The 71,562-nt window shown below is 47.8% G+C and overlaps 2 protein-coding genes across 5 annotated transcripts; both read right to left on the bottom strand.

The window, feature by feature from the left end:
* Positions 1–27,099: 27,099 nt before the first annotated feature.
* Positions 27,100–39,658, bottom strand: LOC140389263 (extracellular calcium-sensing receptor-like). 2 transcript variants are annotated; one of them, XM_072473445.1, is made up of 6 exons: positions 39,581–39,658; positions 38,742–39,113; positions 32,955–33,764; positions 31,764–31,991; positions 28,504–28,627; positions 27,100–28,013 (listed from the first exon to the last, which is right to left on the bottom strand). In XM_072473445.1, the coding sequence occupies exons 2-6, from the start codon at positions 39,048–39,050 to the stop codon at positions 27,100–27,102; spliced, it is 2,385 nt and encodes a 794-aa protein (XP_072329546.1). In that variant the 5' UTR covers positions 39,051–39,113; positions 39,581–39,658. The 2 variants fall into 2 exon arrangements, with proteins under 2 accessions (XP_072329546.1, XP_072329547.1); XM_072473446.1 differs by lacking the exon at positions 39,581–39,658 and having other exon boundaries at positions 38,742–39,026.
* A 17,548-nt stretch (positions 39,659–57,206) lies between these two features.
* On the bottom strand, positions 57,207–63,850 carry LOC140389262 (extracellular calcium-sensing receptor-like). Of its 3 annotated transcripts, none has more exons than XM_072473442.1 (5): positions 63,568–63,850; positions 59,662–60,483; positions 59,301–59,525; positions 58,356–58,479; positions 57,207–58,248 (listed from the first exon to the last, which is right to left on the bottom strand). In XM_072473442.1, exons 1-5 carry the CDS (start codon positions 63,814–63,816, stop codon positions 57,347–57,349), a joined length of 2,322 nt encoding a protein of 773 aa, XP_072329543.1. In that variant the 5' UTR covers positions 63,817–63,850; the 3' UTR covers positions 57,207–57,346. The 3 variants fall into 3 exon arrangements, with proteins under 3 accessions (XP_072329543.1, XP_072329545.1, XP_072329544.1); XM_072473444.1 differs by having other exon boundaries at positions 59,301–59,529; positions 59,687–60,483; XM_072473443.1 differs by having other exon boundaries at positions 59,301–59,551; positions 59,694–60,483.
* Between the last annotated feature and the right edge of the window lie 7,712 nt (positions 63,851–71,562).

The following is a 71,562-nucleotide window of genomic DNA, read 5'->3' as shown; positions in this document are numbered from 1 at the left end:
CTAAAGTAGTCCGAACTCACCCGGTACGTCCGCACACTTGTCACCGGTGCCTGGTACAGCAACCGCACACAGGTGATAAAGCCCTGGCCAAACCCAAACCGTCCCAGGACCTCCCACAGATAATTCCACTCCACCCGGTCAAAGGCCTTCTCCACGCCCATAGCAACCACCACTTCCGCCTCCCCCCCTCAGAGGGCATCATGATCACATTCAGGAGCCTTCTAACGTTGGCCGTTAGCTGCCTGCCTTTGACAAACCCCGTCTGGCCTTCCCCTATCACCCCCGGAACACAATCCTCTATCCTCGAGGCCAGAATTTTGGCCAGCAATTTGGTGTCGACATTCAGTGGGGAGATTGGTCTGTATGATCCACATTGCTCTGGGTCCTTCTCCCGCTTCAGGGTCAATGAGGTCGAGGCCTGTGACATTGTTGGGGGAAGAACACCCCGCTCCCTTTCCTCATTAAATACCCTCCTCAGCAGCGGACCCAGCACCCCGGAAAACTTCTTGTAAATTCCACTGGGTAGCCGTCCGTTCCCAGGTCCTTACCCAACTGCATGGCCTCCAATCCCTCTACTACTTCTACAATCCCGATCTGGGCTCCCAACCCCTCCACCAACCCTTCCTCTACCTTGGGAAACTCCAACCCTTCCTAAAACAGCCTCATCACCTCCACCCCAGCTGGGGCTCTGACTCATACAGCCGACTGTAAAACTCCCTGAACACCCCGTTCACCCCCGTTGGGTCCAGGACCGTGTTCCTCCCTCTGTCGTTCACTCTTACTATCTCCCTGGCCGCCTCCCTTTTCCTGAGCTGATGTGCTAGCATCCTACTGGCCTTCTCACCATACTAATATCTTGCCCCTCTCGCCTTCCTCTACTGTCCCGCCGTGTCCCCTGGAGATATCAGACCAAACTCCATCTGCAGCTTCTGCCGCTCCTTCAACAGCCCCGTCTCCGGGGCTTCAGAATACCTTCTGCTAGGAAGTATCTCCCTAACCAGCCTATCCATCTCTGCCCGCTCCACCATCTCCTTATGAGCCCGCATCGAAATCAGCTCCCCCCTAACTACTGCATTCAGTGCCTCCCACACCGTTGTTGCCAAAACCGCCCCGGTGTCATTTCTCTCCAAATAATTCGGGATGGTCTCCCTCACCCGCCCGCACACCCCCTCATCCGCTAACAGTCCTACATCCAATCTCCATTGCAGGCGCTGCCCCCCTCCTTGCTCACCTGTAAATCCACCCACTGGGGGCATGGTCTGACACAACAATCGCCAAATACTCGGCATCTACCACCCCCGCCAGCAAAGCCCTGTTCAAAATGAAAAATTAAATCCGGGAGTCCAGTTCGTGAACATGGAAGATAAAAGAAAACTCCTTCACTCTTGGCCGTCAAAACCTCCACAGATCTACCCCTCCCATCTGCTCCATAAACCCTTTTAGTTCCTTCGCCGCAGCTGGCACCCTCCCTGTCCTTGAACTCGACCGATCCAGCCTCGGATCAATGACCGTATTAAAGTCCCCCCCATGAACAACCTCTGCGAATCCAGGTCCGGAATCTTTCCCAACACCCGCCTCATAAACTTCGCGTCGTCTCAGCTTGGTGTGTAAATATTCACTAATACCACTGGCGTCCCCTCCAGCTTCCCACTCACTATAACGTACCTACATCCCGAGTCCGTCACTAAACTCCCTACCTCAAATTACACCCGCTTATTGATCAAGATCGCAACCCCCCTAGGTTTACAGTCTAGCCCTGAATGAAATACCTGCCCAACCCACCTGTTCCTCAGCCTAGTCTATTCCACTACCCTCAGGTGTGTCTCCTGTAGCAGTGCCACGTCCGCCTTCAAACTATTCAAATGCACGAACACGCAAGCCCTCTTGACCGGCCCATTCAGCCCTCTCATGTTCCACGTGATCAGCCTGGTCGGGGGGCCCATGCCACCACCACCACCCCCCCACCCCCCCCACCCCCACCCACTGATCAGCCATCATCCTTCTTAGGCCAGCCTCCAGCCCGCGTCCCGTGCCTCCTTAAGCCCGCCCTCGGATGTCCACGGTAATCGACCTCCGATTTGTCTCCAAGCGCCAGTCCCTCGTCCCTCCCCTGTCAGCAAAACAATTTCCCCCCTCCCTCCTACTCCCCCCTATAACAAAATAACAATCCCAACCCCCCCACAATAAACTTATCACCTGCTCCCGCCCCACTGCGCTTCCATGAGCTAGTCCGCTCAGCTAGCCTGGTATCGCCCGCCCATGGCGCCAGGCATCATACCCCCCACTGATCTCCCTCCCCCCACTCGAACACACATATGCAAAACATAACAATCCCCAACAAACACAAAGAAGAAAATTCCACCCATCGTCCCCCATTAAGAACAAAGTTCACCCGCATACAAAACTGAGCAACGGCCCATAAATTGGTACAAAAACAATACACACAGATCCCAAAGAGAAAAGAAATTTAGCAGCATACGTACAGAATTACTCGCCCCCCAAGTTCAATGGCCTCTGTCAGCTGCCAGTCCCCTGTCCTTAACAAAGTTCATCGCCTCATCCGGCGATCTGAAATAAAGTTCTTGACCCTCGTAAGTGACCCACAAATAAGCTGGGTACAGCTTGCCGAACTTCACCCCCTTCTTGAAGAGGCCGGTTTAACTTTATTGAAGCTCGCCCTCCTTTCGGCCAGTTCCGCACCCAAGTCCTGGTAAACGTGCAGCTCGTTATCTTCCCATTTGCAGCTCCTCGTCTGCCTGACCCACCTCAAGATCTGTTGCTTGTCCAGGAACCGGTGCTTTCGTACCACCATCGCCCTCGGAGGCTCATTCATCCGCGGCTTCCTCATAAGCGCTCTGTGCGCCCTGTCCACCTCCAAGGGCTCAGTAAACGCACCCTCCCCCAGCAGCTTCTTGTGGTAAACCACTGTTGCACCTCTATTAGGTGATGTACGGTAGGACCTGTACTACAGGTACATTGGTAGTCCCTGCCTGCTGGCTCCACCCAGTAGGCGGAGTATAAATATGTGTGTCCTCCATGCTGCAGCCATTTCGCCAGCTGCTGTGGGAGGCCACACATCTTAGAGCAATAAAGCCTCAGTTGTACCCAACTCAAGTCTCTGTGCAATTGATCGTGCCTCAATTTATTGCTGGCCAGCAGAAGCACCCCCGCCAACGTTGCCCAGCCCGCGCTGCCCTTTGTCAGGCTTGCCGCAAGACGGGGCACTTCGCCGCAGTATGCCAGGCCCGTACAGTCGCCGCTATCACCCCCATCCCCCTCATTTATGGACAATGGGCAACACCACCTTCACCTCCCCGGACCACGCGCGGCCAGTGGGCACCGCCATCTTCTCTCCCTCAGACCACGCGCGGCCAATGGGCGCCGCCATCTTCTCTCCCTCAGACCAAGTGTGGCCAGTGGGCGCCGCCATCTTCCCACCCGAACAACACGTGCGGCCCATGGGCACCGTCACCTTGTCCAACCCCCGCCACGTGCGGCCCATGGGCGCCACCATTTTGTACTCCTCGAGATCTTCAGGCGCCGCCACCTTGTCTCCCCCGCGGCACCGCCAGCGTTCCAGGACCAGGGCCCCCCCTGGCTCCCTGTCATCCTACACCAGCGACGACTGGCCACGACTCGCCTCAGTGACCATCGACCAGTCTCGTCCGCAGAACCTGGCCACCGCATCGACCAGCGTGAAAGTCGACAGACACATGACCTCTTGCCTGCTGGACTCCCGGAGCACCGAAAGCTTCACCACCTGGATACGGTAAGGTGCTGCTCCCTCGCGGTACACCCCGCCAATCAAAGCCTCTCCCTGGCCTCCGGATCCCATTCCGTGGTGATCCGGGGGTACTGTATGGTGACACTCTTGGTCCAGGGCGTAAAATTCAGCGGTTTCCACCTCTACGTCCTCCCTAACCTCTGCGCTGCCCTACTGCCAGGCCTGGACTTCCAGTGTAACCTCCAGAGCCTAACCCTCAAATTCGGCGGGCCCGTATCACCCCTCACTGTGTGCGGCCTCGCGACCCTAAAAGTCGATCTGCCTTCCCTCTTCACAAATCTAACCTCGGATTAGAAACCCGTCGCCACCAGGAGCAGACGATACAGCACCCAGGACAGGACCTTCATCAGGTCCGAGGTCCAGTGGCTGCTTCGGGAAGGCATCATCGAGGCCAGCAACAGCCCCTGGAGAGCCCAAGTGGTCGTGGTTAAAACTGGGGAGAAACACAGAATGGTCGTGGACTACAGCCAGACCATCAATCGGTACACGCAGCTCGACGCGTACCTGATATGGCCAATCAGATTGCACAGAACCGGGTTTTCTCAACTATAGACCTCAAATCCGCCTACTACCAGCTCCCCATTCGTAAATCGGACCGTCCATACACTGCCTTCGAGGCAGACGGCCGCCTCTATCACTTCCTCAGGGTTCCCTTCGGCATCACCAATGGTCGACCGGTACGGTTTGCGGGCCACCTATCCGTACTTAGACAACGCCACCATCTGCGGCCATGATCAGCAGGACCACGACGCCAAACTTGCCAAATTTCTCCTCACCACCACTCTCCTAAACCTCACCTACAACAAGGAGAAGTGCGTGTTTAGCACGACCCGCTTAGCCATCCTTGGCTTTGTGGTCCTGAGCGGAGTTCTGGGGCCCGATCCTGACCGCATGCGCCCCCTCATGGAACTTCCCCTCCCCCACTGCCCCAAGGCCCTCAAACGCTGCCTGGGGTTCTTTTCATACTACGCTCAGTGGGTCCCAAACTATGCGGACAAGGCCCGCCCACTCATACAGTCCACCCATTTTGCCCTGACGGCCGAGGCACAACAGGCCTTCGCCCATGTCAGAGCCAATATCACCAAGGCCGGCATGCACGCAGTAGACGAGACGCTGCCCTTTCAAGTAGAGAGCGACGCATCAGATTTCGCCCTAGCCGCCACCCTCAATCAGGTAGGCAGACCCGTGGCATTCTTTTCCCACACCCTTCATGCCTCAGAAATTCGGCACTCATCCGTTGAAAAAGAGGCCCAAGCTATCGTTGAAGCCGTGCAGCACTGGAGGCATTACCTGGCCGGCAGGAGATTCACTCTCCTCACTGACCAACGGTCGGTAGCCTTCATGTTCAATAACATACAGCGGGGCAAGATCAAGAATGATAAGATCTTGAGGTGGAGGATCGAGCTCTCCACCTACAATTATGAGATTTTGTATCACCCCAGCAAGCTCAACGAGCCCCCAGACGCCCTATCCTGAGGTACATGTGCCAGCGCACAGGTAGACCGACTCCGGACCCTGCACGACAATCATTGTCACCCGGGAGTCACACGGTTGTACCATTTCATAAAGGCCCGCAATCTGCCCTACTCCGTCGAGGAAGTACGGACAATCACCAGGGACTGCCAGGTCTGTGCGGAGTGCAAGCCGCACTTCTACCGGCCGGACCATGCGCGCCTGGTGAAGGCCTCCCGCCCCTTTGTGTGCCTCAGTGTGGACTTCAAAGGGCCCTTCCCCTCCACCGACCGTAACACGTATTTTCTCAGTGTGGTCGATGAGTACTCCAGATTCCCCTTCGCCATCCCATGCCCCGACATGACGTCTGCCACTGTCATCAAAGCCCTCAACACCATCTTCGTTCTGTTCGGTTCCCCTGCCTATATCCACAGGGGAGCCTCATTCGTGAGTGATGAGCTGCGTCAGTTCCTGCTCAGCAGGGGTTTCGCCTCCAGCAGAACGACAAGCTACAACCCCCGGAGAAACGGACAGGTAGAGAGGGAGAATGGTACGGTATGGAGGGCCGTCCAACTGGTCCTACGGTCCAGGAACCTCCCGGCCTCCCGCTGGCAGGAGGTCCTCCCTCATGCACTATACTCCATTCGGTCACGACTGTGCACCGCCACTAACAACACACCCCATGAACGTCTTTTTGCCTTCCCCAGGAAGTCCACATCCGGGATGTCACTCCCGACTTGGCTCGCAGCTCCGGGACCCGTCCTGCTCCGTAGGCATGTCCGACTCCACAAAGCGGACCCATTGGTGGAAAGGGTGCAATTGCTCCATGCAAACCCCCAGTATGCCTACATGGCGTACGCCGAAGACCGCCAGGATACTGTCTCCCTCAGGGACCTGGCACCAGCAGGTCACACACATACACACACACCCCCGGCCCGGCACCACCCCCTCCTTCCCCGGCGCTCCCAGCAGGAAACCCCCCTGGGACCATCCATCCTTCCCCTGCCCACACCCAAGGATGAAGAGGATTTTGGCATGCTCCCCGAGGCTCCAGACATCAGACCAGCATCGGCATCGCCCCCACCACTACGTCGCTCCCAGCGGCACATCAAGGCCCCGGACCGGTTAGACCTCTAACTGGTCCACTGGACTACAAAAGACATTTTTCTTCTCTCAAAAGTTGTAAATGTAACTGTAAAAAGAAAACCATTGTTGTATATAATTCTCCACCACCCCGGCCGGACTCAATTTTAACAGGGGGTGAATGTGGTAAACCACTGTTGCACCTTTATTAGGTGATGTACGGTAGGACCTGTACTACAGGTACATTTGTAGTCCCTGCCTGCTGGCTCCGCCCAGAAGGCAGAGTATAAATATGTGTGTCCTCCATGCTGCACCCATGTCGCCAGCTGCTGTGGGAGGCCACACATGTTAGAGCAATAAAGCCTCAGTTGTAGCCAACTCAAGTCTCTGTGCAATTGATCCTGCCTCACTTCTCGAACATACGTGCCACATATGCCCCTGCGTCCAATCCCTCGCTGCTCTCCGGGAGGCCAACGATCCTCAGGTTCTGCCTGTGCGACCTGTTCTCCAGATCCTCCACCTTCTCTTGCAGCCTTTTCTGGTGGTCCCTCATCAGCTCCATCTCCGTCGCCATCACCGTTCGCTTGTCCTCGTGCTCAGCCACCGCCTCTTCCACCTTCTGTATCGCCTGGCTCAGGGCTTCCAATCTTTTCTCCACCCGATCAATCCCCGTCTTCATCGGATCCAGGTACTCTTATCTTTGCTTAGCAAAGCTCTCCTGGAGGAATTCCACCAGCTGCTCTGTTGACCACTGGGCCAGCAATCCCAGTCCCTGAGCCTCCGCTATGTTTTTCTGTGCTCCACTCCCTTCTTTGCCCAACAATCTCTCCTTTGCAGACCAGTTCTGGTCCACAAATCCATACACCGGTGGGGAATCCTTCTCCTCTACCTCACCAATCTCCTATTTTGCCGATCAAATCTCCCGTAAGTCAGGGAAACAGGTCTCAAAGGTCCACCACGAGCAGGTGCTACCAAATAAGTGACTGCTCACTCCATGGCCACTACCAGAAGTCGGGATCATTCACTCTTAAACATTGACTGGATGGTAAACTCCAGGTGAAGATTTTAAGTGTTCAGGTCCTTTATTATATTTTATTAAATTGTCAGGCTGAAGATGCAATGCCATTGAATGTCAAATGTTAAATTGAATTGACTTTGCCACCCACACTACAAAATACAGAAGCTTGCAATTTTACAGACAGCTTTTTGAAAATTTATCAGGAGATGGGTACTACTGCCATTTACTGCCCATCCACAGAAGATGGTGGCAAAGCTTCTTGCATTTCTGCAGTCTGTGTGGCGTACTCTCTCCCTGCTTTAAGTCGGGGGTTCTGGGAGTTTGACCCAATGACCATGAGGAAATGGGGGTATATATATAAATTGAGACACTCTGTGGAGGGAAATGTGGTGGTAATGGTATTCCCATGCACCTGCTGCCCAATTTTATAATTTTCAATTTCATATAACTGGGGGTGGATTCACAACAATAGCAACACCATGCATTCATCAAACGCGGGAAGGTAGTGAAACATACCAACAAGCTTCATGGAAGCCATTGGCAAACAGAATGTCTGACTGAGCAATACATGGAGATAAAAGCAAAGGTGCTCAACAGCATGGTCAAATACTTGGATGTAAAACAGCAGGATTATTAAACGTGGAGGGAGGGGGAGAGAGAGAAATAGAAAGATTTGGAGAGGGAAGTTCAGAATTTTGGTTCTAGGCAGGTGACAATACTGACCAGCGGTGAAGAAAAGAATATTGGCTAAGTGCAAGATACTGACCCAGCGAAGCGCAAAGATCACAGAGGGTCGCAGGGCAGCACCCATTTAATGTCCAGGAGATGGTTTTAAATTTTTTACTGCATTATTATATTTGGGGCATATTTTTGTGATTTGATCCACAATTATTTACAGGTAAGTCGTTAACTATTCAAATGTTTAGTTTGGTTTCGTAGTGCTCGAAGCTTATGAGAAAATTAATTTTGAGACGTATTTTATGCAAAGAAAGGATTTCAGATAGCAAAGTTAGGAAAATAAGCAAACAAGTGACACAGTTAACATAGATATGTTGTTCTGTTTATATTTTCACATAAAGGATTGGCGTGGCTTTTAATCTCAATTAATTAAAACAAGATAATACATGGCAATTCAAGTATTGTGTCCAGTCTGTCGTGGTTAATTGAATCTCGGGAAGCAGATGAAAATTTTCCGTTGTATCCCACTGACAATTGATAAATGTTTCCATCTTGCTACAAACGTTTACACATCATTGTCAAAAACTACAAAGTCTCAGGTGTCAGCAATGTTAACGGCAAGTTCTGAATCTTTGGGGAATATTAATCGGAAAAGATCAGCATCTGAGTCACAAATTGCCTCCAAGGTGACTGCCACAGAGGCTGTTTTTGCTTTGCTATTTTCCAAGCTCTTCCTTCCTGATCTGCTTAACAAAGCGTATGGTGTATACAAACAGAATATGCAACTGATTTCATGTTGAAGTTATGGGATTATTTGCTTTCTTGGTTATTATTTTGGTTTTGCAAACATTTTGCTCCGAATCTCCGAGGGAAATATCCCAAATGCAACATTTCTTTAATTTCCACCCAAACCAGACTGCTGGTTAATGAAACCATTCCCCAGTGAAGTTTGTCCAATTACTTGCTTATAATCATAACAAAACTGTTTTGTTCCCCAATGTCATCCATGAACATTGCAACAAAACACAATCCAATCTCCAGAGCCACTCACACGGCTATTAATAGCCAATATTTACTCCACAGTCTCCATTTGGACAACACTTAGTCCACAATTTTCTTTTCCAACATCTCAAAGCTACATTTCTAAATTGCAATGTAACCAGTGCATTTCCTACAATGACATTTCAAAACAAGGGTCGATAGTACAATAAAAACTTTTTTAAAAGCAACAGTAACATAATTAAGTTTCTCTTTGACATAAAAACATACGAATTAGAGGAAGGAATAGGCCATTCAACCCCTCGAGACTGCTTCACCATTTAGCAAGATCGTGCGCACGATCTAACTACAAAAATATCGAATCCGTTCTGGGCGGGATTAGCAGTGTCGTTCCCGTGCTTGTAGCACAACAGAACGGGCTGCAGAGGAGCAGGTGGCAGCCGCACAGGCTGGAGGGCCGGCCGGCCGCCCAGCAGGCCGAGGAGGAGGAGGTGCCAAGGAGGCACCGCATAAGGCCTCTTGTGTACCGGCGCCGCCAGTCATTCGAGGAGCTGCCAGACCGGGCATGCCGTCGGAGATTCCGGCTGAGCAAGGAGACAGTGCGACACATCTGCTAGATGATGGTACACCTGGCACCACAGGGATATGGGGGAGGACACCTGCCCTCGGTGACCGTCAAGGTGATGGTCGCCCTGAACCCCTACGCGATGGGGTCCATCCAGTCACTGAGTGGGGACCTGTCCGGGATCTCACAGACTTCGCCACACAGGTGCATCTGTGCCGTCACGGAGGCCCTACAGCAGGCCCCTGGGGTCAGCCTGCCCTCTGACCATCCGGCCCCTCGGCTGCTCCTACCTCCACCTGCTGTACCGGATGCGATGTGTGGTGTGCACCAGATAGTGTCCCAGGAGCCTCTTCACTAATGTTCCCAACCGAGGTGATAGTCCCTCGGATGGTGGAGGGTGTAGGAGACAGATGTGATGGAAAGTCAGTGTTGCCCATCGACCCGAGCTCCGGGGGGTCCTGAGTCTCGGGCGGAGAGCTGGTATTCAGGCTGCTCTCCCGGTCAGTGCTTGGCTGTCTGGGGGGCACCGTCTCTGGTACTGGCTGGGGGCAGGGGGGGCAGGGGGCTCTGGATGGTCCCTCCCCATCTCCGGCAGGTCCTGTAAGACACAAGACAAAATGTATGATTCGACAGCGGGCCAAGGGGGTGCGGGTGGGGGGGGGGGGGAGGCAGGGTTGAGGGGGTGAGGGGTGAGGGGGGTAGGGGGTGAGGAGGTGTAGGCTGGGGGAGGAGTGAGGGGTTAGGGTTGTCGGTTGAGGAGGGTGAGGGGTATGTGGTTTGAGGGGCGTGAGGGCTGAGGGGGGTTCAGGGTTCAGGCGGTGCCGGTTGAGGAGGGTGAGGGGTATATGGTTTGAGGGGAGTGAGTGGGGTGTGGGGGGGGCATCCACACACATGTCATGGGGGTCCGAAACTAAGCAGGGTCTCACTTCCTCGCATGCCGCCGTACTGCACTTCGGTGACCTCTTTTTCCTCCCGCCCGCCGACCTAGTCCAGTGCCCTCTGCTCGGACATGGTGAAGGGCCGCAGGTCTGGTGGTCTCCCTCTGGTCATCTCCCGCTGCCGGCGGTTATGTGTAGCCTTCTCCAGGGGAAGGGGCAAACACAAACAACACCGTTAGATGGTCCGATGCCTGCAGCCTAAGGGTTGGGTAGATGGTGGCCTCAGTGGCCAGGACACCCTGCCAGGCCGGCTGGCATGGGTGCGGGCATGTGGGGCAGGGTGGGGTTTGGATGTCCCGCGGGGGGGGGGGGGGGGGGGGGGGGGACCGGGTTAGGGATGTGTAGGTAGGCGAGGTTAGTGCCAGGAGCACAGAGCAGCCGACTCACCCTGGCTGCGCTGAGGAGGTAGTGAAGTCTCTTTCGGCACTGCTGGCCAGTCCGGGCTACTTTGCCCACGGCGCTGACCGCCTCTGCGTCCTGTGCCCAGGCATGGCAAACGGCGGTGCTTGGCGGCCTTCCTCCTTGGCCGAGGTACAGGGTCATCTTTCTCTCCTCCACGACGTCCAGGAGGATGTCCAGCTCAGCGTCCCTGAACCATGGCGTTGCTCTCCTTCCAGCCATCTTGTTGGCTGGGACGGGGCGTGTGGGGGGTGGATCATTTAAGTGCGGCTGCGGCGCCTGAGCCTCATGTGCGCCAATCACGGACCCGGCGAATCTGGCACAAGTTTCTATGGAATTGGGTGCGTTCCACATGGTGATGGTTCTAGCCCATTTAGAGTAGCTGAATTGGTGCAACTGTTGCACCATTTTTACTGTCGTTCCCACGCTGGCATCAACACTTTGCCTCAAGGTCGGAGAATCCAGCTCATGGTCTCCCACCAGAGGAGAATTGCAACCAAATTATTTTCCCCCGGGAGCGCAAATTGGGAAACAATTCCAGGTGTGATGACCATGAAGTGTCGCCCGTACTACCTGCCATGGGAGTTCACTTCAGCCATTTTCCCAGCGGTCTACATCTCACCCCAGGCAGAAGTGAAGAAGGCGCTGGACGAATTGTACTCAGTTATGAAGAACAATGAAACAGAACACCCGGAGGCCTTGTTCATTGTGGCCAGGGACTTCAACAAGGCCACTCTCAAGAATGTTCTGCCAAAATTCCACCAACACATCTCCTCTCCCACCAGTGGCGACAACACTCTCAACCACTGCTCCATAAAAATCAAGAGCGCCTACCGATCCATCCCCCTGTCCGCACTTCGGAAAATCAGACAATAACACGGTGCTCCTTCTCCCAGCATACAAATAGAAACTTAAGCGGGAGAACCCGGTTAAGAAGGTCTTGCAGTGAAACAGAAGAGCTCCTACGTGACTGCTTGGAAACAGTGGTCTGGCCCATATTTAAGAACTCAGTGACCAACCTAAACGAGTATACCACCACCGTCACAGACGTCATCAGCAAATGTGTGGACGACTGCGTGTCAAAGAAAGTAGTATGTATATTCCCCAACCAGAAACCATGGCTTAATCAGGAAATTGACTCCCTACTGAAGGCCAGGTCTGAGGCGTTCAAGTCAGGCAACCCTGATCAATACAAGAAATTCAGCTACACCTCCGCAAAGTCATCAGGGATGCCAAGAGACAATATCAGACCAAGCTAGAGTCACAGGCTAGCTTTACAGACTCTCGTTGGTTGTGGTAAGTCTTAAACGACATAATGGGCTACAAAGCGAAGCCGAGCAGAATCTCCGGAAGCAGTGCACCCCTCCCCAATGTACTCAATGCATTTTATGCTCGGTTCGAGCAGGAAACCATCAAGCCGCTGTCGAGTGTCCCAGCAGCCCATAACTCACCCACACCCACCGTCACAGCTTCCAAAGTCAGATGGGCCTTCCTGAAAGTGAACTTTCGGAAGGCAAAGGGTCTGGATGGGGTCCTTGGTCGTGCACTCAGAGCCTGCGCGGACCAGCTGGCAGATGTGTTCGTGGACATCTTCAACCTCTCCCTACCCCGTTCCGAGCTTCCCACCTGCTTCAAAAAGACCACCATCATACCGGTGCCAAAGAAGAACCAGGTAACGTGCTCAATGACTACCGTCCAGTTGCCGTGACATCAATCGTAATGAAGTGCTTCGAGAGGTTGGTCATGTGGCACATCAACTCCGTACTCCAAGGATGCCTAGATCCATTGCAATTCACATGCCGCCACACCCAGTCCACAGCAGATGCCATGTCCTTGGCCCTACACTCATCCCTGGAGCATCTCGACAACAAGAAATCCTAAATCAGACTTCTATTTTTTTTTTTTTTAATAAATATTTTATTGAAAATTTTTGGTCAACCAACACAGTACATTGTGCATCCTTTACACAATATTATAACAGCACAAATAACAATGACCTATTTTATATAAACAAAAAACAAAAAATGAATAAATATTAAATAACAAAAATGAAAACTAGCCCTAATTGGCAACTGCCTTGTCACAAGTTACACCCCCCCCGCCCACCCCCCCCCCCTCCCCACCCCCATCCCCCCCCCAAATCCTGGGCTGCTGCTGCTGCCTTCTTTTTCCCCCCATCTATCTATCCGCAAGGTATTCGACGAACGGTTGCCACCGCCTGGTGAACCCTTGAGCCGACCCCCTTAGGACGAACTTAATCCGCTCTAGCTTTATAAACCCCGCCATGTTATTTATCCAGGTCTCCACCCCCGGGGGCTTGGCTTCTTTCCACATTAGCAATATCCTGCGCCGGGCTACTAGGGACGCAAAGGCCAAAACATCGGCCTCTCTCGCCTCCTGCACTCCCGGCTCTTGTGCAACCCCAAATATAGCCAACCCCCAGCTTGGTTCGACCCGGACCCCCACTACTTTTGAAAGCACCTTTGTCACCCCCATCCAAAACCCCCGTAGTGCCGGGCATGCCCAAAACATATGGGTATGATTCGCTGGGCTTCTCGAGCACCTCGCACACCTATCATCCACCCCAAAAAATTTACTGAGCCGCGCTCCAGTCATATGTGCCCTGTGTAATACCTTAAACTGGATAAGGCTTAGCCTGGCACACGAGGACGACGAGTTTACCCTACTTAGGGCATCCGCCCACAGCCCCTCCTCGATCTCCTCCCCCAGCTCTTCTTCCCATTTCCCTTTTAGTTCATCTACCATAGTCTCCCCTTCGTCCCTCATTTCCCTATATATATCTGACACCTTACCATCCCCCACCCATGTCTTTGAGATCACTCTGTCCTGCACCTCTTGTGTCGGGAGCTGCGGAAATTCCCTCACCTGTTGCCTCGCAAAAGCCCTCAGTTGCATATACCTGAATGCATTCCCTTGGGGCAACCCATATTTCTCGGTCAGCGCTCCCAGACTCGCGAACTTCCCATCCACAAATAGATCTTTCAGTTGCGTTATTCCTGCTCTTTGCCACATTCCATATCCCCCATCCATTCCCCCCGGGGCAAACCTATGGTTGTTTCTTATCAGGGACCCCCCCAAGGCTCCAGTCTTTCCCCTATGCCGTCTCCACTGTCCCCAAATCTTCAGTGTAGCTACCACCACCGGGCTTGTGGTGTAGTTCCTCGGTGAGAACGGCAATGGGGCTGTCACCAGAGCCTGCAGGCTAGTCCCCCTACAGGACGCCCTCTCTAATCTCTTCCACGCCGCTCCCTCCTCCTCTCCCATCCACTTACTCACCATTGAAATATTAGCGGCCCAATAGTACTCACTTAGGCTCGGTAGTGCCAGCCCCCCCTATCCCTACTACGCTGTAAGAATCCCTTCCTCACTCTCGGAGTCTTCCCGGCCCAAACAAAACCCATGATGCTCTTTTCAATCCTTTTAAAAAAAGCCTTCGTGATCACCACCGGGAGGCACTGAAACACAAAGAGGAATCTCGGGAGGACCACCATCTTAACCGCCTGCACCCTCCCTGCCATTGACAGGGATACCATATCCCATCTCTTGAAATCTTCCTCCATCTGTTCCACCAACCGCGTTAAATTTAACCTGTGCAATGTGCCCCAATTCTTAGCTATCTGGATCCCCAGGTAACGAAAGTCTCTTGTTACCTTCCTCAACGGTAGGTCCTCTATTTCTCTACTCTGCTCCCCTGGATGCACCACAAACAGCTCACTCTTCCCCATGTTCAATTTATACCCTGAAAAATCCCCAAACTCCCCAAGTATCCGCATTATTTCTGGCATCCCCTCCGCCGGATCCGCCACATATAGTAGCAAATCGTCCGCATACAAAGATACCCGGTGCTCTTCTCCTCCCCTAAGTACTCCCCTCCACTTCTTGGAACCCCTCAGCGCTATCGCCAGGGGCTCAATCGCCAGTGCAAACAGTAATGGGGACAGAGGGCATCCCTGCCTTGTCCCTCTATGGAGCCGAAAATATGCCGATCCCCGTCCATTCGTGACCACACTCGCCACTGGGGCCCTATACAATAGCTGCACCCATCTAACATACCCCTCTCCAAAACCAAATCTCCTCAACACCTCCCACAAATAATCCCATTCCACTCTATCAAATGCTTTCTCGGCATCCATCGCCACTACTATCTCCGTTTCACCCTCTGGTGGGGCCATCATCATTACCCCTAACAGCCTCCGTTTATTCGTGTTCAGCTGTCTCCCCTTCACAAACCCAGTTTGGTCCTCGTGAACCACCCCCGGGACACATTCCTCTATTCTCATTGCCATTACCTTGGCCAGGACCTTGGCATCCACATTTAGGAGGGAAATTGGTCTGTAGGACCCGCATTGTAGCGGGTCCTTTTCCTTCTTTAAGAGAAGCGATATCGTTGCTTCAGACATAGTCAGGGGCAGTTGTCCCCTTTCCTTTGCCTCATTAAAGGTCCTCGTCAGTACCGGGGCGAGCAAGTCCAAATATTTTCTATAGAATTCGACTGGGAATCCGTCCGGTCCCGGGGCCTTTCCCGTCTGCATGCTCCTAATTCCTTTCACCACTTCTTCTACCTTGATCTGTGCTCCCAGTCCCACCCTTTCCTGCTCTTTCACCTTGGGAATTTCCAGCCGATCCAAAAAGTCCATCATTCTCTCCCTCCCATCCGGGGGTTGAGCTTCATATAATTTTTTATAAAATGTCCTGAACACTTCATTCACTCTCTCTGCTCCCCACTCCATCTCTCCTTCCTCGTCCCTCACTCCCCCTATTTCCCTCGCTGCTCCCCTTTTCCTCAATTGGTGTGCCAGCAATCTGCTCGCCTTCTCCCCATATTCATACTGTACACCCTGCGCCTTCCTCCATTGTGCCTCTGCAGTGCCTGTAGTCAGCAAGTCAAATTCCACATGCAGCCTTTGCCTTTCCCTGTACAATCCCTCCTCCGGTGCTTCCGCATATTGTCTGTCCACCCTCAAAAGTTCTTGCAGCAACCGCTCCCGTCCCTTACTCTCCTGCTTCCCTTTATGTGCCCTTATTGATATCAGCTCCCCCCTAACCACCGCCTTCAACGCCTCCCAGACCACTCCCACCTGGACCTCCCCATTGTCATTGAGTTCCAAGTACTTTTCAATACATCCCCTCACCCTTAGACACACCCCCTCATCCGCCATTAGTCCCATGTCCATTCTCCAGGGTGGGCGCCCTCCTGTTTCCTCCCCTATCTCCAAGTCCACCCAGTGTGGGGCGTGATCCGAAATGGCTATAGCCGTATACTCTGTTCCCCTCACCTTCGGGATCAATGCCCTACCCAGCACAAAAAAGTCTATGCGCGAATAGACTTTATGGACATAGGAGAAAAACGAGAACTCCTTACTCCTAGGTCTACTGAATCTCCACGGGTCCACACCTCCCATCTGCTCCATAAAATCTTTAAGCACCTTGGCTGCTGCCGGCCTCCTTCCAGTCCTGGACTTCGACCTATCCAGCCCTGGTTCCAACACCGTGTTAAAGTCTCCCCCCATTATCAGCTTTCCCGTCTCTAGGTCCGGAATGCGTCCTAGCATCCGCCTCATAAAATTGGCATCATCCCAGTTCGGGGCATACACGTTTACCAAAACCACCGTCTCTCCCTGTAGTTTGCCACTCACCATCACGTATCTGCCCCCGTTATCCGCCACTATAGTCTTTGCCTCGAACATTACCCGCTTCCCCACTAATATAGCCACCCCCCTGTTTTTCGCATCTAGCCCCGAATGGAACACCTGCCCCACCCATCCTTTGCGCAGCCTAACCTGGTCTATCAGTTTCAGGTGCGTTTCCTGTAACATAACCACATCTGCTTTAAGTTTCTTAAGGTGTGCGAGTACCCGTGCCCTCTTTATCGGCCCGTTGAGCCCTCTCACGTTCCACGTGATCAGCCGAGTTGGGGGGCTTCCCACCCCCCCCCCCTTGCCGATTAGCCATCATCTTTTTCCAGCTTCTCACCCAGTTCCCACGCAGCTGTATCTCCCCCAGGCGGTGCCCCCCCGCCCATCCTCTCCCGTACCCGCTCCCCCCTTTCCCCAGCAGCAGCAACCCAGTAATTCCCCCCTCCCACCCCCCCCCCGCTAGACCCCCCGCCAGCGTAATTACTCCCCCCATGTTGCTCCCAGAAGTCAGCAAACTCTGGCTGACCTCGGCTTCCCCCCGTGACCACGGCTCGCACCGTGCGACGCCCCCTCCTTCCTGCTTCTCTATTCCCGCCATAATTATCATAGCGCGGGAGCCAAGCCCGCGCTCCTCCCTTGGCCCCGCCCCCCATGGTCAACGCCCCATCTCCTCTCCCTCCCCACCTCCCCCCATCACCACCTGTGGGAGAGAGAAAAGTTACCACACCGCAGGATTAGAACATAAAACCCCTCTTCGCCCCCCACATTCGCCCCACCACTTTATCCAAACGTTCTTTTTAATAATCCACTCATTCCAGTTTTTCTTCTACAATAAAAGTCCACGCTTCATCCGCCGTCTCAAAGTAGTGGTGCCTCCCTTGATATGTGACCCACAGTCTTGCCGGTTGCAGCATTCCAAATTTTATCTTCCTTTTATGAAGCACCGCCTTGGCCCGATTAAAGCTCGCCCTCCTTCTCGCCACCTCCGCACTCCAGTCTTGATAAACGCGGATCACCGCGTTCTCCCATTTACTGCTCCGAGTTTTCTTCGCCCATCTAAGGGCCATTTCTCTATCCTTAAAACGGAGGAATCTCACCACTATGGCTCTGGGAGTTTCTCCTGCTCTCGGTCCTCGCGCCATAACTCGGTATGCTCCCTCCACCTCCAACGGACCCGCCGGGGCCTCCGCTCCCATTAACGAGTGCAGCATCGTGCTCACATATGCCCCGACGTCCGCCCCCTCCACACCTTCAGGAAGACCAAGAATCCTCAGGTTGTTCCTCCTTGCGTTGTTTTCCAGTGCCTCCAACCTCTCCACACATCGTTTCTGATGTGCCTCCTGTATCTCCGTCTTCACCACCAGGCCCTGTATATCGTCCTCATTCTCGGCTGCCTTCGCCTTCACGACCCGAAGCTCCTGCTCCTGGGTCTTTTGTTCCTCCTTTAGCCCTTCGATCGCCTGTAGTATCGGGGCCAACAGCTCTTTCTTCATTTCCTTTTTTATCTCTTCCACGCAGCATTTCAAGAACTCTTGTTGTTCAGGGCCCCATGTGAAACTGCCACCTTCCGACGCCATCTTGGTTTTTGCTTGCCTTCCTTGCCGCTGTTCCAAAGGATCCGCTGCAATCCGGCCACCTTCCTCTCCTTTTTCCATCCGTGTCCAGGGGGAATTCCCTTCTGGTTTACCGCACGGTGTTTTTAGCCGTTAAAATTGCCGTTGGGGCTCCTATCAAGAGCCCAAAAGTCCGTTCCACCGGGAGCTGCCGAAACGTGTGACTCAGCTGGTCATCGCCGCACCCGGAAGTCCAGACTCCTATTTATTGACTACAGCTCCATCTTCAACACCATAATCCCAGCATAGCTCATATCAAAGCTCAAAAACCTAGATCTTGGCTCCTCACTCGGTAACTGTATCCTCGACTTTGTGAGTCATAGACCACAATCAGTAAGAATAAACAGCAACAGCTCCGCCACAATACTCTTCACTACCGGGTCCCGCAAGGCTCCGTATTTAACCCCCCCCCCCCCCCCCCCACTATACTCCTTATACACACACGGCTGCGTGGCAAAATTTGGCTCCAACTCCATCTACAAGTTTGCTGACGACACGACCATAGTGGCTGGATCTCGAACAACGATGAGTCAGAATACAGGAGGGAGATAGAGAACCTAGGGGAGTGGTGTACCGATAACAATCTCTCCCTCAATGTCAGCAATACTAAAGAGCTGGTCATTGACTTTAGGAAGCAAAGTACTGCACACACCCCTATCTGCATCAACGGGGCCGAGATGGAGATGATGAGCAGCTTCAAATTCCTAGGGGTACATATCTCCAAAAACCTGTCTTCATCCACCCACGTCGACGCTACCACCAAGAAAGCACAACGGCGCCTCTACTTCCTCAGGAAACTCAGAAAATTTGGCATGTCCACACTGACTCTTACCAGCACCATAGGAAGCATCCTAGCTGGCTACTTAACAGCCTGGTACGGCAACTGCTCGGCCCAAGACCGTAAAAAACTAGAATCGTGAACTCAGCCCAGTCCATCACACAAACCTGCCTCCCATCCATTGACTCTATCTACATCTCCCGCTGCCTGGGGAAAGCGGGCAGCATAATCAAAGACCCCTCCCACCCGGCTCACTCACTCTTCCAACTTCTTCCATCGGGCAGGAGATACAAAATTCTGAGAACACGCACGAACAGACTCAAAAACAGCTTCTTCCCCACTGTCACCAGACTCCTAATCGACCCTCTTATGGACTGTTCTGATTAATACAACACTCCTGTATGCTTCACCCGATGCCGGTGCCTATGTATTTACCTTGTGTTGCCCTGTTATGTATTTTCTTTTCATGCACTAAATGACATATTTGAGTTGCTTGCAGAAAAATACTTTTCACTACCTCGGTACACGTGACAATAAACAAATCCAATCCAATCCAAACAAATCCAATCCAATTTTGGATCCCGTGCCATGCAAATTTATGCATGGCGAGGAATATGAGGGATTTCCAAGGGAATCCCGCTATTGGGCTGGATTTCGAGCGGGCTGCCTGGTAGCGAAATACTGTGGTCGGCCACCCCTACCCGCACTGCAAACCAGTCCACCCTTCCCCAGATTGCCTCAGTGCCCCCTTCCCCCAAGTACAGGCATGACCCAACCCATCCCCTGAAGGGACTCCCTAACTAAGGAGACCCCCTTAATAGGAAGGCCCTCCCAGGGACCCCCGGATATGGATACCCCACCAGAGATCCCCATAATAGGAAGCCTCACCTCCAGGGACTCCCTGAATAGGGAGAACCCCTCCTTCCCCCAGCACCAGCTGAATATGGAGACCCCCCGAGACCCCATTAATAGGGAGACCCATCTGGAGCCCCTAAATTAAGGAACACACCACAAAGACCCCCTTACTAGAGGGGCCCCCACAGGTCTCTGTGGGCTGTCCCTTTAGTTAGGAGGGTCCCTGTGTGTGGAGGAGGGGATTCCATTAGTCAGGGGGTCCTGTGGTGGGGGGTATTCCTTTGATTAGGGGATCTCTGTGGAGGGGTTCCTTCAGTTAGGGGGACCAGGAACCTTCCTATTAAGGGGGTCCCTAGAGGGGTCTCCCTATTAAGGGGGTCTCGGGTGTTCTCTCATTTTGGGGATCTTTGGGGGTTAAGAGAGGGTTCTAGTCGAGGTGGGGTGCAGGTAGTGCATTGTGAGGAGGAGGGTTGGACTTTGGGGACAAATCCCTTAGCCCACTGGGAGGACCAGCATGTCAGACGCACGTTAGGTGAGACCTGCAGTAATCCCCACCCATGTGATTCCTGGCCCAGGTCACCGGAGAATCACAGAGGGCTGGATATTAGGGTGCCGTGCCCATTGCCTATTTACATTCATCTACATCCATCCATGAACCTCAATGCCACTGCCAGTGGAGGGTCGGATAATTGCGTTCAGATCGGCACCCACCAACGCCTGCCGTCGATTCGATTTTTAGATTCTCCGTCCCATCGGCAAACGTGCACAGAACATAGAACTTACAGTGCAGAAGGAGGCCATTCGGCCCATCGGGTCTGCACCGAACCAGTTAAGCCCTCACTTCCACCCTATCACCGTAACCCAATAACCCCTCCTAACCATTTTTGGTCACTAAGGGCAATTTATCATGGCCAATCCACCTAACCTGCACCTCTTTGGGTTGTGGGAGGAAACCGGAGCACCCGGAGGAAACCCACGCAGACACGGGGAGAACGTGCAGACTCTGCACAGACAGTGACCCAGCAGGGAATCGAACCTGGGACCCTGGCGCTGTGAAGCCACAGTGCTAATCACTTGTGCTACCGTGCTGCCCATTAAATGTGCTTGGGTGACCCTGGATGGAAAATTCACCACAAGGAATAAAGAACTGTATTGTAGTTGCTGTGTCTGTATATAGTTTACCTCGTTGTAGTTTGAATAAATCACTGTGATTTAAGCAACCTCCTTGTAGATACCTCGCGCTATGACAGCAGGTAGGTCATCATACTGGATATTATTCAACAACTTTATCACTCACTTATGGGCACAGATTAGAAGACTCGCAAGAGAGACAGTCTATTGGCCAGGTATGAACAATAACATTGAAGCCATCATCAAGAAGTGTGAGATATGTCAGACCCATATGCCAAGTCAGCACAATGCACCATTGATTCCATATGAGGTTTCTACCTACCTTTGGTCAAAAATCGCTCCCAACCTCTTTCTCGTCCATGGCACTGACTTCATTGTCACCATGGACTACATTGCCAAGCACTCCATGATTTGACAATTGCACGACATGTCAAGCACAACTGTTGCACATACTGGAAGTGCTATTTTCAGTTTATTTGGTGTGCCAACAGAGATCATAATGGACAACAGCCCACAATTTATGAGTAAGCCATTTCGGGATCTGTGTGAGAAGTGGAATATCAATCACACCACTACTTCTTTTCAGTACCCTGGATCTAACAGCCTAGCTGAACAAATGATTCACACAGTGAAATCCCTAATTCTTTAATGTCGGCAGACAAAGCAAGATCTTCACATCTTCGCAATGTTACATCTGAAAGTTACACCTTTAAGTGCAAATATTCTGCCACCCACAGAGGCTATGTTTTGCAGCCCTGTGTTCAATTTTCCTACTCTTACCCTTTCTGCTCTGTGAGGAACTAGAGAGAATGTTTTAGAACTACGAGAGAAGATAGCCAAAATACACAATAAATATGCAGATACAGAAATGTCAAGTTTAAAGTTAGGACAACACGTTTGTATCCAGAAGGTATGAAGCACCCAGCTGAATTGACAAGCGTTTGTTCAGAACAAAGGTCCTATGAAGACATTACAAACAAAGCGCAATAGCAATGCGTAACTAAGGGCAAATCAGATATTCTAGCTCCTCAATCACCGGACAGTCCTATTGCAAGACAAGAACTCACATGCAACCAAGAACAATATCCAAGAATCACAATCCCACTAATCATTCTGAGTAAACAAAAAAACATCCAGACACAGTTACCATCACAAGATATAGGCAGACCAGTTGAGACTCATAGAGCTTTTACACGTATTCTTTAGAGACACCTAGATTCCTCAGTGCAATGAAATTATGTATCGTAAATAGTTATCCATCTTTGAGAGGGCAAAACATGGCCGTGAAATCATCCGAACTCGTGCCGGCTCGGAGAATCGGAGATGACGCCGAGACGGCCTGCGCCGCTGGTCCGATGCTCCGACCGGAGAATCGCGCAAAAGCCGTGCGTGCGCGGTTGACGCGGCGCCGCTGGGGGCCAATGAAAGAGGCCTCCGCGCCAATTCTCCGCGGTCAACCGGCGAAGTTCCCTCTGGCGTGGTTCTAACATGGTTCCACCTGGTGGGAACCCGGACCCGCGGCCGCGGTTGCCGTCCTGCTGGGGGGGGGGAACAGACTCCAGGGGGGCCTCCACGACAGCCAGGCCCGCAATCAGGGGCCACCGATCGGCGGGCACGCTCGATCTGGGGGGGGGGGCTACCTTCCTCTGCGCCGGCCCGCTGTGCACAGACCCCCGCCGGCCCGCCGCGCGCATGCGTGGACCCGCGGCGAGCAGTGCAGGGCCGCGTACGGCAGCTGAAGCAGCGCAGAGCACTCCAGCGCCATGCGGGCCCCCTGTGGGCAACAGAATCGCTGTGGCAAGAGGCCCGATGACGCCGACGTGAAACACACCGGTGTTTACGCCGGCGTCAACACTTAGCCGCTTTTTCAGAACATCCCGGCCTATATATTTAAAAAGACAGGCGGATGCTGCAATGTGCCTTTAAGGGGTATTCCCATCAGGTCACTAGAATTGAAATATGTCATGTGATCCGGTCTTAGTTTCACTTTTTCATTAAGCAGTGCACACAAACAGTTCTGATGTTTTCAAGCTTTATACCTATATGTAACTGCTGTCATGTGCTAATGAATGAAACCACAAGGTGTTTACTCAATCCTTCATGATCGATTGGTGCCTTGTATTATATCATTACAACAATATATAATTATAATAAGAGGACAATGGCAACTCCATGTTACACCTGTGTATTAAAAATAATAAACATACATCAATCAAAAGGTAAGTTGTTTTTTAATTTTACAGGAATAAAGCTAATTACACATAGATTTTATTAGCGATATCTTGACCGTAAATATTTAAAACCAACATCACTGAGTATGAACTATATTCACTACACATGTTGCAATTACTGAATTGTCAATGAAAATATTGGGTTTGCTTTGGTGTTCGAGGACAACCATTAATATTCTGTTTATTGTGAAACCAATATGATTCATCAAATGGCTAATCACTTTAGATGATACAACAACAGTTAAAATGGCACATTATTACATATAATTCACTAGTACTGGTTTGAAATAGTATAATCGGTGTTCATTGGAATAGGATATCAAAGTTCAACTAAATAAATCATCAAATCTTTAGAAATGCTGAACATCCCAATTCTAGCATCCTTTCAGAAGATTAAAACTGTAATGAAGTGAAGCTTCCTTTCACCCCAAGGATAACAGTCATTGGTGTGAGGATATTTCCAGAATAGGAATTTCTTGTGCGCTGCTACTCCAGTTCGCTGGACAATGAAGTTGGGCATCTGGGCAATTGTAATAAATAAAAATAAATAACCTTTATTGTCACAAGTAGGGCTTACATTAACACTGCAATGAAGTTACTGTGAAAAAGCCCTGGTCGCCACATTCCAGAGCCTGTTGGGGTACACAGAGGGAGAATTCAGAATTCTCAGCCCGTACGGGAATCGAACCGCGCTGCAGGCCTTGTTCTGCACCACAAACCAGCTGCCTAACCCACTGAGCTAAACCAGCCCTTGTACTGTCAGTGCCAAGTCACTCAGCCATTTAGGAAGCAGGTAAAGCCACTAAGCAGGCACTGGATTTTAAAGCCTTCCCACATCTCACTATCGCTGTAAATCTGCACGGCTGTGTGGCACAATGGTTAGCACTGCTGCCTCACAGCGCCAGGGTCCAAGGTTTGATTCCAGCCTTGCGCGACTCTCTCTATTGAGTGTACACGTTCTCCCCGTGTCTGCGTGGGTTTCCTCCGGGTGCTCTGGTTTCCTTCTGCTGTCCAAAGATGTGCAGGTTAGGTGGATTGATCATGCTAAAATTGCCCTTAGTGTCCAAAGATGTGCAGGTTAACTGGGGGTTATGGGATTGTGAGGATAGGGCAAGGGAGTGGACATGGGTAGGGTACTCATTCAGAGGGTCGGTGCCGACTTTGTGGACTGAATAGTCTCCATCTGCACTGTAGGGATTCTGTGGTTGTTTAGATATCACCTTGCCCTCTTGTTTTCCTCCTGCTCTTGACAGCTTTCTTTCTTACTTTCTTCATCAACGTTCTCCTGTCAATTTCACTTCAGAAGGTGTGAGTTAAGTAATGGTTCTGGTGGCACAGTTCATTCTTGGCTACATCAGCCTATTTGATTGTGGGGTGGGATATCACTCCCAAATTTGGTCTTAACCCCACCTGACAACCAAGAAGAGTCTTTGGATAAATTTCAAGAGCAGGAACCCAGGCAGTTTTCCCCTCCCAGGCCAATAAATTCTGAGGGCAACTGTAGCACCTTGCTTGCTCTCCTGACAGCACTGAGCTAACTCAGCACGGTCACATGATCAAATTTGGAAGTTCTGATGTTCGAAATCCAATATTATTAGTTCCTCATCCCCCCCCAGTGCATCGTTGTTACTAATGCAGGATATTGCCCAAATAATCCTCCATCCTGCTTTGAATTTTTGATGGTTCATTGAGCTATGTGGTGGTTCCACAGTTAGCACATTGTTACACATTTTCAGCTTTGAGTGATAGTTTTGTGTTAGCTTCAGGCGCCATTGCAATCTGGATCACTCACAAACCATGAATTAACCGCTGGTTTCCATTCAAAGAGGTTTCATTAATGTGGCTGTTCTTTGCCCCATTCCTTTTATACACAGGGTTACATGGGATATATGGCACAGCTAGATGCCACTTGACCAATCAGTCCACATTGGCATTTATGCTCTATTCAAACCTCCTCCCATTTTTCCTCTTCAAAATAAACCTTTGCAACTCTCTGGCCATTTCTCCATAATATACTTGCCTTGGGCGGCATGGTAGCACAGTGGTTAGCACTGTTACTTCACAGCTCCAGGGTCCCAGGTTCGATTCCTGGCTTGGGTCACTGTCTGCGCGGAGTCTGCACATTCTCCCCGTGTCTGCGTGGGTTTCCTCCGGGTGCTCCGGTTTCCTCCCACAAGCCCCGAAAGACGTGCTTATTAGGTGAATTGGACATTCTGAATTCTCCCTCAGTATACCCGAACAGGCGCCGGAATATGGTGACTAGGGGATTTTCACAGTAACTTCATTGCAGTGTTAATGTAAGCCTACTTGTGACACTAATAAATATTATTGGGGCGGCTCCGGGTGCTCCTGTTTCTTCCCACAGTCCAAAGATGTGTAGGTTAGGCAGATTGGCCATGCTTAATTGCCCTTAATATCCAAAAGGTTAGGTGGGGTTACTTACTGGGTTATGGGGATAGGATGGGGGCAGGGGCCTAGGTAGGATGCTCTTTCCAAGGGTCAGGGCAGATTTGATGGCTTCCTTCTGCACTGTAGAGATTATATGGTTCTGTAGGGATTCAGTTTCCCTTTAAATGTATCCAAACTATTTGCTTCAAATACTCTCTGTCATAATGAGTTGCACATTCTCAACCTTCTTGGGTAAAAAAGTTTCTTCTGAATTTCCTGTTGGATTTAAATGCCCATTCTGCAAGGTTATTAATATCCTCTTGTGATTTGTTGTGATACTCCTCAATATTGACTGTCTCAATGACTACAACCCCCTCCTCACTGCCCCTCCATTCCACCATCAAATTTGGTATCACCTACAAATGTCAAAATGGTGTTGATTCCAAAGTCTAAATCATTCAACTAAGTTGTGAACAGCAGTGGTCCCAGCACTGGACCTTGTGGAACCTACGGACACTCTAGAAAATTACCCTTTACTCCACTCTCTGCTTTCTGTCTTGAAGCCAGCTCCATTCTCCACTTAACCCCTGACTCCACATACTCTGGCCACAGACATTAGTCTGGTATGAGGCACTTATCAAAAGCTGTTTGAAAATCCAGATAAATGCAATATTATGCATTACCATTATTCACTCTCTCTTTTACCACCTCAAAGGTTCAGTAAGTTTGGGCAAGCAAGATATTTATTTTCGAAATCCATGATGAATATTCATTACTTCCTTCTTTGCTAGATGTTCTTCTCTTTCAACAGGGATTTTTCCAACACTGATGCCAAGCTAAGTGTTCTCTAATTCCTTGGGATTCCCTGCTCTGCAGGAATGGCCATCAGTCATCTGGTACTACACCATTTTCAATATAATTATTAATTTTGTCTAATAATGGTTATGTTAACGCTTCCCTAGAATATTTCAAATAGATGCGATCTTTCCAGACCAGGAGATCTACCTTCTTTGAGTTTGATAAGGTTACTCAGTACAATCCCCCTTTTTGTTCATTTTAAATGCACTTATCTCATTATTCTCATCTCTCTCATCATTCCATGCTGTGTCAATTTCTTCTATCTCCCTTTCAAATGGTGAAATAGATAAATATTTAATATATTCAACATCGCTTCATCGCTCTCTGTGGTGCTGGCATGTCTGTCTCTTAATGATCCTATTCCTATACCAGCCTTCCTTTTTTATTGGTATACCTGTAAATTATTTATTATTTTGGTTGATAATTTAAGTTGATTATTAATCTTTATGTTCCTAATATCAATGCATTTAGTAATTTTCAATATTTTCTTAAACTGTGCCTTGCAGTTATTTTGCACAACAGCTGGGCCACGATGAAGGACGTACAGATTTAGTCATTTCAGATGCAGACAAAGCAATTAAAGTGATAAAGGAGGGTAGTTCTCAGGGTATAATATAGTTATAGATGTGCTTGACTTGATTGTCGCAATGAAATTGTGCCAATGTATATTCCTTAAAGCTTTTTTGAAGGTATTTTCCCCATCAGATTCCGTTTTGTGTTTTTCTCTGGTCTGAACAGTATAATGTAGCATTTGGGACCAAAAATGCAGAAAAGCAAACCAAAGCTGGATGACAAAATAGCAAAGATTTCAACAGCAACCGTGTATTTGCCAGGTGAGCTTACATAGGCTGGAATGAACGTTAACCACACTGCACAGAAGATAAGCATGCTGAAGGTTATGAGCTTCGCTTCGTTGAAATTGCCTGGTAGCTTTCTAGCCAGAAAAGCTAACACGAAGCACAAGCATGATAAAATGCCAATGTAACCTAATACACAGTAGAAGGCTATTGGAGACCCGACATTACATTCCAGAATAACCTTTGCATTGTGATACTGCAAGTATTTTGTTGGGAATGGGGGAGCTATAGCAAGCCAAGTGACGCAGATCACAATTTGGATGAAAGTGCATGCACAAACGATGAGCCTTTGTTGCAAAGGCCCAAACCATTTCATTGGATTATTTTGGGGGACAGTTGCCTTAAATGCCATCAGCACGACAATCGTTTTCCCCAATATGCAGGACATACAAAGGACAAAGGTGACGCTGAACAATGTGTGCCTCAGTATACAAGACCAGACTGAAGGCTTGCCCATAAATGTAAGTGAGCAGAGAAAACAAAGTACCAATGAAAACAACAACAGAAAACTGAGTTCAGAGTTGTGGGCTTTAACTATGGGGGTATCTTTGCGGTATAGGAATACCGAAGCAATAATCAAAGTGATGCATGCTCCAAATAATGCGAATGTCATCAGGATAATCCCCATCGTATCTTCAAAGGAGAGAAACTCAACTTCTTTCAGTACACATCTTTGGCTGTCATCACTGGGCCAGTATTCCAGAGGGCATTTCAAGCACTCTAATGAATCTGGAAGAATTTAATCAGCAATAGATACTTGTTAATAACTAACTACGAGTTTCAGTTATTCTGAGAATCTAAGGATCATGCAGTACAGAACCTTGTCCCTCTACCAGCTGTATGTAAGTTGCACTCCCCTGCTCTGGGATCATTATTTTGCAGCATTTTTGTTTCTTTTCATATCCAATTTCCTTTAGACAGTTGAAACTGCTTCCACTATCCCATATGAAGCATTGTATTACCGATAATGACAACTCCCTTTGTAAAAATTAAAATTCTCCTCATCTCCCTTCTGATTCCTTTGCCAAATGCTTTAAATCTGTGCCCTCTTGCCATCAACCCTCCAGCCAATGGGAATAGATTCCCTTTGTTTATCCCTTCAACCACCTTGTCAGTTCCGTCATACTAATAGATTTCTTTTGATTTCAAAAGCAATTATTCTAGTGAAGAGTGTACACAACAAAAACTGTAATTTGATGGTAACATTACATTCACTAACCTGTTATATTACTGATTTCACCTTCCGCACATGGTATGCAGTCAAAGCAGCAAATGTGTTGTCCATTTTGTACGGCCTTCCTTGTGCCAGGTGGGCAACTTTCACTGCACACTGACTGTGGCACCTTCATGACGAAAGAGATCAAAACAGACGATAAGATTTTGCCTCAGAGATTGTAAGGATGAAGATGTATTGGGGGGGGGGGACTTTTCATTTCAGTACAAATTAAGAGTCCGCTTTAAGCTCTAAATGCACTGAATGGGAAACTTTGTACCATTACGATCACCAGGTCTCATTTCAAAGCTATTGGCCAACTGCCAGTGCAAACTGAACTCCCTATAGATAGCTCACTGATTGGGAGGGCAGGTAATCATGTAGGGGAAGGGCACATTGGAATGGAATGGTAGATGTTGGGCAGTAATGTTCTGGGAATGCAAGCAGCATGATTTCATTAATGGCCCCTTGAACCATTTTGTTCTGTTTGGTGTAGGTATAGCCACAGTGCTCTCAGGAAGGGAGTTCCAGAATCCTGACTGAGTGGCAGTAAAGGAATGGAGATAAAGCTCCAAATCAGAATGGTGTCTGTCGGGGGCGGGGAGTGTTTGCAAGTAGAAGAGTTCCCATGCATCTGCTGTCATTCTCCTTCTAGGTGGTAGATGTCGCAGATTTGGAAGTTGCTGTTGAAGAAGGTTTAATGAGCTGTTGCAGTGCATCGTGTAGGTGTTCACATTGTGTATCAGTGGTAGAGGGAGTGAATGTTGAAGATGGATGGGTGCTAATCAAGCAGGCTGCTTTGTCCTTGATGGTGGTGAGCTTCTTGTGTGATTTTGGATCGATACTCATTCACGAAGATGGACAGCATTTCAGCACAGCACTCACTTGTGCCTTTCAGATGATGAACTTGCTTTGGGGAGTCAGGAGATGAGTTACTTGCTGCAGAATTCCCAGCCTCTGACCTGTCTTTTGCAGCCACAAATTCCATATGCCTGATTCAGTTCAGTTTCTGGTCAATGGTAACTATAGGTTGTTGTTGACGAGGGGGGGCATAAGCAATGATAATGCCATTGAAGGTCAAGTGGAGGTGGTTAGATTTTCTTTTGTTGGGAATGGTCATGTCTTAGCACATTTACGGCATGAATATTACTTGCCACTTATCTGCCAAGTTTTAATATTGTCCAGGTCTTGCTTCATGTGGGCACAGAGAGCTTTGGTATCTGAGAAGTCATAAATGGTGCTGAACATTGCACAATCATCAGCTAACATCCTTGCTTCTGACATTATGACGGAGGATGTCGTTGATGAAACAGATGAAGATAGTTGGCCTGGGATAAGACCTTGAGGAACACCTGCAATTATGTCCCAGGGCTGAGATAATTGGCACCTAACAACCACAATCATTTTATTTTGTGCTGACTTTAACTCCAACCAATGAAGACTTTTTCTCCTTAATCTGATTGCCTTTAATTTTGCTCGGGCTCCTAGATACCACACTCAGGCATGTGTTGCCTTCATATAAAGGGCAGTCATCATCACCTCATGTCTTGCATTCAGCTGTTCCCCCATGTGTGGAGCATAACGACAATGAGGTTTGGAGCTGAATGACCCAGGCAGTCTCCAACTGAGCATCAGTGGCTGGGATACTGCTGTGTAAGTGATGCTTGAAAACATTTTTGACAACATCTTCCATCACTTTACTGGTGATTGACAGTAGGCTGCTGGGACAGTAAGTGACCAGATTGGATCTGTATGCTTTTTGTGGATAGGACGTACCAGGGAAATTTTGTACATTGTCAGGAAGATGTCTGTGTTGTAGCTGTACGAGAACAGCTTGACCAGGGACATGGCTAACTCTGGAGCACATGTCTTCAGTACTAATATGAGAATGTTGTAAGGACCCAGAATGTTGCTGTACCCAGTACATGCAGCTGTTTCTTGATATCGTACAGAGCAAGTCAAATTGACTGAAGACTGGCAGCTGTGATTCTAGGAACCTCAGGACGATTCTGTGGCGATTTATCTACTTGACACTTCTGGCTGGAGATGGTTACAAATCTTTGTCTTTGACACCAGAGTGTTGGATTTTCCCATCATTGAGGATTATGTATTTGTGGAGCCTCCTCTAAAGTTCGTTGTTTAATCATCCATCAGCATTCGTGACTGGGTATGGCAAGTCGGCATAATTTAGATTTGCTCACAAGAATGATCCCTGGAATTAAGGACTTGTCATATGAGGAGCGGTTGGAGACTCTGGATCTGTACTCGATGGAGTTTAGAAGGATGAGGGGGGATCTCATTAAAACTTACAGAATACTGAGAGGCCTAGTTAGAGTGAACATGGAGAGGACGTTTCCACTAATAGGAGAAATTAGAATGTGAGGGCACAGCCTCAGACTGTGAGGCTGCGACTGCTTTAAAACAGAGATGAGGAGGAATTTCTTCAGCCAGAGGGTGGTGAATCTGTGGAACTATTTGCCGCAGAAGGCTGTGGAGGCCAAGTCACTGAGTGTCTTTAAGACAGAGATAGATAGGTTCTTGATTCATGAGGGGATCAGGGGTTATGGGCAGAAGGCAGGAGATAGGGATGAGAAACGTATCAGCCATGATTGAATGGCAGAGCAGACTCGATGGGCTGAATGGCCTAATTCTGCTCCTATGTCTTATGATCTTACGATTCATTGGTTGTGGGATTGTTAAGTTCTGCCAATTACATGCAGCTTCCACTATTTGGCATGTTGCTGTTTCAATAGGTGGACACCTTCTGTGGGATTTTCCATCGGCGGGATCCTCCGCTTCACCGGCAGAGCACCCACACCCCCATGTTCCCCGACAGCTTGGGATGGCCACAATGGGAAAGCCCATCGGACAGTGGAGTGCAGGATATGGTAGGAGGGCGGATTGTGCGGTTGAATACAATTCTGCTGTGACTTTTGGCCTACAGGACTATATAGATGCCCAATTTAAGCTGGTAATTAATGGAAGTGAATTCAGTAGTAACTTTTAAACGATGATATTCGCTGGAATAAAATTATAATGTAATGGGGATGAGCATATGAGTGAAACTAATTGGGTGTACCTTCAAATAACTTGCATAAAAACAACAGACAAATTAGCCTGCAGTTGTCCTGTAAAGTTGTACGATTTCCACCACCCTTTCTGTGAAGATGTGGCTTTAGACATCACCTCTGAACAGACTGGTCCTCTTCCACTAACAAAGTAACAACTCATTCAGCAAAAAAGCACTGATTTAAGCAGAGACTTACTCTTGTTGTGTTCCCATGCCAAATAACACTATCTTCATTTATCATAAACTGTTTTCCTGTTGCTGCGGATGCATCAAAGTAGCCAACTGTTACATGTTCGACCAAGCCATTCTGGTTCTCCTGCCAGTTTATAATATCATAGGATGCAGTGGGATCCCCATTTGGATCAAAATATACATGCTCTCCAAGGCGATTTGTAAATCTTACTTCTTTCAAATGCTGGAATAGCTTGGAGGAGCGGTCAGAAAGAGGAGTTTAGTTATTTAAAACAATTAAGATATATTAAGATATGCATTTCAAGACTTTCAAAAAAAAGAATCTGTTTTTTTCTTTCAAAAATGCAGCAATGACAGTAACTTCCACTGTAAAGAACTGTACACTACATGTATATGTTTTTGACTTGTATCTTCATTCCTATTCTACCCAAGTGGATTCCGAGGGCTCCAGCTTGTGCAGATGTAGGTTTCCATGATATTAAACACTCTTCCGCAGTTTCACCGAATGTTTATTCTATATATGCAAGTTTTTACAGTGATTGTCATTGAGCTATTTGATTATAGTGAGATCACAATGAAACCCAATTTTGTCCCCATTCATAAATGCATAATTCCATGCAGAAAGGGCAGAAGCCCTGGCTGTTTACCTCCTCCTAACCACTGAGTAAATGCCATTCCTGCTCAGATGATTAAACACACCATGGCACAGAAACTGATTTAGTGCCTTGCCAATGTTTTTACATCTTTCCGCAATGGGTGGCTTGTTTATGTGCTGCAGGCTTTCTATATTATGCATTGAATCCATAAATCTGGGTTGGGCTGAGGCACATATTTTTTTCTTTTTGAAATGGTGACACATTAGCGATGTAACTTCTTTATTTATAAATGGGGGCTGTTTAGCACAGGGCTAAATCGCTGGCTTTGAAAGCAGACCAAGGCAGTCCAGCAGCACGGTTCAATTCCCGTAACAGCCTCCCCAAACAGGTGCCGGAATGTGGCGACTAGGGGCTTTTCACAGTAACTTCATTTGAAGCCTACTTGTGACGATAAGTGATTTTCATTTCATATATGAAATTGTAATTTGCAATGAAGCATCCTAACAATGCATGCCATGAGTACCGTTTATAGCTCTGTATATTTGAGATCAGAATTGTTAAATTCAGCATTAAAGTGCTGGTTGGAACATTCCTCTTACCTGCCATGGCTTGATGTTTGAAACATTAGCACAAAGATAAGGTCCCATTGATTCATCTTCACAAAATAGCAGGCTGTGGAGTCCATGAGCAATGGCATAGACTGCTTTGTAGACATTATAGGAAACTCTCAAATGAGTTACATCAAAGAAGGAGTCATTAGCCTTTAGTAAGTTTTCATGCCCTGTACATTGCTTGGTACTGAGCACAGATATGCCCCTATTAAATGTGCAACCAAACATTGCTTCCCAAAAAGCATTTACAAAACCGCCAGTAAAATATGCTGTAGGGCGTAGACTCATAAGAAAATGTCTCAATTCTGGTATTGCCATTTTGTGACTTGCAAATCCAATTGTTCCCCCGAGAGATTTGAAATTGTGTTTTGTGGAGGGTCTTGTCGCTGTAATCCAAGCTTCGCTGGCTATCCACTGAATGCCAGTGATATTTTGATGGACTATTTCCTTCAGCAAAGGGTATAGGTCACCCTCGGAAGCAAAAGCCAAGATAACCTTTGCAGTGGACAATTTTATGACATCTACAATCTTCAATATTCTTTCTTCAGGATACGTTCTGAGAACCATTTCTGAGAAAGCGATGCAGACTCCAGCTTGTTCAACAAGCTCTCTAAATGCTTGAATTCCATATCGACCATATTCATTGTCACCTCCAATGGTCCCAATCCAAGTCCAGCCAAAATGTTCTACAAGCTGAGCTAAAGCCTTAGCCTGGAACAAATCGCTTGGTACAGTTCTGAAAAATGTAGGATATTCTTGTTTGTTGCTTAAACATGCACAAGTAGAAAAATAGCTGACCTGCAAATGTTTTGAGAAAAATGAAAGTAAGTGATTGTGAAATGTAATCTTCTTTTGTGACATGGGCAATTAAGAAGAGCGCTTTCTTTTAGGATCTTGAAGAAAGGTGTGGTTACAGGTAACAGTGCATTCAATTCAAGCAAAATCTAAACCTGTTTCTCAATGGAATGGAGATCAAGAGGTACTTGTAATATCAATAAGAATAAAAGTGGTCCCGCAGACAATACTTAGGATGGCCAAGAGGGTTACAACAATGTTTGAATGATTTCCCCTAATTGTCTCAGTTTTGACCAGGAGTTTTGACTCCACAGGAGAGTGTGGAGAATGGTTCTGGCTGAGTTGGAAAGTCTACATATTGTTAAGAAGATGGTTGGATGGTCCTGTATTAATCTATTAATATAAATGGATGCAAATTTACATGGGCTCCATTCCTGCTTGCACTCCCCCATATAATATTCATGTCTTCCCTGTGGCCGGCCCGAAGGATACAGGACAGGGTGGGCTTGGGCGTGTGGGTAGGCGACGGAAAGGTATCAGACATATACCAGGAGCTGCAGGAGACAGAGGAGGCCTCGGTGGAAGAGCTGAAGGGCAAGTGGGAGGAGGAGCTGGGTGAGGACTGGATGAGGGCCTGTGGGCAGACGCCCTGGGCAGGGTCACTTCCTCCTCATCTTGTGCCAGGCTTAGCCTGATTCAGTTTAAAGTGGTACACCGGGCGCATATGGCAGTGGCGAGAATGAGTAAGTTCTTTGGGGTGGAGGACAGGGTGGGGTGTGAGGTGTTCAGGGAGCCCAGCAAGCCATTTGGAGAGGCTTTGCAAAGGCTATGTCCAAGGTCTTGGACACTCGTGTAAAGCTGAGCTGGGGGATAGCGATATTTGGGGTGTCAGAAGATCCGGGAGTGCTGGAGTCGAAAGAGGCCGGAGTCTTGGCCTTTGCCTCCTTGGTAGCCCAGAGACGGCTCTTGTTAATGTGGAGGGATGCGAAACCCTCAAGTGTGGAGACTTGGGTCAGTGACATGGCTGGGTTTCCAAGTTTGGAAAGGATAACGTTTTCCTTAAGAGGGTCCTTGCAGGGGTTCTGCAGGGGGTGGCAACTGTTCCTTGACTTTCTCGCGGAACTGGAGGTGGAGGTGAGCAGCAGCAGCAAACCAGGGGGAGGGGGGGAGGGGGGGGGGCGCTATGGGTGGTGGATTGATTTCACTGGTGAAGGGCAGATACCCCACCTTGTTTTGTTAAGTTGTTAATTTGCTTTTCTTTATTATTATGTTTTTGTTGCTTTCTTTCTGTAGTGGTTTGTAAAATTTTGTAAACATTTTTGAATAAAAACAATTTTTTTTTAAAAAAATGTATTCCCTGTGGCCAGGAGATCAAATAACTAGAACTGAAGGAGGAGGAAAGTCTGTTCTCTAATGGTCATGTGCAAAGCAGGGAGCTGCTCAACCTTTGATTGAAACTAAGTTTAAAAAGTACAAAATACCCCCCAACTAATTTGAAAGTTACCTTTGATAGGCCATATTTATACCTTCCTGCTCTCAATTCCAACTTGCTTAATTCAAACTATATATTTGATCACTTCCAATCAGAGTCTCTATCGCTGTGCCTATTCCGAAATTGTCCTTATTAAAATCACAAATAATTTAAATGTAACCACGGTCAAAGTCAACTATCTGTCCTCACCCTCCTTGCAACCCCTGACACAGCTAACAATGCCATCCTCCAACAACTCTCCTCCATCATCCAACTTCAGGGAGATCACTCCAGCCTGGTGTCAGTCATGTATTTTTAGTGATAGTCAGAGAAACATTTGCAATGGTTTCTCTTCTAGGAACTTCATAATTATTTCCAAAACCTTACAATCATCTATGCTAGGCTCCCTCCTCTTTTGCATTTACATACTTTACCTCAGCAATATCATCCCAAAACACATCACGTACCACATGTGCACCCACCTCCCTCTATCTCAACATTACATCTCTCGACCCCGACAATGTTTCTGATTTGTCCATGATTACTCAACATCCATAACTGGATGAGGGTGAATTTCCTCCACTAAATATTGGGAGGAGAGAAGCCATTATTTTTGATTCCTATCATAATCTGTTCCCTCATGAATTACCCCATCATTTTCCCAGGAAATTGTCCAATCCTGACCAGGCCCCATGTAACCTAGGCATAATATTTGACACCAAGATAAGGTCTTCATGTCATCGGCATTCCTTCACCAACATCTCTTACTCCCCCTTTCATAACATTACCCAACTCTGCCCTGTTAGCACTGTTGCTTCACAGCGCCAGGGTCTCAGGTTCGATTCCTGGCTTGGGAACTGTGCGGAGCCTGCACGTTCTCCCAGTGCCTGTGTGGGTTTCCTCCGGGTGCTCCGGTTTTCTCCCACAGTCCAAATATGTGTAAGTTAGGTGGATTGGCCATGATAAATTGCCCTTAGTGTCCACAAAGGTACGGTCGGGTTACTGGGATAGGGAGGAGGTGAGGGCTTAAGTATGGTGTTCTCGGGCAGCACGGTGGCACAGTGGGTTAGCCCTGCAGCCTCACGGCGCCGTGGTCCCAGGTTCGATCCCGACTCTGGGTCACTGTCTGTGTGGAGTTTGCACATTCTTCCCGTGTTTGCGTGGGTTTTGCCCCCACAACCCAAAGATGTGGAGGCTTGGTGGAAAGGCGATGCTAAGTTGCCCCTTAATTGGAAAAAATGAATTGGGCACTCTAAATTTTTTTTTTTAAAGTATGGTGTTCTTTCCAAGAGCCAGTGCTGACTTGATGGGCCGAATGGCCTCCTTCTGCATTGTAAATTCTATGATTCTGATATTTTCCTATATTGTTTGATGGGAGAATGGAGCACCCCCAGAATGGGGTGGATGGAGGATTCAATGATCTTCCAATTGGAGCTTGGCTATTCGTGGACAATGTCAGGAAGCACGGGCGAAATTCTCCCCCAACGGCGGGATGTCCGCCGACTGGCGCCAAAGCCGGCGCCAATCAGACGGGCATCGCGCCGGCCCAAAGGTGCGGAAGGCGCCCCAACATTGAGGGGCTAGGCCGACGCCTGAGGGATTTCCGCCCCGCCAGCTGGCGGAAATGGCGTTTGCTTCCCCGCCAGCTGGCGCGGAAATGCGGCGCATGCGCATGCGCGTCAGCGGCCGCTGTCAGTTTCCCAGCGCATGCACGGGAGAGTCAGCAGCCGCTGTCAGTTTCCCGCGCATGCGCAGTGGGGGGAGTCTCTTCCGCCTCCGCCATGGTGGAGGCCGTAGTGGAGGCGGAAGGGAAAGAGTGCCCCCACGGCACAGGCCTGCCCGCGGATCGGTGGGCCCCGATCGTGGGCCAGGCCACCGTGGGGGCACCCCCCCGGGGTCAGATCGCCCCGCGCGCCCCCCCCCCCAGGACCCCGGAGCCCGCCCACGCCGCCTGGTCCCGCCGGTAAATACCAGGTGTGATTTACGTCGGCGGGACAGGCAATTCCTGGGTGGGACTTCGGCCCATCCGGGCCGGAGAATCCAGCGGGGGGGGGTCCCGCCAACCGGCGCGGCCCGATTCCCGCCCCCGCCCAATCTCCGGGAGCGGAGACTTCGGCGGGGACGGGATTCACGGCGGCCAACGGGGGGTCATTCTCCGACCCCCCGCCGGGTCGGAGAATGACGCCCCACATTTCTACACAAGCAGTGGGGGGAATCTGGAATTCTCCCCAGCAAACTGTTGAAATGAAGGGTAAATTGAATTTTTTAAATGCAGATGATTGGTAAGCAAGGAACCAAGGTGAATGGATTGAGTTAAGATATAGAGCCACCTTGGTCTGATTGAATGGTGCAATGCACTTAATAATGATCATCTTTAATATTGTCACAAGTAGGCTTACATTAACACTGCAATGAAGTTACTGTGAAAGTTCCTTCGTGGCCACATCCGGCGTGTGTTCGGGTACACGGAGGGAGAATTCAGAATGTTCAATTCATCTAACAGCAGGGGCGAAATTCTCCCCCAACGGCGGGATGCCCGCCGACTGGCGCCAAAGCTGGCGCAAATCAGACGGGCATCGCGCCGGCAAAAAGGTGCGGAAGTCTCCGCATCTTTGGCGGCCTAGCCCCAACATTGAGGGGCTAGGCCGACGCCGGAGGGATTTCCGCCCCGCCAGCTGGCGGAAATGGCGTTTGTTGCCCCGCCAGCTGGCGCGGAAATGCGGCGCATGCGCGGGAGCGTCAGCGGCCGCTGTCAGTTTCCCCGCGCATGCGCGGGAGCGTCAGCGGCCGCTGAAAGTTTCCCGCGCATGCGCAGTGGGGAGAGTCTCTTCCGCCTCCGCCATGGTGGAGGCCGTAGCGGAGGCGGAAGGGAAAGAGTGCCCCCACGGCACAGGCCCGCCCGCGGATTGGTGGGCCCCGATCGCGGGCCAGGCCACCGTGGGGGCACCCCCCGGGGTCAGATCGCCCCGCGCCCCCCCCAGGACCCCGGAGCCCGCCCACGCCGCCTGGTCCCGCCGGTAAATACCAGGTTTGATTTACGCCGGCGGGACAGGCAATTCCTGGGCGGGACTTCGGCCCATCCGGGCCGGAGAATCCAGCGGGGGGTCCCGCCAACCGGCGCGGCTGGATTCCCGCCCCCGCCCAATCTCCGGGAGCGGAGACTTCGGCGGTGGCGGGGGCGGGATTCACGGCGGCCAACGGCCATTCTCCGACCCGGCGGGGGGTCGGAGAATGACGCCCCATGTCTTTGGGGACTTGTGGGAGGAAACTGAAACACCTGGAGGAAACCCACGCAGACACGGGGAGAACGTGCAGACAGTAACTCAAGTCGGGAATCGAACCCGGGACCCTGGCGTTGTGAAGCAACAGTGCTAACCACTATGCTACCGTGCCGTCCTTGCTCCTTTTCCGACACTGTGATGCCTGATGGGCTTTACAACTGGTTATTATATTAATGCAATTACATATTTATTTTAGAAAAAAACATTTTTTTTACTGAATTACCTTACCATTGAAATTCCAAAAGATGCGACAGCCCTTGCTATGGTTATTGACTGTGATGATCCAGACTCTCCAATTATGGCTGGGATAGGAGAATCCCCTTTGCAATTAAACTCTGGAATATGTTTTTCTTGTCCGTTCATCAGTGTCAGGGCTGCTTTGAGGGCCTGGGACGGCGAAGCACAGGAATCGTGGATCCTGTAGCCCAGCGTAACATTTGGAAGGATGGTCCGATCCTGGTTTATTTCCTTTATTGCAAAGATCATGACTTGTGTCCAGCGGAATGCTCTGAGATCAAAGCTGCAGGATAACAGCATGTGCACACACTTTTATTACACCTTTTGAACGAATTGCATTGGTAAGAGTTTCACAGAACGTTTGTAAAGGGCAACAAAAGACGGTTGGATAAAATTATGACTTGTTCGGCACAACCATTGCATTAAAAAAATAAAAATAAATGATTAAAGTGATAATTTAAAGTTGCGGTACTTCAAACTAAACGCAGTCCAGTTTGCAGGTGAGAATAATTATATTGGATTGGGACATAAATACGATGTAAAGTCAACTTCTAAAGGAAAAGTTTAACAATTTCTAGTTCATAATTCGGATCCTGAGGTCTGGAAACTAAAACGAATTTGAGCAACCCGACAAAGAAAACGGCTTACACCTGAAGACCTCAGCAGTAAATGCTCAAGGTCGAAAAGACGAGAAGACTTCTGCACTGATCGAATGTTCTCCTGAACTTGAAAAGTAACCACAAACGCTGAACAAAGTCTCACCTGACACACTCTGAACGTGCTGGTGTGGTTTTAAATGAATTATTTCCTTCCAATTCTTTATTGTAGATGGGAAATACCCCACCAATGATGATGTCCCCATCCTCCGACAGTCCTGGCATGTGAAATTCTCCAAAAAGTTTGCACGTGGAGTCTCCTGCTCCCAGTAAGGGGAACGCAACGCAAACAACGCATTGTAACAAGTGAGGCATCCCAGTGCGCAACGAGTCACCGCCAGTTCTTCCTTCTGTCAGGCAAAGAGTATCAATTTGCCCTTTATAAAGTTCTATGACGCCCACAATGTTGATTACAGCGAGTTAATTGAGTTGGACTAATTTCCAGAAACCCCCAAACGATTGTGCCATTGTTATTTGACATTCGTCTCTGAATGATGAGAGTGGAGGGGATGTCAAAATATCATCCCAGTTAAACCTGGTCCCTCAAGTGATGTTCTCAGTTGTGGCACTCACTCGGATGCCAAATTAGACCCTACCTAGTTTCTTCAATTAAACATTTTTGATTAACGGTGTTGGACTGGATCTAATTAAGCATGCAACAATGTTTTGCAGATCTATTCTATTACTAAGCAGACTTTTCTCTCCTGCTTTTCGGTGGTGAGTATGTCAGTATTGACTCAGTGGTAGAACTCCGACCTCGAAATCAGATCTATGGTGTGCAGTTTCAGGCTCTCTTCAAACACTTGGATACACCATGGACTCTGACATTGGATGCAGTACTGAGGGTTGTTGTGGAGATCAAGAAGGAGAACAAACAAAGAACAAATAAATGTACAGCAGAGGAACAGGCCCTTCGGCCCTCCAAGCCCGTGCCGACCATGCTGCCCGACTAAACTACAATCTTCTACACTTTCTGGGTCCGTATCCCTCTATTCCCATCCTATTCATGTATTTGTCAAGATGCCCCTTAAATGTCACTATTGTCCCTGCTTCCACCACCTCCTCCGGTAGCGAGTTCCAGGCACCCACTACCCTCTGTGTAAAAAACTTGCCTCGTACATCTACTCTAAACCTTGCCCCTCTCACCTTAAACCTATGCCCCCTAGTAATTGACCCCTCTACCCTGGGGAAAAGCCTCTGACTATCCACTCTGTCTATGCCCCTCATAATCTTGTAGACCTCTATCAGGTCGCCCCTCAACCTCCGTCGTTCCAGTGAGAACAAACCAAGTTTATTCAACCGCTCCTCATAGCTAATGCCCTCCATACCAGGCAACATTCTGGTAAATCTCTTCTGCACCCTCTCTAAAGCCTCCACATCCTTCTGGTAGTGTGGCGATCAGAATTGAACACTATACTCCAAGTGTGGCCTAACTAAGGTTCTATACAGCTGCAACATGCCTTGCCAATTCTTATACTCAATGCCCCGGCCAAATGAAGGCAAGCATGCCGTATGCCTCCTTGACTACCTTCTCCACCTGTGTTGCTCCTTTCAGTGACCTGTGGACCTGTACTCCTAGATCTCTCTGACTTTCAATACTCTTGAGGGTTCTACTATTCACTGTGTATTCCCTACCTGCATTAGACCTTCAAAAATGCATTAAGATGCTGGAGGTGAAATTAATCTTGAGTGATAGCGCAAAACTGGTGATAGCAAATTGGCAGCATACTTTGCACCTCAACCAGACATTATCTTTCATTCATCTTAGGGAAGAAAATAAAAGATTTGGTGTGAATACAGCGAATATTTACTCAAATGGTACCAGTAATGAGGGACTTCGGTCATGTGGAGAGATTAGAGAAGCTTGGGTTGTTTCTCCTGGAGAACCTAACAAGGAAGATCAAAATTATGAAGGATTTATATGAAGTAAATAGGGAGAAGCTTTATTCCCGAGAGGCAGTAAGGTCCTTAACCAAGGGAGGCATATTTCTGATAATTGGGAGAAGAGTCGGTGTGAGATCAGAGGGTTTATCTGTGCAGCGAGTTATTATGATCTGGAATGAAAGGCTGGTGCAAGTAGGTTCCCTGATAACTTTCAGAAGCCAATTGGATAAATACGTGATGAGGAGAACATTTCCTGACTGTGGTGAAAGAGCAGAGGAATGGGCCTAAGTGGATCATATGCACAGGAACCATAGACCAGAACGGACAGGACGGTGGAGTTGAGGCCATGATGAGATCAGCCATGATCATATTGAACGGTGGAACAGGTTCGAGAGGCTGAATTGCCTCCTGTTCCTAGTTCTTGTGTTCTAAGATTGGATTGGATTGGATTTGTTTATTGTCACGTGTACCAAGGTTCTGCGTACAGTCCAGACAGATCATTCCGTACATGAAAAAAACATAGGGCATATGATAAATACACAATGTAAACACAGAGACACAGGCATTGTATGAAGCATACAGGAGTGCAGTTCCAATCAGTAGGGAAGATGTGTGAAGAGATCAGATCAGTCCACAAGAGGGTCATTTAGCAGTCTGGTAACAGCGGGGAAGAAGCTGTTTTTGAATCTGTTAGTGCGTGTTCTCAAACTTCTGTAACTCCTGCCCGATCGAAGAGGTTGGAAGAGTGAATAAGCCGGGTGGGAGATGTTTTTGATTATGCTGCCCACAACAATTCTGTCTAATTCCACTTTCCAGCTCTAGGTCTGTAGCCCTGTAGGTAACAGCACCTCCAGCACAAATCTGGGGTTCTTGATTAACAAGAGGATTTCTTGATTAATAAGGGGATCAGGGGAAAAGGCAGGAGAATGGGGATGAAGAATATATGAAAAATGGAATGAAATGAAATGAAATGAAAATGGCTTATTGTCACAAGTAGGCTTCAAATGAAGTTACTGTGAAAAGCCCCGAGTCGCCACATTCCGGCGCCTGTTCGGGGAGGCTGTTACGGGAATTGAACCGTGCTGCTGGCCTGCCTTGGTCTGCTTTCAAAGCCAGCGATTTAGCCCTGTGCTAAACAGCCCCTATCAACATATCAACCATGATCGAATGGCAGAACATACTCAATTGGCCAAATGGCCTAATTTTGCTCCTATATCTTATGGTCAGTACCTTGAAGAGATTTGAACCTGAAACCCCAGAGCATGGCTCTAGGTTTGTGGGTTAATCAGTTCAATGATCTATACCACTAGGCCACAGGAGGAGGTTGCAAGATGTTTGAATGTCAATTTAAAAGGCAATTCGACTAATTACTCTCCTAACTGCAATAATATGCTCAGAAGACAATAAAACGCCTGCAGGGTGAGGTTTACAACAGATGCGGAATCCATTTTTTAGGGCAATTTATTTGGGTGGGTTTTAAATCATCTGCAGCTGAGACCAGAGTCTGACCTTTTCACCTCAAACTATATTGGCCTCAGGGACTGCTCTTCAGAGCAGGCATTGTCAAACTCGGGGGCACGACCCGCGGGTGGGTCATGGGAGGGTGCGGAGCCGTCCGTCGCGGCGCACCAGATCGCACAAATCTGCGCACAATCTGTTAGTAACGCCGGCTGCAAGCGGCCTTCGAAATGGCCACGAACATGGAAAACAAATGCGGCCCCACTGCGCATGCGTGCTTGATCATCAGCCCGCATGTGCAGTGCGGCCTCGTTTTTTTAAACGGGCGCAGCTTTTTGTATTACAAGTTTGGGGGGGGGTTTATTTGATAAAATTGTACAGGAAAAAAATGCAGAACTTTGGACAGATGGAGACTCCATACTTTCCGACACCGGAAGGCTTCACCTTCATCCAACAGGTTCCATTGGAGGAGAGTGTACGAGGGCCAAAGGGATCCAAAACCATTTCCTCCATTTTTGTCAGCAGCAAACAAGGTAAGAGAAAATGGTGGGTCGCGCAGTTCGGCCGGCGTGGGTCGCGAAGGTCGGCCGGGCTGGGTCCCGAAGGGTGGCCGGTTGGTAAAAATGGGTCCCCGGAAAAAAAGTTTGAAGAACACTGCTTTAGAACAGTGTTTCTCAAACTTTTTTTCCTGGGACCCACTTTTGCCAACTGGCTGACCTTTGGGCCCCAAGGCAGCAAAGCTTTGCGGCTCATGTCGGTCGACCTTCGTGACCCATGCCGGTTGACCTTAGCGACCCTCAACGTCCGACCTTCACAACACCCGCCACGTGTGCATACCTTTAATGCAAAAGGGGATCCTGCTTGATCCTGATTATATCAATCCATTCAGGTTCACATGTGGAGAGGGCAATGCACATATCAGTCGGAGACTTCAGGCAGTTCTTTCGTGCCACCTTCATCTTTGTGAAAACAAAAAATTCAATCTCGCACATGTAGGTCGTTGTGAAGGGCAATAGCATCAAAATGTTTGTTTTACTCAGAACTGGATTCTCCTGAGCAATGCTACTCCTGAATGCTAAGAGCCTCATGGTCTTATGGAGTGTTTTTAATGTGCTATCACAGGCCAGGTACAGCAGCGCAGTTGGAGTCAGCAGTAAGTGAATAACTGACTCTGGGGTCTCAACCTCAAAAATAATTTTTAACCCATTACTTCTCTTTAAAAATCTTAATCTTCTCCTCTCATTTACCAGTATTTCCGGGCAAATAATACACATGGGCTTTGCAGACATACGTGCAATGGCACCATAACTCAAGAAATCATCTTTGTACTGCTTTGTTCCCAAGTTAAGTTTCTTCTTTCTAGGCTGTTAACCAAAGGCCTAGTGCTTGTCGTGTTGGGTGTCCTGGTACACAAATGAGCCAACACGGCTGTAGATGGTACAACTTGATTTTATTATGTTAACTAACAGATGCAACTAACTATAGACTTGGGTACATTCGCTACCAGCTAACCTATGGACCTAGCTCTATCACTAATGTTGGTGAGGCACTCAGCACATGGTCTATGTCTGAGTGTCACACTGCAAGCTCTGTGCCCTGAGCTGTCTCCTACCAGAATGAGCAGGAACTCTCGTGTACCCCCTTTTATAGTGCGTGTGCTCTTACTAGTGATTGGCTGCGATGTTGTGTGTGTGCTGGTTGGTCCAAATGCCTGTCCATCAGTGTGTGTGTGACTGCACCATGATATGCTGATCCGGATATCATGACATCCCCCCTTTTCACAAGAAATATGTGCCTGCATGATAATAAATAAGATTGTGTACTGGGTGCAACTAAATATGTGTGTGTGAGATTAACTACAAAATGTACAGGAGGCTAACTACATACATAGAGAAGATGTCAGGTGCAACATAAGAACAAAAGTGTACCAAGAACGGAACAAATGCAAACTCTCAAACACAGAATGAAAATAGAAACATGTCAACAGTACTGTAAACCAGTTCAGTAAGTCCAATGGAACAAAAGAAACCAAAACAGGCTCATAAGTTCAGTCTCTCAGGTGGGCGACGAATTCGGGTGGACCGCCTCAAGGGTGAGTCAGGAGCCACCGGCTGAGGAATGGGCCTATCGACGGGCGAGAGAGGAAAATGAATCATGGCAGGAAGCTCAAAAAAGTCGACATCAGGGGCAACATAAGAACTAGGAACAGGAGTAGGCCATCTGGCCCCTCGAGCCTGCTCCGCCATTTAATGAGATCAAGGCTGATCTTTGTGATCAGGAGGGCATGGCACCGGTGCAGAGTGTCGTAGCGAGCGCGGAGTCAAGCAAAGGGCCCGCCGATTGCAGCGGCAAATAGAGCCATCAGGCATGCGAACAACGAATGATCGGGGAGCTACCTGGCGGAGAACCTCAGCCGTTGCCGACCAGCCACCGTCCGGAAGGTGTATGCGGACATTGCCGCCAGGCTCCAGGGCAGGAAGATCAGTCACCTGAGCATCATGTGTCACCTTCTGCTGATCGCGCTATTGCTGCATCTTTCACAAGACCGGGGCATGATCAAGGTCAGGAACATGAATGGACGGCACAGTGATCCTGAGGGTGCGGCCCATCAACAGCTGAGCTGGTGACAGGCCCGTGGACAGTGGGGCCGAGCGATGAGCCAGCAAGGCTAGACAGAAGTCAGACCCGGCATCAGCAGCCTTGCAGAGAAGCCTCTTAACAATATGGACGCCCTTCTCCGCCTTGCCATTCGATTGAGGATGCAACGGACTGGACGTCACATGCATGAAGTTGTAGGCAGTGGCAAAGGAAGACCATTCCTCACTTGCAAAGCAAGGTCTGTTGTCAGACATGACGGTGAGCGGAATGCCATGGCGAGCGAAGGTCTCCTTGCATGCCTGGATGACAGCAGATGATGAAGTGTCGTGCAGGCGTATGACCTCCGGGTAACTCGAGTATTAGTCAATGATAATAACATAGTCCCTGCCGAGCGCGTGAAAGAGGGGACCGACCTTCGACCAGGGGGAAGTGACCAACTCGTGGGGCCGGAAGGTCTCACAGGGTTGCGCCGGCTGAAACCTCTGGCAGGTGGGGCAGTTGAGCACCATGTTGGCGATGTCGTCGCTGATGCCCGGCCAGTACACAGCCTCTCGGGCCCTCCGTCTGCACTTCTCGACTCCGAGGTGGCCTTCGTGCAGTTGCTCGAGGACAAGCTGGTGCATACTGTATGATATCACAATCCGATCCAATTTTAAGAGGATGCCATCAACGACGGCCAGGTCGCCCCGGACATTGTAAAATTGTGGGCACTGCCCCTTTAGCCACCCTTCTGTCATGTGGCACATCACACCTTGTAGCAGGGGGTCAGCCGCAGTCTCACGTCGAATGTGGGCCAGACGTGCATCAGTGGCCGGCAGATTGGCCGATGTGAAGGCTACCTGTGCCTCGACCTGGTACACGAACCCCTCGGGGTCGGACGGTGTGTTGACCGCCCTAGACAGAGCATCTCCGATGATAAGCTCCTTCCCCGGGGTGTAGACAAGCTGAAAGTCGTACCTCCGGAGCTTGAGCAGAATGCGCTTGAGGCGAGGGGTCATGTCGTTTAGATCCTTCTGGATAATGCCGACCAGGTGGCGATGGTCGGTCTCTACAGTGAACTGCGGAAGACCATAGACATAGTCATGAAACTTGTCAATGCCCGTCAACAATCCTAGGCACTCCTTCTCGATCTGCGCATAGCGCTGTTCTGTGGGGGTCATGGCCCGCGAGGCATAGGCGACCGGAGCCCATGATGAGGTGTCATCCCGTTGCAGGAGGAGCGCACCAATACCCGATTGGCTGGCATCCATGTAGATCTTTGTCTCCCGTGTGGTGTCGAAAAACGCCAATGGGCGGTGGTGAGCTTGACCTTGAGCTCCTCCTATTCACTCTGGCGTGCGGGCAGCCACTGGAACTCTGTGGTCTTCTTGACCAGGTGGCGAAGAGCAGTCGTGTGTGAAGCAAGGTTGGGAATGAACTTCCCCAGGAAGTTGACCATCCCGAGAAAGCGTAGCACTGCCTTCTTGTCTGACGGCCGCTGCATGGCCGTGATGGCTGCCACCTTGTCGGCATCCGGCCGGACACCCGACCGGGAGATGTGGTCCCCCAAAAACTTCAGTTCAGTCTGGCCAAAAGAGCATTTAGCTCGGTTAAGGCGCAGGCCCTGATCTCAGATACGTGCAAAGAATGCTGGAGACGACTGATGTGCTCCTGTGGTGTTGTTGACCAGATGATAATATCGTCTACGTAGACGCGTACCCCTTCGATGCCCTCCATCATCTGTTCCATGATGCGATGGAACACTTCGGAAGCAGAAATGATGCCGAATGACATTCTGTTGTAGCAGAACCTGCCAAATGGAGTGTTGAAAGTGCAGAGCTTCCGGCTGGACGGATCCAGTTGAATCTGCCAAAAGCCCTTTGAGGCATCAAGCTTGGTAAATATTTTTGCCCGAGCCATTTCACTCGTGATCTCTTCCTGCTTAGTTATAGGGTAGTGCTCCCTCATGATGTTGGAATTCAAGTCTTTCGGGTCAATGCAGATCCGGAGCTCGCCGGATGGCTTCTTCACACACACCATGGAGCTGACCCATGGCGTTGGTTCCGTGACCCGGGAAAGCACTCCTTGGTCCTGCAGGTCCTGCAGCTGTTGCTTGAGGCGGTCCTTGAGGGGTGCTGGGACAATACAAGGGCATGAATGACTGGGGTGGCATCCGGTTTGAGCCGTATTTTGTACGTGTAGGGCAGTGTGCCCATGCCCTCGAAAACCTCCTGGTTGCGCACAAGGAGTGAGTGGAGCTGCGCCCCAAAGTCTACATCTGGAAAGTCCGATGTGCCGTCAGGAGACAAAGTGTGGACTCACCGAACGAGGTGGAGAATCTTGCACACCTGTGCGCCTAACAGAGAGTCCTTCGAGGATCCTACGATCTCAAATGAAAGCTTGGCCTTGTGCGAGTTGTGGGTGACTTCCAGCTGGCAGGACCCCGTGGCCGGGATGACTTTCCCATTGTAATCCACCAATTGACAGTGGGAAGGTAGAATGGGTGGTTTGACCTTTAATGCCTGGAAAGCTGACCATGCGAGCAGATTGGCGGAGGCACCAGTGTCCAGGCGAAATGTGACTTGGGATCGGTTAACCGTCAGGGTGGCACACCACTCATCGTCCGGATCAATGGTGTGGACTGGCAGCTGCTGGTGGTGCCTACTTGGGGACAGCCTGTTCTTATGAATGACCGCAATGCGGAAGGGCTCACTGTCGTCGGTGTCGCCGGTCTGCAAGGTGTCTGGAGGTGAGCCGGTGAATGTCGGCTGAATGGCCCGCACGGTCCTGCGAGACTGGCGGAATTGTTGCGAGTTGGCAGGTTGAGGTTCTCGACAACAGGTAGCATAGTGGCCCAACCTGCCACAGCATAGGCACTGTCGAGTTCTAGCAGGACATTGTCGCTTTAAATGTGCCGATCCACAGTTGCTGCACGTCGTGACGTCATGACGTTCGTTGCACCACCGCGCATGCGCGGTGCGGTCCTGCGTAGTGCGCGCTTGCGCATCGCGTTCCTCTGCCTCAGCGTCCCCTCTTTTGGCGCGTACAAGCGCGGGAGGCCTTGGAAAGCGCGCAAAATGGCCGCCCTCGTCCGGGCCGCGGGCCGGGAGGCACTCAATCGACCGGACCTGGCCCCGTGCCGTGCCGTTTCGGCCGCCTGAATATTGGAGTACCAGCTGGTCGCGTTTTCATGGAGGACACAGGTCCCTATTGCAGTCGCCAGGGTGAGTTGTTTCACTTTAAGGAGCTGCTGGCGTAGGGTGTCTGACACAACCCTAAAAACTATCTGATCCCTTATCATGGAGTCGGAGGTGGCCCCGTAGCCGCAGGATTGCGCAAGGATGCGGAGGTGTGTTAGGTATGATTGAAAAGGTTTGTCCTTACCCTGCAGGCGCTGCTGAAATAGGGACCGTTCGAAGCTCCCATTTACTTCCACGCTGAAGTGTTCATCGAACTTGAGCAGCACCGTTTTTGGGGGTTTTTTGTCCTCACCTTCCGCGAATGCCAGGGAGTTTAAGACGTGGATGGCGTGTTGCCCTGCCGTGGAGAGGAGAAGGGCTATCTTCCTGGTGTCCGATGCATTCTCCCTGTCTGTGGCCTCGAGGAATAGCTGGAAGTGTTGTTTGAAAAACTTCCAGTTTACACCTAGATTGCCAGCAATTCGGAGCAGCTGCGGCGGGCTGATGCTTTCCATGGATCAGGATGGCGGATGGCTGAAATGGTGCAGGTAGGTCTCACAGTCGCTGGTCTACGTCCACTCGTGGTATCATGTCGTGTTGGGTGTCCTGATGCACAAATGAGCCAACACGGCTGTAGATGGTACAACTTGATTTTATTATGTTAACTAACAGATGCAACTTGGGTACGTTCGCTTCCAGCTAACCTATGGTCCTAGCCCTATCACTAATGTTGGTGAGGCACTCAGCACATGGTCTATGTCTGAGTGTCACCCTGCAAGCTCTGTGTCCCGAGCTGTCTCCTACCAGAATGAGCGGGAACTCTTGTGTTCCCCCTTTTATAGTGTGTGTGCTCTTACTAGTGATTGGCTGCGATGTTGTGTGTGTGTTGGTTGGTCCAAATGCCTGTCCATCAGTGTGTGTGTGATTGCACCATGATATGCTGATCTGGATATCATGACAGTGCTCTGTACAGAGCTAACACTAGTGCTGCTCTGTCATGCCTTGGACTCTCCTGCACAGCTCTCTCCAGCAGCGTCAGTTGTGAGATCCTGTCCACTAGGTACTCTGCATATTTCTATCACTGGCCGTCTCTTACTTGTAAGAACATGATTCATCTTTACAGTCGTCTAGCCTTGCTTGCTCGCAGCTAGAAAATGGAAGAAGCCCTCACCTGTGATTTGGTGGCAAAAGCACGTACATAGAAGGCACTTGACGTTAAGTGTACGTACAGGGCACGCAACATGCTCACTACTGCTGGTTATTGTCGGAAGACTGCACATAGCCTCATTTCTTCTCATTTAAAAGGTGGCAGTGGCCACCAGTCTCAAGAAAATGCCAGTAGCAGCCATTGGGCACTTTACTCATGATCAGGGCGGCTGTGGGAAGTCCATATCCGATCACTCCATGGCACTCGCAGCACCCACCCGAGACCCACACTTTGGAAAACCTTGCATTAGAGTGAGCAGAGGAAACCTTTTGGATATTTTGGAGTAAGAACTGTCAGAGACAGATGGGGATTGTTGTCGCATTTGGAGACGCAACCTCCAGCAAGGAAAAGGGTTAGTAGGAGTAGCAGGACGACTGGGGTGAGAGGGAAAGGGATATATAGGGAGGCTCAAGATGCTGTGATTCCTGTGGAAGGAGACAGAACAGCACCAAATCCCAACTGTTAGGAGGAGTCCAGGAACCCTCATCGGAGGCACAGGTGAGCTTATGCCACCTCAAGAATGTACGGGCAGTGATTCAGATATCTGCAACTGCAGAAGACTTTGGCTTTCAGGGTGACTGAGGCGTGTCTTTGTGAGATGCTTGCTAGGGAGATCACCTCCCATTGTCTTGAGATCCTCCTGTCGCATTGAAGTTGACAATGACACTTTACTTCTTTGCCACAAGCTCACTCCAGGCAGGCTGTGCGGGCCGCAATGGGGTAACACAGCCTGCTGCACACCATTCCATCAAGGTGTTCACAGCTGCAATATTCTAAAGGGCTGGTAATTACACCTCCTTCAGTCGAGATGTCAAAATTCAAATGGCGGTGGACAATTAAACAACTCACTGGAGGAAGAGGCTCCCCAAATTTCCCCACCATTAATGATGGAAGAGCCCAGCACATCTGTGCAAAAGGCAAGGCTGAAGCACTTGCAACAATCTTTGGCCAGAAATACTGAGTGGATGATCCATTTTAGCCTGAACCAGAGGTCGCCAGCATCACTTCTTCAGCCAATTCAACTTACTCCACATGATATCATGAAATGGCTGCAGGCACTGGATTGGAGTGGATTGGATTTGTTTATTGTCAAGTGTACCAAGGTACTGTGAAAAGTATTTTTCTGCGAGCAGCTCAAACAGATCATTTAGTACATGAAAAGAAAAGAAAAATACATAATAGGGCAACACAAGGTACACAATGTAACTACGTAAACACCGGAATCGGGTGAAGCATACAGGAGTGTAGTGTTAATGAGGTCAGTCCATAAGAGGGTCATTTAGGAGTCTGGTAACAGCAGGGAAGAAGCTGTTTTTGAGTCTGTTCGTGGGTGTTCTCAGACTTTTGTATCTCCTGCCCGATGGAAGAAGTTGGGAGAGTGAGTAAGCCAGGTGGGAGGGGTCTTTGATTATGCTGCCCACTTTCCCCAGGCAGCGGGTGGTATAGACAGAGTCAATGGATGGGAGGCGGGTTCGTGTGCTGAACTGGGTTCTGTTCACGACTATCTGAAGTTGCTTGCAGTCTTGGGCCGAGCAGTTGCCGTACCGGGCTGTGATGCAGCCAGATAGGATGCTTTCTATGGTGCATCTGTAAAAGTTGGTACTGCAAAGGCTGTGGGCCCTGACAATATCCTGGCAACAGTGCTGACAACTTGTGCTGCAGAAAGTGCTGCACCCCTAACCAAGCTGTTCCAGTACAATTATAACACTGGCATCTACCCGGCAATGTGGAATATTTCCCAGGCATGTCCTGTGCACAAAAAAGCAGGAGAAGTGCACCCGGCCAATGGCCAACCCATCTTGCAATTCTTGATCTTCAGTAAAGTGATGGAAGGGGTGCTACTAAGCTGCAATTACTCAGCAATAACCTGCTCACTGATGCTCAGTTTGGGCCAATCCAGAGAGCTGAGCACATGGTCTTACAGTCCCAGCGCAGTCGTGAGCGGCATTGCGCTGTCTGTGGTGCCAAAGTTTAGGTGCGATGTTAATCTAAGACCACATCTGCCCGCTCAGATGGGTGTAAAAGATCCAACACTGTTGTCAATGGGAGGTTGTTGTGCACAAAATGGCTGGCCGGCAGATTTTCCATATTATAGCGTGACCATTTCAAAAAGTCTTGAGGTACTCTGGGGCCTGAATCATGTAAGCTGCTGGAATGCCTATTCATTACTCTTTCTTTCTTCACTGATGTAAGTAGATAAGGGGAACCCCTCCCTAACTCCCTCCCCGTATGCCTGACGTTGGTAGTGGGGAAAATTTTAGAATCCATTATCAAAGATTTTATAGCAGAGCACTTGGAAAACAGTGGCAGGATCAGACAGAGTCAGCATGGGGAAATCATGCTTGACAATTTTACTGGAATACTTTGATGATGTAACTAGTAGAGTTGATGAGGGGAATATGATTTATTTGGACTTTCTGGAGGCCTCTGACAAAGCACCACGTAAGAGATTAGCAGGTAAAATTAAAGTGCATGGGATTAGGGGTAGTGTACTGAGATGGATATTAAAGTGGTTGGCAGAGAGGAAACAAAGAGTAGGAATTAATGGGTCTTTTTCAAATTGGCAGGCACTGTCTAGTGGGGTACCGCAGGGAGTGGTGCTGGGACCTCAGCTACTCCCAATATATACATAGACATGGTAGAAATAGAAGCAGGTGGAGGCCATTTGGGCCTTCGAGCCTGCTCTGCCATTCATTATGATCATGGCTGGTCATCAAGTTCAATACCCTGATCCCACTGACCCCCCATATCCCTTGATACATTTAGCCCTAAGAGCTATATCGAATTCCTTCTTGAAATTACACGTTTCCACGTCAAATACTTTCTGTGGAAGAGAATTCAACAGATTCATCACTCTCTGGGTGAAGAAATTTCTCCTCACCTCAGTCTCAGGTTTACCCCTTATCCTCAAACTATGACCCCTAGTTCTGGATGCCCCCACCATCTGGAACATTCTTTTGAATCTACCCTGCCTAATCCTGTTAGAATTTTATAGGTTTCTATGAGATCCCCTCTCATTCTTCTGAACTCCAATGAATATAATGCTGACCATCTTAGTCTCTCCTCATATGACCGTCCTGCCATCCCAGGAATCAGCCTGGTAAACCTTCGCTGCACTCCCTCCATAGCAAGAACATCCTTCCTCAGATAAGGACACCAAAACTGCACACCATAATCCAGGTGTGGGCTCACCAATGTTCTATATATACATATTAATGATTTACATGAGGGAACAAAATGTAATATCTCCAAATTTGCAGATGACACCAAGTTGGGTGGAGAGTGAGCTGTGAGGAGGATGCAGAGATCCTTCAGTGTGATTTGGACAAGTTGTGTGAGTGGGCAAATGAATGGCAGATGCAGTATACTTTGGATAAATGCGACGTTATCTACTTGGTAGCAAAAATGGGACGGCAGACTATTATGGTCGGCATGGTAGCACAGTTATTAGCCCTGTTGCATCACAGTGGCAGGGTCCCAGGTTCGATTCCGGGCTTGGCTCACTGACTGTGTGGAGATTGCACGTTCTCCCCGTGTCTGCGTGGGTTTCCTCCGGGTGCTCCGGTTTCCTCCCACAAGTCCCGAAAGACATGCTTGTTCAGTGAATTGGACATTCTGAATTCTCCCTCCGTGTACCCGAACAGGCGCCGGAGTGTGGCGACTGGGGGATTTTCACAGAAACTTCATTGCAGTGTTAATGTAAGCCTACTTGTGACAATAATAAAGATTATTATTATTTGAATGGCCATAAATTAGGAGAGGGGAATGTGCAACAAGGCCTGGGTGCCCTCGAAGACCAGTCAATGAAGGAAAGCATGCAGGTTCATCCAGCATGTAAAGAAGGCAAGTGGTGTGCTGGCCATCTTTGTGAAAGGATTCGAGTACAGGAGCTGGGATGTCTTCCTGCAATTATACAGGGCCTTGGTGAGGCCAGACCTGGAATATTGTGTGCAGTCTTGGTCTCCTTATCTGAGGAAGGATATTCTTGCTATAGAGGGAGTGCAGCGAAGGTTTACCAGACTGATTCCTGGGATGGCAGGATGGACGTATGAGAAGAGATTGAGTCAGTTAAGGTTGTATTCGCTGGAGTTCAGAAGAATGAGGGGGAATCTCATAGGAACCTATAAAATTCAACAGGAGTAGACATGATCCTGATGGTGGGGCTGTCCAGAACAAGGGGCCAGTGGTCACAGTCTGCTTGAACATTTAGGACAGAGATGAGGAGAACTTTCTTCACCCAGCAAGTGGTGAGCCTGTGGAATTCACTACCACTGGAAGTGGGTGAGACCAAAACATTATGTCTTCGAGAAACAGTTAAATATAACACTTGGGACGAAGAAGATTAAAGGATATGGGAGGGGGGGGGAGGCAGAATTAGGCTATTGAGTTGCATGATCAGCCAAGATCATAATGAATGGTGGAGCAGGCTCAAAAGGCCAAATGGCCTCCTTCTACTGCTGTTTGCTATGTTTCTATATAAAAATCGTGCAATTAAATTTCCTTCTTAAGTCCCAGAAGATTCAACGAATAAATGAGCCCATCCACTTTTGCCAAATTGTATTATTTATCTGCCGAAAGCTGAATTTTCTGGGAATGTGGGCTAATGTTTCTATAGGATCCTTTATTTGAGCTTAAAACTGTTTTGATCAACATTGTTGTCTGAACTGAAAACTGGCATTCTGGTGTCTTTTTCTCGAACTTTATAAACACTTATGTGTTCTCTATCCATATATTTGATTCTATATTTGGTTATCACACATTGGTATATATTACATCATTGTGTACAGTGAACCTGCTACAACACAATAAATTGTTACGCTGTAAATTACACTGGGGGTTGTCTGTTCACAAGTATGGCAGTGGCATTATTGTCCATTGTTGTGTTGACATGTATGTCATTATTTTTGATGCATCAGCAAAGTTCTGGCTATGGTTGGATGTGGCTTGGTGTTCAATTCACTTAGAGGATTTCCCTGTCATGCTGGCCAGACACTGACTGTCGTTTACAGATGAGGGCCAGATTTTCAATATTCCTCATTGATCTTCCACAGGGAATATAAGATTTTCTCAACTGGAGAATCTTCCCTGGAGCATAAATCCACTTGGGTGAGCAGAAATGTTTACATGGCTCGTATCAGAATAGGCGAGTCTTATATTAATAGATTGGAGTTACGTGAAAACTAAGTATAAATTTGCCTACGTTGGGATTTATGAGGATACTATGAAGAAAATCAGGTGACAGTGCATTTTATTTTTGATTGTCCACAAATTCCAGGTTGTTGGTGAAGGTGTACCAGAAAATATTGAAGCATCCCAGTTGACCAGTGCCACATGCGACATTTTCTGCATTTATTTCCAAATCCCATTTTCCCATTGATTCATATTGTCATTTATTTGTTTGTGGTATTCTAAATCGTTTATTCGTTACTTGTGTTTCATTTCCATATATTGTTTCACATTATTTTATACTTTAGCTTAATAATTATCATATATTCTTTTTTTTCTAGCTATTTTCCTCCCATGTGTCGGCAACTATAATAGAAATAGACATTGAACAGGACTTTAGGTTTTAACTTTAAAAACGCAAGTGACGAAGTGAAATCAAAGAGAACGATGTGAAGGATGGGCTGCATTCTGTTCATAATCACTAGCTATGCCACAGCTTACCAAACCAGTATCACTTTTCCACAGATATGTTTCAGATGGGAGGTACTGGCACAAGTCAAGGTGCGAGTGCAATTCCAGATAGAAAGAAATTAATGTGACAATAATGAAGACATTTGATATAAGTTATATAAGCCTTTGTAAAAGAATATCCTGCAGAATAATTATCAGCCAAACTGTGGGTGAGAATTTCATTTTTCACAAAGATATTCTCATGGAGTGAATGTCAGTTTGTATAGTCGTAGAGTCATAGAGGTTTACAGCACGATTACAGGCCCTTCGGCCCAACATGTCCATGCCGTCCAGTTTTTATGTCTAATCTAGTCCCAATTGCCCTCGTTTGGCCCATAACCCTCTATGCCCAAATTTCCCATAGTGTCAAAGATGTGGCATTAAAGCAATGCTGAAACAATGGTGCGCACTATTTATATAAGTATCATAAATCAGAATAGAATCACTACAGTGCAGAAGGAGGCCACTCGGCCCGTAGAGTCTGCACCATTGCTCTGAAAGAGCAATTGGCCTAGGCCCACTCCCCTACCCTCTCCCTGTAACCCTGCCTTCCGTGCTTTTGGAAACTAAGGGACAATTTAGCATGGCCAGTCCACCTAAACGTCACATCTTTGGACTGTGGGAGGAAACCCACGCAGGCACGGGGAGAAAGCGCAAACTCCACACAGACAGTTGCCCGAGGCCAGAATTGAACCCGGATCCCAAGTGCTATGAAGCAGCAGTGCTAGCCATTGTGCCGCCCTTGTTTTTATGTTTGAATGATCACCTATATGAGACTTATGTTTGTTATTTATATCCTCTACATGCATATCCATAGAAGGCCAATGTGGAACAGTATTGCTTTCAAACAAGTTTAGTATTGCAATAATTTACATAAGAATACAGGAACAGCAGTAGAACATCCATCCCATGGACCCATTCTGTTATTGAATTGGATTGGTTAATGTGCAGGTTCAGTCGGCAGTTAAGAAGGCAAATGCAATGTTAGCATTCATGTCAAGAGGGCTAGAATACAAGACCAGGGATGTACTTCTGAGGCTGTATAAGGCTCTGGTCAGACCCCATTCGGAGTATTGTGAGCAGTTTGGATCCCCGTATCTAAGGAAGGATGTGCTGACCTTGGAAAGGGTCCAGAGGAGGTTCACAAAAATGATCACTGGAATTAAGAACTTGTCATATGAGGAACGGTTGAGGACTCTGGGTCTGTACTGGTTGGAGTTCAGAAGGATGAGAGGGGATCTTATTGAAACTTACAAGATACTGCGAGGCATGGATAGAGTGGACATGAAGAGAATGTTTCCACTTATAGGAAAAACTAGAACCAGGGGACACCATCTCAGACTAAAGGGACGATCCTTTAAAACAGAGATGAGGAGGAATATCTTCAGGCAGAGTGTGGTAAATCTGTGGAACTCTTTGCCACAGAAGGCTGTGGAGGCCAATTCACTGAGTGTCTTTAAGACAGAGATAGATAGGGTCTTGATTAATAAGGGGATCAGGGGTTATGGGGAGAAGGCAGGAGAATGGGGATGAGAAAATATCAGCCATGATTGAATGGCGGAGCAGACTCGATGGGCCAAGTGGCCTCATTCTGCTCCTATGTCTTATGGCCGTATGGTCTTATGATTGCTGATCTGTATCACAAATCTAGCTACACACTTTGTTTTCATTAACTACCAAAAGTGACTATCACAGTTTTGATTGAATTTTACCTTTATGTCCCATTCTGGATATTTTGAACGGGAGGAAATAGTTCACTCCAGCCACCCTTTCAACGCCTATAATCATTTTTTAAATCTCAATTAGATTGCCCCTTAATTTTCTATAACAATTGAGTTGTAAGCCTAGTCAAACACCATCAGAATTTAATCATTTTAGTCCTGCTGTTGTTCAGATAAAGTGAAGAAATTGTTACAAAGCTGTATTCAAGGGTAAATGAAAGGTATCAATGTTTTTTTGTCAAGCTACTTTACCAATCAAGTTTTTCTTTGTATTAGTCTCTGGCCTTAGTAGAATAATATAACATTTCGGAACAAAAATGCAGACAAGTAGACCAAAGCTAGATGCCAGAATAGCAAACACTTCCACAGCTACAGTGTATTTACCAGGGGAACTTATGTAAGCTGGAATGAATGTTATCCAAACTGCGCAGAATATAAGCATGCTAAATGTAATAAACTTAGCCTCATTGAAATTGTCTGGCAGTTTGCGGGCTAAGAAGGCAACCAGAAAGCAAACACAAGACAAAAATCCAATGTAACCAATTACCCAATAGAAAGCTGCCGCAGACCCAACATCACATTCTAAAATTATTATGTCCTTAAAATAGTCAACATTTTTCAATGGATGAGGTGGTGATGTAATTAACCAGACTGTGCATATTAGACATTGTACAAGTGTAAGAATTAAAACAGCTAAGCGTTGTTGTATTGGCCCAAACCACTTCATCATGTTATTATTAGGAAGGGTTGCATTAAAAGCCATCATCACAACCAACGTTTTGCCCAAAACACAAGAAATGCAAAGGACAAAGGTAATGCCAAAAGCAATGTGACGTAGTATGCAAGACCAGATTGAGGGTTTTCCAATGAACGTTATTGAGCAGAGAAAGCACAGTGCTAAAGCAGAAAGAAGCAGAAAGCTTAATTCTGAGTTGTTAGCTTTAACAATGGGAGTGTTTATGTGAATGTAGAAAATGATGGTTACAGTTACAGTGAAGCCTGTTCCAACTAAAGCCAACGTAACTAAAACAATCCCCATGATCTCCTCGAAGGAAAGAAATTCGGTCATCTTCGGTATGCATAGGTCTCGCTGTTCATTCGACCATTGATCCCAAGGGCATGTTAGACATATTACTGAATCTGTTAAAAAAAAGTACATTAAATAAAGTCCCTTTTAGAAATAACAACTATATTAATAGGTTAGAATGTATGAATGACTAATTATAAATGTGTGTGTGTTTACGTACCTGTCACGTTACTGATTTCACCTTCAGCACATTCTATACAATCGAAGCAGCAAATAGGTTGTCCTTTTCTGGCAGCTTTCCTTGTTCCAGTGGTACAGCTTGTGGAACAAATTGCTTGTGGTACCTTATGCAAAGGAGAGCAGTACATGTTTGGACTTTGCAAGATTCCAAACTAGATCTAGTGACCAAGTAGCACAGTCTAATGTAAAACTTTAGGATCCAAATTTGATTTTGATATGTGGTGCCTTCCCCAAAATAAGTGTCAGAGATCGAAAAACTGGATGCTATACCAATGGATTTGTAGGGGACTTGTGTTGGAAAGATTGATATCTGGTTTTTTTATGTAACTCTTTTTAAATTATGTATTCGTTCACAGGATGTGGGCACGGTGGGCAAAGACACCATTTATTGTCCATCTCTAATTGTCTTATGAAGCTAGTGGTAGCAACTGAGTGGCTTTCTAGCCCATTTTATAGAGCAGCTCAGACTCAGGCACTTTGCTGTGGATCTGAAGTCACACATGGGTCAAGCCAGGTGGCAAACCTTCTTCCCGACAGGATATTATGGAGCCAGTTCAATTTTCCCCCAAATACCTTTCTATATTGATGTCATTAATTGAATTTAAATTCGCCAAATGCCATGGTGGGATTTAAACAGATCCAGTGATCATTAGTACAAGGCTCTGAATTACTAGCACAGTAACATAACCCTTATGCTACTATTCCCGATAATAATTGCTACTGTGCTATTTAACCATGGCCAAGTCACATGCTGGTCCACTCTCGCAACATGGCCATGCAAACAGGAGGGTTCGAGAAGATTAATTGAACGAGGAACTGAATTTGCTGAGACTTCCCTCCCTCATCAACATTAAATTATTTGGACATAGTCTGCTGGAGATCTGAAAAAAATATGTAAAGACCAGCAAAGTAAATCTACGGCTACCTTTCTCTGGCCTCCGCTCCAGACAACGGCTCCTTCGTTGATGATGAACTCTTGGCCTGGGGGTGCGGATCCATCATAATATCCGACACTTACTACATCAGCCCTATTCCCAACGCTTTGCCAATTTACGATGTCGTAAGTTGCAACTGGATCCCCATTTTCGTCGAAGTGTACAGTTTCACCAGTCCGAGTGGTGAAATTGACCGCTTTCAAATACTGCAAAAGCTTTAGAGAGAAGTGAAACAACAGGACTTATATTTAAAAAATATATAGCTGTGCAGAGGCCTTGCAATGTTTTCTATCGCACCATGAATATAATTGGAGCACTTTCTACCAGAAGTTTTAACTGTAATTTCCATACCTGCTGTGATTGATAATTAGAAGCATGTTTACACGTGCTAGTAGTGGATGCTCCATTCATGGCTTCGCATGAGAACATATTGTGCAGAGCATGTGCAAGAGCATACGTTGCTTTGTACACGTTATACGTAACTCTCAGGTGAGATGAATCGGTGTAGGTGTTCTTAATTGTTTGCAATTTTTCTCTCCCTGTACATTCTTGTTCCGTTCCATTTGCTTTATTTCGCGGCGAGCTGAGACGACAACTGAAAGTTGATTCCCAAAATTCTTCCAGTAAACTATTTCCTGGGTCTGCCGAAGGGTGTACTTGCATTAGGAATTCCTGAAAACCGGGGAGATTTACTTGACGTATTGCGATGCCCAATGTTCCAATGAGAAACTTCCGCCTTTGTTCTGAGGGCAGAATCGGTGTGGATATCCAAGCCTCGCTTCCTATCCATTGGATGCCGGTGATATCTTGTCTCGCGATCTCCTTCAGCAAAATGGCCATATCACCTTCAGCGACGAAAGCTACAATCACTTTTGTGCTTGATTCCTTCACAGCTCTCACAGTCTTGAGGAGTTTTTCCCTGGGATAGGTCCTGTAAAACGACTCTGTAAAGGCAATGCAAACCCCGAGCTCCCGCACGGCCTCGATGAACGCTTGCATCCCAAAGTTACCATAGTCGTTGTCACTCTTGATCGTTCCAATCCAATTCCATCCAAAGTGTTTCACGAGTTGCGCCAAGGCCCGTGCCTGATAGTAGTCACTGGGTATTGTTCTAAAAAATGACGGATATTCCTTTTTGTTGCTCAAACATGCACATGTTGAAAAGTAACTGACCTGTGGGAAATGTAAACTTTAGAAACAATATTGCAAAAGTAACTCCGCCAATGTGTCAGTGGTCAAGCTTGCAAATGTAGGATGGTGCAGAACTTTACCCCTGAACTCTGCCTCATGAGCCGATTGCAGGCGATACGCTGCAAAGTGAACTTCGGATGTGAACACGATTGACAAGGCGAATATATTCGACATATATTAATACCCATGATGTTAAGATGCCGGCGTTGGACTGGGGTGGACCCAGTAAGAAGTCTTACAACACTAGGTTAAAGTCCAAAAGGTTTGTTTGGAATCACTAGCTTTCACCTGAGGAAGGAGCTGTGCTCCAAAAGATAGTGATTCCAAACAAACCTGTTGGACTTTAACCTGGTCTTCTAAGACTATATATTAATACGTCATTGTATGGGTGGCACGGTAGCACTGTGGTCAGCACTGTTGCTTCACAGGGCCAGGGTCCCGGCTTGGGTCACTGTCTGTGCGGAGTTTCCACATTCTCCCCGCGTGGGTTTCCTCCGGGTGCTCCGGTTTCCTCCCACAAGTCAGGAAAGATGTGCTGTTAGGTGAATTGGATATTCTGAATTCTCCCTCTGTGTACCCGAACAGGCGCCAGATTGTGGCGACTAGGGGCTTTTCAGAGTAACTTCATTGCAGTGTTAATGTAAGCCTACTTGTGACAATAAAGATTATTAAATTAAGTTATAAAAGACTGCCTGATACTCACTGCCAAGGCTCAAATGTTTAGAATAAAAGCACAATACTGCGGCTGCTGGAAATTTGAAATAAAAACAGAAAATGCTAGATACAGTCAGCAAGGTCTAAACGACACTTTCACGCAATCCTGCTGAGTTTATCCTGTATTTTCTGTTCATATTTCAAATGTTGAGTTGGTTCACTTGTGTGTCATTATTGTTCATACTGTTGGCTGCGCGGATTAATTCCTAAAGCCCTTCTGCCTGATGTCAACGGAAAAAACATATTAAACACTCTTTCCGCGAAATGTAGTGTGGAAGGTGGTGGTGAGCTGCCTTCTTGAAGAGCTGCAGTCCATGTGGTGAAGGCACACCACTGTGCTATTAGGGAGGGATTTCCAGGAATTTGATCCAGCCACAGTGAAGGAAGGGTGGATATATTTCCAAGTCAGGGTGGTGAGTGACTTGGAGGGGAACCTCCAGGTAGTGGAGTTTCGATGTATTTGTCCTTCTAGGTGGTAGTCGTCTTGAGTTTGGAACGTGCTGCCAAAAGAGCCTTGGTGAGCTCCTGCAGTGCATCTTTAGATGTTGCACACAGCTGCTACTGTGCATTGGTGATAAGGGGAAGTGAATGCTTGTGGAAGGGGGAACAATCAAGCTGCTTTGTCCTGGATAGTATCAAGCTTCTTGGGTGTTGCTGGAGCTGCAGTCATCCAGGTAAGTGGAGAATATTCCATCACACTCCTGACTTATGTCTTGTAGGTAGTGGACAGGCTTTGGGGAGTCAAGAGGTGAGTTACTCGACGTAGGATTCCTAGCCTTTGACCTTCCCTGGTAGCCACAGTATTAATATGGTAGTCCAGTTCAGTTTGTAGTCACTGGTAACACCCAGGATGGTGATAGTGGGGGATTCAGTTACGGCAATGCCATTGAATGTCAATGGGCGATTATTTGATTCTCCCTTATATACGGAATAAAATGCGGCATAAATAATGAGCTGCAAATTAACCTGAAACCGTTCACAATACCAAGTGGGAACAAGGTCATAAAAGTGAAAACCAAAGCGGAAGACTATTGTTATTGAACTTGGATTGCAAGGAGAACCCTAGGAATAGTTACATAACTTTATTGTGTAACACACATGCCTAACGAGAAGACTTTCAATAACTGCCTCTAGGCCAGCAACATTCAATCTTTCTTGCTCATTAGGAATATTATCAATGTCAAATATATATTTAATCATCTCAAATGCAAATGGTTGAGTGGCAGGAGATGGACAATGAGTGAATTATATATTCCATTTCTTTTCCTGTATCCGCAAGGATGACACAGCAGTGAATTTAAAAATTCCATGATCTAACCATTTGTCATTATGCCTTCAATTATTTATCTCGGTTGATTTTTATGCAAATTTGGTAGGAGGAATGCAAAGTTCTGTCAATTTAATCCGAAATTGTACTGATTTTGGAGATTGCACGGTGTGCTCTAGGATTCTCCCAATAAAAATTACAATGCCGTAAATTCTTAACAGTAAGAAGTCTTACAACATCAGGTTAAAGTCCAGCAGGTTTGAGTCAAATCGGTAGCTTTCGGACCACGGCTCCTTCCTCAGGTGAATGAAGAGGTATGTTCCAGAAACATATGTATAGACAGATTCAAAGATGCCAGACAATGTTTTGAATGCGAGCATTTGCAGGTAATTAAGTCTTTACAGATCCAGAGATAGGGGTAACCCCAGGTTAAAGAGGTGTGAATTGTCACAAACCAGGACAGTTGGTAGGATTTCACAAGCCCAGGCCAGATGGTGTGGGATGAATGTAATGCGACAAGGTCCCGGTTGAGGCCGTACTCATGTGTGTGGAACTTGGCTCATGAGTACGGCCTCAACCGGAGCCTTGGATTCATGTCGCATTACATTCATCCCCCACCATCTGGCCTGGGCTTGTGAAATCCTACCAACTGTCCTAGCTTGAGACAATCCACACCTCTTTAACCTGGGGTTACCCCTATCTCTGGATCTGTAAAGACTTAATTACCTGCAAATGCTCGTATTCAAAGTATCGTCTTGCATCTTTGACTTTGTCTATATATATGTTTCTGGAATCTACCTCTTCATTCACCTGAGGAAGGAGCAGTGCTCCAAAAGCTAGTGATTTGAAACAAACCTGTTGGACTTTAACCTGGTGTTGTAAGACTTCTCACTGTTAAGAATTTACGGCATTGTAATTTTTATTGGATTCATTCACCTGAGGAAGGAGCAGTGCTCCGAAAGCTAGTGATTTGAAACAAACCTGTTGGACTTTAACCTGGTGTTGTAAGACTTCTTATTGTGCTCACCCCAGTCCAACATCGTAAATTCTCCACATCGTAAATTCTTAAGAAGGAGATTACTTACCATGGGGATTCCGAAAGGATTCAGTAACCTTGCTACTGCGGCGGACTGAGAGGACCCCGAATCAGCAACAATAGCATAAATATTCCTGCAGTCCTCCTCTGAACCAGCATCCCTTTGCCCATCCAAAATCTCAAAGGCTGCTTTGATAGATAAGGATGGCATGCCGCAAGAATCGTAAATCTGGTAACCCAGTGTAATATTCGGCAGGAGCGTCGGGTTCCGGTTTATTTCGTCAACGGCGTACATCATTGCTCGCACAAAGCGAAACTCTCTGAAATCAAATCTACAACATGCATAAATGGCAGTAGACCAGTTTTTAAAAAATCACATTGAGATTTGTCCAAGTATGCGCTTTTTCCAGATGTGATTGTACCATTACTGGAGTTTCATAGTAACTAAGATGCGCTTATGCAGTAATTCCAAACCATCACATGGTAGTGACAAAAGCAATGGCAACATACTCCCATCCGGTATGTGTGTATATATATATAAATATATGCATACACAAATATATGATATGCCACGTATACTCTTTCAACTCTTAGACAATTCAACGCAATCTGGTTTTAATAGTCATGGTTGAAGGATACGTTTCTCTTTATTATTGCTGCACTTACACATGTAAATAAAATCACATATGCAAGCAAACTCAATGATGCAAGGCCGCCGCACAAAACACGACACAATATGCACTTAACTGCAAAATTCAACTAACTTTTTGCATTTTGCCCCTTTGGGTTGGGTTTCAAATGAAAGCTCCGGATCCTCGACACGGGAGTGCAGGCTGAAAATTCCACCCAGAACAACATCCCCATCCTTGGAGAAACTGAGTAAATCGAATTTCTCCCAATGCTTACAAGTTGGTTGATAGGTTGCCCTTGCGGGTGCTAACATAGTTAATAGGACCCAAAGCGGAAAACAATGCATCGTTCATCAGCGGAAGTAACTGCGATAGGGCATTGCTGCACAATGCCTTTATATACGGTTGTATCTGATCGTCTTCCGGTGCCTTTCAGTTTAATTCCAATCAATGTAAAGGAAATGTTGAGCAACCTCCTCAAAACGCACAAAGGGAAGGGTTCACGGGCAAGTCTTGTCACGTCCAAAGCTCTGGAGGAACAAGAAAATACCCAGCGGGTTCTCACTGGGGCCTTGTTCAAAGGGGACTTGGATATATACCTGAAATGAAAACGAACACATGGCCATGGGGAGTGAGGCTAATTGTTGGACTTCTTGAAGAGATTTTCTAAAGGCACACACACCGTGATCAACCACCTTGTGCCCTGCATTGCTGTGTCATCATTGCGGGGGGGGGGGGGGGAGGGGGGGCACTTTATGGTCACTTGCTTGGGATTTTAGCAGTAAAAGAATTAAATAGTTTCATAAATTCCAACAGTGACTGCATGTCAAAAGCACTTCATTGGTTACAAAGCGTGTTGGGACGTCGTGAGGAGGGGGGATGGCCTTATATAAATGGAAGCCCTCCTTGCGTTGTATTGTAGGCAAACGGGATTATATTGAAAAATATATTTCAGGTATTATTTATATGTCGCATTAGATGTGTTGCATCATGGAATCGTACTGAACTTCAAGGAAGGCACATGAAACGGGAAACACAATAATTTTAGAAGTAATAAATCTCCTTTGTGGTGCACGCCTTCACCTGTTCACATGATCATGATGATATCAACTTTACTCTGCCATTTAGTATAATACTAAGGAAAAATAAAAGGCAACTTAGCCAGGAGCAGGCCTAAGCGCTTGTTGTAGAAATATTCTTGTTGCTACCTCATTGCAAACGAAGAGGTCATAAAGAAATTGGATGGGACTAAAATTGATCAAGATGATGGACGTAAAACATTGTTAGCATTCCTGGATTGCTAAGGAAAATAAAGGTGGAGACAGCAGAGACTCTGCCACAGTCTTCCAAGGTATGGGAGCGGTGGGGGGGGGGGGGGGGGGGTGGAGAGCACAGGAGGATTGCATATGTTATGCCTCCACTAAAAAGAGGAGAGGGGTAAACCTGGTAACTTCAGACCAGATAGTTAAATGTTGGCGTTGGCAAAAAATAAACATTCCAAAACAGAACTATTACTTGGAAAAATGTGGATTAGTGAATGACAGCCAATATGGACTTCTTAAAGCCAAATTTTGTTGACTAGTTTTATTCAGTTATTTCATGAAGCAATATAAAGGTTTCCTGATGATACTGCCATCAATGTTGTTCATAGTGTCTTTCACAATACAGAAAAAAGGAAGCCAATGAGATTAAGTGGGCAGTGACAGTATAGCTACAGTATTGGCTAAGGGCCAGAGAGAATATGAGAATAAACTGATGTCTACCAGGAATCAGGATTAGGACCAGCTATCGTTTCTGTCTTAACTAAAAACGTATACTTGGATAGTCGGATTGGGGCATGGATAGTTGAGGGCGTGGGTAGTTGGGGAATGGGTAGTCGGGTCAGAGGGTGGGTAGTCAGGGGTTGTTGGCTGGGTTGGAGGATTTGGGGTGGTAGTCGGGTGTGAGTAATCTGGTCGAGGGGTGAGTAGTCCTGTTTTTTGTTGTTTTTATATTATATTCATTTTACGGGATCTGGACGTCGCTTGTTAGGCCAGCATTTATTGCTCATCCCTAGAAACCCTTCAGAAGTTGGTGGTGAGCTGCCTTCTTGAATCCTAGCAGTTCCTGAGGTACAGTTACACCCACAGTGCTGTTAGGGAGGGATTCTCAGGATTTTGACACAATCATATTTATATGGCTAGTCTCTGGTCAATGGTAACCCCCAGGAATTTTATAGTCGGGGATTCAGTGATGGGAATGCCATTGACAGTCAAGTGGTGATGGTTAGATCATCTCTTGTTGGAGATGATCATTGTCTGGCACTTGTGTGGTGCAAATGTTACTTGCCATTTGTCAGCCCAAACCTGAATATTGTCCAGGTATCCCTGCATTTGGACATGAACTGCTTCAGTATCTGAGGAGTCATATTACTGAACATTTTACAGTCATCTATGAACATCGCCATTTATGACCTTATGCAGTTGGGAAGGGGTGGGGGGTAGGCAGATGGGGGTTGTGGAGTTTGGAGTGCATCGCAGCATGAGTAGTCCATTTGGCCTATCGAGTCTGCGTCGCCATTCAATCCGATCATGTTTGATTTGGTTATGGGCTCAACGCCACTTTCCTGTCTGCCCCCCCCCCCCCCCCCCCCCCCATGATTCCCTGTTTATCAAAAATCAATCTAACTCAGCCTTGATTCAATGTCCCAACCTCCACTGGTTTCCTGGGAACATAATTTCACACACTAAGATCCTCCGGAAGAAAAATTCCTCCTCATCTCCATCTTAAAAGAGAGACCTCTAATTATTACATTCTGTCTCCTAGTTCTAGTCTCCCCAAAATAAGAATTATCTTCCCTTTATTCACATTATCAAGTTAACTCAAGACCTTGTATGTTACAATACGACCATTGCTCTAAACTCCATTGGGAATGAATCCAACCTGTTCAACCTTTCTATATACAATAAGTCCTTCATCCGAGTAATGAGTTGAATGGATCTTCTCTGAACTGCTTCTAACCCAATAAACCGTAATCCAGATGTGGTCTTATTAAGGCCCTTTGCAGCTCCAGTAAATTGTCCCTACTTTAATGTTCCATTTCCGCTGACAATAAATACCAACATTCCATTTGTCTTTCATTCATTTACAGGTTATGGGCATCAATGGTCTTGACCAGTATTTATTGCCCATCCCTAATTGCACTTGAAAAGGTGGCACTGAGCTGCCATCTTGGACCGCTGCAATCCATATGGTGTAGATACACGCACAGCGCAATCAGGGAGGGAATCGCAACATATTTCCACGTCAGCATGGTAACTTTCCAATAATTTGCTGTGCCTGCATACTAATTTCTTGTGATTCATGTATTAGGACACCCAGATCCCTCTGTACCTCCTCTCTGCTTTCATGTTCTTCCTCCTAAAACCTCACATTTTCCCACATTATACTCCATCAGCAAATTTTCCCACTCAGTTCACCTATCTATACTGCTTTGCAGACTCTCTGCCTCCCCTTGATAATTTGCTTTCCTCCCATCTACGTGCTATCAACAAATCTAACTACCACGTATTCAGTCACTTCATCCAGGTCATTGATGTAGATTGTAAGCAGTTGAGACCCCATCACTAACCCCATGCCACTTCACTGGATACAGCTTGCCAATATGAAAAAGAGCCATACATTCCTACTCTCTGCTTTCTGTTGGCTATCCATGCTAATATGTTACACCATACTCTATGTTCTCTTATCTTGTATAACAAGGGCAGCACGGTGGTTAGCATTGTCCTAGGTTCAATTCCCGGCTTGGGCCACTGTCTGTGCGGAATCTGCACGTTTTCCCCATGTCTGCGTGGGTTTCCTCTGGGTGCTCCAGTTTCCTCCCATAGTCCAAAGATGTGGAGATTAGGTGGATTGGCCATGCTAAAGGTTAGGTGGGGTTACTAGGTTACGGGGATAGGGTGGAGGTGTCGGCTTAAGTAGGATGCTCTTTCCGAGGGCCGGTGCAGACTCGATGGGCTGAATGGCCTCCTTCTGCACTGTAAATTCTATGATTCTATGAACCTTATCAAATACATTTTGGAAATCTAAGTGTGCCACACGTACAGGTTCTCCTTTATCCGCCTTGCGTGTTACTTCCTTAAAAAACTTGAATAAAGTTTAAGTGTTATTTTGTTGTGGGTTCTGTCTCTGTTGGATGCTGTTGTTGAAAAATTTAAAATTAGAAATGCCTCAATAAAATATTTTCTAAAAATAAAATTCTAATAAATTTGTTGAATGTGATTCCCATTTCACAAATCCTTGTTGACTCTGCCTGATCACGTTAGGATTTTCTAAATAACCTGCAATTACTTCATTACTAATGGATACTAGCAATATCTCAATGATAGATGTTAGGCTGCTGCTGTAGATTCCTGCCTCTATCTCCCTCCTTTCTTGAATGAAGATGATACATTACCTGTTTCTAACCCTCACATAATCTAAGGAATTTGGGAAGATTTTACACAATTCATCAATTATTTCTGCACTCATTTTAAGCACCTTGAATGCAAACCATCTGTTCATGGCATCTTGCTCACCTTTAGTTAAAATAGTTCCAAATATCTTTCCCCAATGATGGTGTTTGTTGTAAGTTCTTCTCTTCCATTTGCCTTTTGGTTTTCAAGTATCTTTGGGAAGCTTTCTAAACCTTCCACAGAGATTTATGGGTGGCACAGTGGTTAGCAATGCTGCCTCGCAGCTCCAGGGTCCCGGGTTCAATTCCAGCCTCGGGTGACTATCTGTGTGAAGAATGCACTTTTTCCCCATGTCTGTGTGGGTTTCCTCCTGGTGCTCCGGTTTCCTCCCACAGTCCAAATATGTGCAGGTGAGGTGCATTGGCCATGTTAAATTGCTCCATAGTGTCCAAAAGATTAGGTGGGTTATTGGGTTGCAGAGATACGCCTGTCCTCCAAGCTGATCTGGAGAATCCGTTTCAGACATCGTTGATGGTATCTCTCCAGGGCCTTGAGCTGGTTGTATATGTAGACCACGTTTCTGAGATATATGCAAGAGTCGGGAGGACGACAGCCTTGTACACGAGGATTTTGGTGTCAGCTCGAACATCATGACTGTCAAAGACTGTGCTCCTTTGCCATCCAAAAGAGGTGCCCATGGATTGGATATGATGTTGGCTCTCCGCAGTCAATGTCTTAGGTGAGAGATGGCATCCCAGGTATGGGGAAATGTTCCACAATTCATAGGATTTCTCCAGTGACCTTGATGGAGGGAAAGACCAGATCTTACCCTGGGGTGGGTGGTAAAGGTCTTGAGTCTTCTTAAGGTTGAGACTGAGACTGGTTCGTTGGTATGCTCCTGCATATGTCAAGCATGGCTTGGAGATTCTCTTCTGTGAGAGTGGAGAGGGTGATGTCATCCATGTACTGAAGTCCCACGAGTGATGTCAGTGTTGTTTTCTTCTTCCATTTCAAAGGTTGAGGTTGAAAGGTTTTCTGTCCACCCTGTAGATGATGTCCACACCAATTGGAAGCTTGTTCTTGACAAGTAAACCAGAGTGACCAGAGTAGATCCTGAAGAGGGCTGCGTTGTCATGAAGAAATCTGTCAAAACGTTTGCCAGCTCCATTCCAAGAGCTGGATGACTGAATCAAATGCCACTGTCTATGTGCCAGTCTGAAGCTAGGGACTTCCAGATCTCATGGTCTTGTCCAATTCACGTCTCTCCAATCACCGCAGGGCTTGTCTGTGGATTGGATTGGATTTGTTTATTGTCACGTGTACCGAGGTACAATGAAAAGTATTTTCCTGCGAGCAGCTCAACAGATCATTAAATACATGGGAAGAAAAGGGAATAAAAGAAAATACATAATAGGGCATAACAACATATACAATGTAACTACATAAGCACTGGCATCGGATGAAGCATACAGGGTGTAGTGTTAATGAGATCAGTCCATAAGAGGGTCATTTAGGAGCCAGGTGACAGTCGGGAAGAAGCTGTTTTTGAGTCTGTTCGTGCGTGTTCTCAGGCTTCTGTATCTCCTGCCCGATGGAAGAAGTTGGAAGAGTGAGTAAGCCGGGTGAGAGGGATCTTGGATTATGCTGCCCGCTTTCCCCAGGATGCGGGAGGTGTAGATGGAGTCAATGGATGGGAGGCGGGTTCGTGTGATGGACTGGGCGGTGTTCACGACTCTCTGAAGTTTCTTGCGGTCCTGGGCCGAGCAGTTGCCATACCAGGCTGTGATGCAGCCCGATAGGATGCTTTCTATGGTGCATCTGTAAAAGTTGGTAAGGGTTAATGTGGACATGCCGAATTTCCTTAGTTTCCTGAGGAAGTATAGGCACTGTTGTGCTTTCTTGGTGGTAGCATCGATGTGGGTGGACCAGGACAGATTTATGGAGATGTGCACCCCTAGGAATTTGAAACTGCTAACCATCTTCACCTCGGCCCCATTGATGCTGACAGGGGTGTGTACAGTACTTTGCTTCCTGAAGTCAATGACCAGCTCTTTAGTTTTGCTGGCATTGAGGGAGAGATTGTTGTCGCTACACCACTCCACTAGGTTCTCTATCTCCCGCCTGTATTCTGACTCGTCATTATTCGAGATCCGGTCCACTATGGTTGTATCGTCAGCAAACTTGTAGATGGAGTTGGAACCAAGTTTTGCCACACAGTCATGTGTGTACAGGGAGTAGAGTAGGGGGCTAAGTACGCAGCCTTGCGGGGCCCCGGTGTTGAGGACTATTGTGGAGGAGGTGTTGTTGTTCATTCTTACTGATTGTGGTCTGTTGGTCAGAAAATCGAGGATCCAGTTGCAGAGTGGGGAGCCAAGTCCTAGGTTTTGGAGCTTTGATATGAGCTTGGCTGGGATTATGTTGAAGGTGTTGAAGGCGGAGCTGTAGTCAATAAATAGGAGTCTGATGTAGGAGTCCTTGTTTTCGAGATGCTCTAGGGATGAGTGTAGGGCCAGGGAAATGGCATCTGATGTGGACCGGTTGTAGCGGTATGTGAATTACAGTGGATCAAGGCATTCTGGGAGTATGGAGGTGATGCGCTTCATGATCAACCTCTCGAAGCACTTCATTACGACTGAAGTCAGGGCCACTGGATGGTAGTCATTGAAGCACGTTGTCTGGTTCTTCTTTGGTACCGGTATGATGGTGGTCTTCTTGAAGCAGGTGGGGACCTCGGAGTGGAGTAGGGACAGGTTAAAGATGTCCGCGAATACCTCTGATAGCTGGTTCACGCAGGCTCTGAGTGCACGACCAGGGATCCCGTCCGGGCCCGTCGCCTTCCGAGGGTTCACTTCCAGGAAGGCCAATCTGACTTCGGAAGCTGTGATGGTGGGTATAGGTGCATTATGGGCTGCTGGGGCACTCGCCAGCGGATTGTTGGTTACCTGCTCGAACCGGGCATAGAATGCATTGAGTTCATCGGGG

This window comes from Scyliorhinus torazame, chromosome 14 (assembly GCF_047496885.1).
Source record: "Scyliorhinus torazame isolate Kashiwa2021f chromosome 14, sScyTor2.1, whole genome shotgun sequence".
NCBI lineage: Eukaryota > Metazoa > Chordata > Chondrichthyes > Carcharhiniformes > Scyliorhinidae > Scyliorhinus > Scyliorhinus torazame.
Note: the sequence above shows the minus strand (reverse complement) of the source record. Positions and strands in the feature narration are given on the sequence as shown.

Excerpts from the sequence above, each read along its gene's own strand:
- LOC140389263 (XM_072473445.1), bottom strand. The coding sequence starts at position 39,050 with ATGCTGTTATCCTGCAGCTTTGATCTCAGAGCATTCCGCTGGACACAA. Across the intron at positions 33,765-38,741 it reads CATCTTTTGGAATTTCAATG|GTCAGCTATTTTTCTACTTG; the intron begins GTAAGGTAATTC and ends AAACATTTGCAG. Across the intron at positions 28,628-31,763 it reads GGCATGGGAACACAACAAGA|GTGCCACAGTCAGTGTGCAG; the intron begins GTAAGTCTCTGC and ends TTCGTCATGAAG.
- LOC140389262 (XM_072473442.1), bottom strand. The coding sequence starts at position 63,816 with ATGATGTACGCCGTTGACGAAATAAACCGGAACCCGACGCTCCTGCCG. Across the intron at positions 58,480-59,300 it reads GGAGCGGAGGCCAGAGAAAG|GTACCACAAGCAATTTGTTC; the intron begins GTAGCCGTAGAT and ends CCTTTGCATAAG. Across the intron at positions 58,249-58,355 it reads TGAAATCAGTAACGTGACAG|ATTCAGTAATATGTCTAACA; the intron begins GTACGTAAACAC and ends TTTTTTTAACAG.